This window comes from Thermobia domestica, chromosome 6 (genome assembly GCF_964235325.1).
Source record: "Thermobia domestica chromosome 6, izTheDome1.hap1.1, whole genome shotgun sequence".
Lineage (NCBI taxonomy): Eukaryota > Metazoa > Arthropoda > Insecta > Zygentoma > Lepismatidae > Thermobia > Thermobia domestica.
This window is the reverse complement of record NC_137459.1, coordinates 255,366,307-255,438,395: the sequence shown is the minus strand read 5'-3', so window position 1 is coordinate 255,438,395 and position 72,089 is coordinate 255,366,307. Positions and strand designations below refer to the sequence as shown.

Here is a 72,089-nt window from a genome sequence, read left to right as displayed (position 1 = left end):
ATATATATATATATATATATATATATATATATATATATATATAATTACACTTTTTATTGAAATATGTATAATTACATATATTTTAAATTAACATGTTCTTCCTGTGCGAAGAACAGGCATTTCAGCTAGTTAATAGATACATTGTTAGATACATTAACACTTCATATTAACTTGTGAGAGCGGAACTCCTTGAGCTTACAGGCCATTCAATTTACAACATTCAGCAATGTACACACTAGACTTGACCGGGCTTCCAGATATCCTTATGAATGGGTTGTTGATTATTTGATTATCGAAGATATGGTTATCGGTGATTGGTGGTTGAACTTTTAAGAGTCGGTGATTTCACTGTCGAAGTTTCGTTTATATATGGTTTGTCTGTCAATCAATTGGTTCTTGATGATTTGGTCGTCGATGATTTAGATGTCGATGAATGCATTGCAATGATTTGGTTGTCGATGAGTTGGCTGTCGAGGCCTAGACAGTCGATTATTTGGGTATCACTGTTCTAGTTGTCGATGAAATGTGTTGCTGATCTTAAGTGCCGCCGACGGTATTCAATTATGTTGTCGATGAATTGACATGCAACTGTTTGGTATATATTTTCGTAGCAATGTTGACATATTACATGTTCAGTTACCGTTTTCGTTCCTCAGGTGGGAGACCTATATATTATTTTCGGAGTTCACAATCGTGGTTTGCGTTCTATGTTAAACTGAGGATATATGCACGATATGTGTAGTGTGAATACTGAAACGAACACCTAATCTCCGATCAAGAGGGGACTGTTTCCACACTGCACAAACTTGAAAAAAAAATAATTATGCAATAAACAGACATTTAATGGAATAAGATGCATAAATCACGTAAAGTAACACTTTGTTATATATATATATATATATATATATATATATATATATATATATATATATATATATATATATATATATATATATATATATATATATATATATATATATATATATATATATATATATATATATATATATATATATATAAACGTTGGGAAAAAAGTCACTACATTGTGACAATTTCTCAGCCAACATTGCCATCCTAGGAGTGCTAATATAGTGTGATCGATGGTAATGCAATTACTAGGTTTAAAGAAACAACAACTAAAATGCGCACGAAACAATAATAATTAACCATGTACTTACCGTAACTTTACATAACTCATTCAGATGTGTCTAATTAATTTAAGAGTGTTTTTGTGACATCATGGCTATAATACTTACTATACATTAGAGTTGAACTTTATGACCATTCAAAAATACGTACAAAATTGTTCTGCTTACCAAGAAACCAAAGGATTTTGAAGAAGTAAAGTTTAAGTGAGAGCAGCAAGTTTTATATCCTCTTTATAGCCAACAAACTTGGAACATTTCAGTGATGTTCATTGTATGCGTCTACAACAAGTAGTGAAATGTGTGACACGTAATTTCGTTTAGAGTAGACAAGCGATTAAGTATAAATTTGACTCATGATGTAAATTTACACACACACACACACACACACACACACACACACACACACACACTGGTAATGGAATAGTCATTCCAGTAAGGTTTAACATAAGTAAGCACAAATTATATTTCTTTTGTTTTTATTTTTCACAAATGACTGTAAGCGAATAATCACCCCCTTGCAAACATTCTAAGACAGCGATCAAGTTCATAATTATTTATCCCTAGCAGTCTGTTGCTGAAATGAACATATCAATCAACTAACATTCCATAACTTTGAAATAAAAGTTATTGTGGGTAGGGGTATATTTCATAAGAGTTGTCAATTCGCTTTCCTCACTTTCACATTACAGTTTATAGAAACAAACAAAACGATAGATTTGAGAAATGCATGGTTTGATACAAAATTAACTGACCATTTATTTCAATACAATTTAGAGGGTAGAAATTTGAATGCCCTACCATTGTGGCTTCATATACTACGCACCAAAGTTACCCTGTAAGAAAATACATGGAAATATTACTAGTTGATATATAGTTTTGTGATACAATTTCTGTATTTTTAATGCCTCATTGTACTTGCATTTGAGTTTGAGTTTATTGATAGTAGTGACCACATCCTAAGCCATAATTGGTCACGAATATACTAACAATGCACAATGGAGGATTACATCATAGTACAAAATAAAACAAAGTAAACACATTAAAGTAATAGAACTTCAAAATAATTTAAACAGGTACAATATTATATGCCACTCATAGACTTTACATATAAATAGTCAACGCTTTGATTGAAAAGAAATCAGCATTACCTTCTTTCACATATCCCTTACCTAAATTGAAAACTATGATCTAATATATATCAAAAGTAAGATATAATAAACACTAGTGTAATTAAATAAATATTTCATACGAATAAACATAACAAAAAACATAATTGATTAAAACTAAACATACCTCAAACGAAAGTGTTGGAATTTCATAGACAATATACTAGATAGTACAACGGTAAATTTATATATTTAATTGACAATGCATTATAAATGTTGTTTTTTAAGTAAAGCAAAATTTGTATTAAATATGTCAATTCTTAGAGATTTCTTTTGTTTATATTTTCTACGCTATTAAATAGTGGAGTACCAATTAATTTGTCATTGCACAAGCTATATCGATAGTCTCTAGGATTGTGAGAAGGAACTCTAATAAACAGGTGTTCAATTAGGTTCACCCTAATATAATAATAATAATAATAATAATAATAATAATAATAATAATAATAATAATAATAATAATAATAATAATAATAATAATGATAATGATAATATAGTGGTTAGCAGCTCTCTTTCTCTCCTTCTCTGTCTTCTTTTATCTCTCTATTGTATAACATAGAATAATACTGTACTAATAAGTTATTCCCATCCCGGTTGAAGAAACAGACTTGCTCCCTGAAACTCAACCAAGTGCATCCGTACACTCCCGGTTTAGTCACTAACATTTCCATTAACCAATATTTATAATTACAATTCAGATTCGGTAGAGCAGCGTTTCCCAACCTTTTTCAACTTGCGGCACACTACGAGTGTAACTTGAATTCTCGCGGCACACTCATAGATATTATTATTATTATTATTATTATTATTATTATTATTATTATTATTATTATTATTATTATTATTATTATTATTATTAGCAAATATAAAATATTATGGTAATTTTTTTCCTGTGGTTACTGATCTCCTCCTCACAGAGATGAAAGCTCGATTACTGGTTTTCCCCTATGCTAATTCATTGTGCTTATTTTTTATTCTAATTTTAAAATAGAAAACTTCTGTACAACTCAGATTTTTAAAAATGCGCTTTCTTTTTCGAAAACTATCCAACCTTTCACTAAGAATGAAGATCACTAAAAAACGAACGAACAAACAAATGTCTTGCACTTTTAACTTTGCTGTTTTAACCAAAACCGTTGCATATTATTGCAATCACACAGCTTGCGATGCGTCGAAGTCAAAACACAGTTGTTGAACAAAGTGTTGTTCTGTCATTCACGTGCGAAAGAGTGTTCTACGAACGTTCACTTGACGCTTACCGTACAAGTGCTTCCATTTCTCGGTGTTAGTATGACTCTCAATTGAAGCGTAACATAGCAGCTAAACGTGGAAATGTGTACGAGCCGAAATACTATCTGCTACACAGTAATAGAGGAAGAATAATATATTACAATTACAGTATTTTTTTCCATGGTAGAAATTAATAGTAAAGTGAAATACAAAAATGCACATTTTTTTCCTATGTCTTGCAATTTGGTTGCTATAGAATTAATAATTTTGTCTCGATTTCCTTGCGGCACACCAGCGGTTCATTCGCGGCACACCAGTGTGCCGCGGCACACCGGTTGGGAAACGCTGCGGTAGAGAGAAGTAGGACCAAAGCAAAAGGGAATTACCGCTTATGTTCAGTTATTTAAAAAAAATAAATAAACATATGCAAAATAAGCACCTTGCTACTAGGTTGTTTGCAGAACATATAAACAATTAGGAGACTTAATGAGTAAAATAAATCCTTTAAAGAAGATCAGAAATATAAATGTTCCAAAATAGTAGCTGAAGTAACAAGTTAGAGATAGTTTAGTACTATTTCAGGATACATACATAGAACTGTGAACTGAAGTTAATGCATAATTTAAAAAAAAAGGATCTTCAAGGTTTACTTACAAAAGAAAACCAAATTAATTAGCTGTATTTTTACATTTAAGCAACGATAGAGAGAAAAATCTATGCTGATCGTGGAAAAAAAATCCAATATTTCAACGGATTTTCACGTTTCATAGTCAATGCATGACTTTTCGCAGTCTTTTAGTTATTTCGTTCCTATGTATAACTACCTAGATAGATTACCGTTCAACGTATTGCATCTCTAAAGAGGTTTTGTAAATTTCCTTTCTAACGCCAAAATAAGGATTGGTTACTTAAAGTTGAACATTAAGAAGACTGATTTATTTTCAGAAATGGCTCTACTATTTGCTTCACTTCCGCAAATCAGATTTCACTATTAATCCTATATTAATGTATAAGCTGTTCTTCTGAAGAAAAAAAAAAAAACACATAAGAAGTGGTAGTTTACTCTTGGGATGATTTTTTCAGGTTATTTTCTAAATAATAATAATAATAATAATAATAATAATAATAATAATAATAATAATAATAATAATAATAATAATAATAATAATAATAAACTCAGCAACTTTGCTCTTATTTTATAAATAAATGTTTAAGTAAAATTCCTACAAAATGGAGCAAATCAATTCATTAAAATCACTCACAAGGAGTAGCTTACCCAAAGCACAAAGTGATTCAATTTAATAAGTGAGAACGAGTCAGTTTAGTGTGGTGGTTCATATCTTTTATTTTCACTTAATCATTGTTTTCAATTATTGATATTGGAGACCAAAACACTAAATATTATACTCTAAGGTTGAAATATGTTAGTAGTAGTTAAGGCCTTTTCATTTTTATTTATTAACTTATTTATTTATTATTTGTCTTACAGCACAATTATCAACACCGTACGTAGTGTGCCATTATTGGCAGGTCAGGTGCCGCAACTTAGAAACTTCGATGTTCCACGGTCTTCAACTAGCCTTCGTCTTTACACACATTATTCTGTTTTAATATCGTTCATCAATTGCTACCTATTTTCTACCTCTATTTGTTTTTCTTGCCACCATACCGTCCAGCACGTCCCTCATGATTCCGTTTTAACCTATGCCCCAAAGAGTTTGTCTTCCTCTCTCATATAATATTTAAAATTGCTCTTTTCTCCACCAACATCTCTGATACCCTCATATTCGTTTTCCACTCGATACAGTTAATTCTCTCCGTTTTTCTCAGCATTCACATTTCCAAAGCTTTCTGGCTAAATTCCTGTTCCATACAGTACAATACTCCACAATAAGCGCTTTATGAGTCGTTTTTCCAATTCTTTATTCAATGTTTTCACTATTCGCCTAGAAGGTCAATCAGTGAAAAAAAGAATATGGTCAAGGCAATCATGTTTTTCAAAATAAAAACAGTTTAGTACTTATCTGGTGATTTAATTGTCTTAATGACTTCAATACTGGATAAACACAACAAAATACTGACACTTCAAATAAAACAACAACATGCCAATAACTTCACGTAGCTGACCGGAGATGTTTTTACGTCCGCACGCTCGGTAGTCTCATTGACTAATAATCGTTCACCAGCGCTCGCGCGTAGAACAAAACAATTAGCGGTGGTTCACTACACAAAATTGCTACAAAAAACATCTTTCATATTTTCTGCAAATTACAAACGATTTGGAAACAACTGTCAAAACTTGGCGTCCGAACGTGGGACCGGATATGCTCACATTTGCAATATTGATCATGTCCGAGAAATATGGCATGCATAAGAGTTAAAAAGAGGTAAACTATCTTATGCTAGTAAATCAACTCTGGTAGACATCACATTATGAACTACGAAAGAGACAATATATTATGACCGTTATACAAAGAACTAATATATAAAATGTGTCAATAAACTTTGTATTAAAATTCAAGAAAACAAATGCAAATGTTATATAGTTCCTTTATATAAAAACTTCTTTTAAGTTGGGACGACACGATATAATTATTATTCACGTAGTTTATTATAAAGATATTTGCACAAATATATGATAATATAACAATTCTTCAATCAAGATAATATAGTAACGTAGCTATATTGAATATCTAATGGAAGTAATATTGAACTCGATGTTTCTGTATTATTTTAGCACACACTTCATCACTCACCTATCTTCATACCGACTTCAACCATTGATGTCTAGTTTATGCAGTTGTATTTCATCGTTTCAAGTTGTCAACGTTACATAACCCAACATATCTTCATGTTTTTGGATCTACCAGTTCTACTATATTTCTTTGATTTTATTGATACAGAATAATGGTCCTTTATGTAAACTGCAAAACTTTTCTACCTTATTTTCAATTGCACTGCTCAAATTATGTTGTTTCTGGAATACGAGGGCATGTTCTTCAATCAAGTGTCGCTGAACCTGTTTCTCATTATATTTTGTGTTAATTTTACCGGCTATCTGTACTTGTTTTAAGTGAGCCATGGTTAATTTATCATTCCAATTCGAATCATTCGTTGCATCTTCAGAATCCATTTTCAGCTCTTTAGCAATAGAGTTAGATGGTTTCAAAAAAAGACACACCAAATAGCCAACGCTTACACTTTCTTTCGTACAGCTTGCCAACAACATCAATGCCGCTATATAAATTACTATCAATTATCATAACAGAATTATTTTCCTCACCTGTGCCTGAATCAATTTTGTTATCATCATGCACTGTTCATGCCACAACTCTTACGGGCTTGGAAGCATAAGAAGTGGTGGACATATCCTTGGAACAGGCGAATAGGCTTTAATGTTTATCCCTTCGTATTTTTGGTTTCTGTTAGTTCCTGCGGATCGTACCTGACAAGTTAGTAATATGTTCTCAATCTTCTTCAGTAGTTGTCTCATGTCCACTTTCATGTAGATCATCTTCTGCGTCACCAAAAATCATTAGGAGTTAGTTCTTCATCATTCTCAACAGAACCAAAGAGGTTCGTTATTATCTTATTTTGCACAACACTGTCCAATTTATGTCTTCCCCGTTACTGATTATGTTTTAAGTTTACCAAAATAATATTGGCCTATGTAACTAAATTTAATATTAAACACACTTTTTTAAACCATTGATTGAAAACTTGGCAAAAGTTGTATTAAGGGAATATACGGGCGGGGTGGATTTCACCTCAACCAATGTTTTATGATCCACACACCGCGACCACTTAACGAAAACTGACTGAGTTATGGGTGAATACAATCAGGATTTTCAGCCAGAGAGGTACCTATAAGCAGAGAGGGCTACAATCGTTTTTTTAGCAAAAAAATGAAATGCTTTTGGGTGCATTTTACCTCAGCGTGTGTGTTTAAAGCTTAATTTTCTTTTCAGATTCCACAACAAACGTCATATCATCTCTAAACCGCATACACTTAATCATTATACCTCTTACCGAAATGTAATCTTCATTACGTAGACTCTTTTTCATTATCTCTTCTAAAGTAATGTTAGCGAGAAACTGCATTCCAGGGGAATTCCCTTTCAAATTAGTCGCACTTTCCTCTGTCATTTCCTTCCCCATTCTAACACTTACTTGTTGGTTCTTATATAAGTTTCTTATGAGTTTTTGATCTTTCCATTTCAACCCAACCTTCTTGATAACGCCCAATAACAATTTCCAACTCACGCGTTCAAAAATCTTTTCTAGTTCATTGACTACAACAAACACTTTTTTTAATAAACCTTTCTATGATTGCCCTTAATAATCAAATACCATCTCTTGTGCCCTTACCTTTCCTGAACCCACACTGCTACTCCTTATTTTTTTTATTTATTAGTCCATGCAACCTTCTGTTCACTATTCGAAGCAAATTTTTTGCTGCATGCAATATGAAACTAATATTTATGTAATCCTCGCGTATCTTTGAGTTCAATTCCTTACCCATCGGTATATGATCGTCTTCAGGAACTTTTTGACCACTCTTCTGTTACATATATTTAATTGCAGAGGCGAAACAATTATTTCTTATCTTGTCTCTAATATCCTTAGTGAATTCGATTTTTACATTATCTGCCGCAGTTTTTTTTCCCATTCTTGCACATATCAGATTCTTACATATATCCAACCCTCTCTAATTCTTCTATGTTCTCGCATTTGCTTTTATTTTCCTTGTTTTTTTGTAAAACTCTTCCTTTGCTCTGTATGTTTCTCTTTGTAACTACTGTAGCTCTTTAACTTCCTGTACTCTTTGTTCCCTCATCCGTGTCGAATTGTATCCACGCCCTCATTTCCCTCATTTTCTGCAACAGTAGTTCTGTAATCCATAGTTTCTTAGATGTTATGTGTTCCCGGTTGAATACTACCTCTTCTGCACGTTGTTGTATGCAAAGTTTAATATGCTCCCACCGTCTGTTACCACTTGCACCTATCCTTTACTTGTTTGATTGTTTTTCTATTTCTTTTTTTCAGCGAAAAAAAATGTATTTTCTCGTTTTTTTCAACTTTTCAGTATTCGACTTCTTGTTACCTTCTTTTCTTCTGCCTACAGTTTTCAGTTGACTAATCACTTCGGCCAGCTCAAGGTTATGACAAAAAAAAAAAAAGTTTCTCTGGGAAGGATTTTCGCGTTCTTCCAGCTATTCTGATTCTTATCCCTGAATCATAACAGAGTCTATCTGATATCTTCGGCCGTCTATTAAGGATTTCCTTGTATATCTTCTTCTCTTATGCTAAATTAACCAAGTGCTCCCAATTACTAGTGTATTTTGTCTACAAAAAATAGCCCAATTTCTAGTAAAGTCGCCTTTCGTATAAAAAATATCAAGTTTAATGCGTAGTAGATGTTTCTATCTGCTGCGTAAAGTATAATCAAATAGTGCATATAACATGAATTTTTCGTGCACTATGGCATCGATGAATAACACTGCACCGTCTATCGTGAAACAGATGTTAAGGTGAATTCTATAATTTTAAATTAAATATTACCACTACTGATTCTCGCATCTGATATGATTTTACATCCTGGTTTTAAATAATCGTATTTTAATGAATCTCTATCACAAAATGTGATTTTTTCTTACAGAAACTTGTTTCCAGGTGAGTTGAAAAGAGTATTTGGAGAGTACTGGTTAAAATGAATTTCATGAAATATATTCCGAAAACCGAAAGGTATAAAATATCATCCCTTAAAGAGCAAAAGAAAAAAATAAATATTGATTTTCCTTTTCTTTTTTATTTCCTTTTTCCCTCTCATTGGCGTACTTATGCTGGCTCACGTCCCAACAAATCACGTTAATCTTGAAACCAAAAGTGTGGTAATGGCTGTGAGAGCATTTCGAACTAAGGCAAAAGAGAGAAAGTGAGTTTACTTAGAAATTACATTTATACAATTTACCAGGATACTGCAGAATGTTCCAATTTTGCTTGCGTCGCTGAATGTGGACCAAAACGGAAACGGATGTGCTGAGAATTATTACGGAACTTTATGTATCAGGAACATAAATACAAGAAAATTACTTTTGTGTTGTTTTATTTTAATATACTAGCAGATACTATCTGTCTTCCTTGTTTCTCCATTTTGTACGTAACACAAATACACACACACACTGATCGACACACTCATCACAGCTATATTTCAAATTAATTCTTAAGATCATGCTATATTACACAAAATACTTGGATGCAACATATGTTTTTGAAGAGAAAATTAATATTCGATCTATTTTGTTGTCGGGACATTTTAATTCCATCCCTCATGCGAATGTACTATATTTGTAATTTGAAGTTGTTGAACGTGCATTAAGTGCATATGTGATATTTCAATTAGTTCAATTAAGATATCGATTATATCAATCCATATTCCAGAAGTAGTTTTATTAATTTCACACCGTCACAGTATATCCTAAACTAATGTCAATATGTTTTAAGAAATAGGTATTTATCTCTGGTGTGTCAGTTCGATTTTAGTTCACCCAAACTTGGTGGTGGGCCAGAACTATCACATATAGAGTTATGCTCTACTAATTATGTAATGTTTATTAATTATAATTGTTGTGATTTTCTTAAGTCTGTTAGTCATAGTAATGTATATCTATCCACACACACGCACACACACAAAAATGAGTTATTCTAATACGTTCTAAGAATTCATTTTGACAATATTATTTTAACAGATTAAATTACAGGCAAACAATAATAAGAAAATGCATTAATTACATCGGAAAAATAACAATCGATGAGTTTCATCATTAAAACGATGTTTTCCTTTTTAAGTTGATATAAATGCATTTTAGCTGCTGTTATTTGCGTACGGAATATTTGACGAATTTAATACAGAGGTATTATCATTAGCTTTACACTAAGTGTTGACATCTAAACACCAAAATGTAACTATCGTTTTACGATTTGTGTATACAAATATGATAACGTACTGGTGAAAACATTTTAAATATTGATGTAATAAAAGTGCTCTCTAGGATCATATTTCATTTTAATAAAACTTTTCTTTTTCATTTTTTTAAATACACTTCAGTAGTAGTTTTTCAACTCAAAATATAAACATTTTAACATAATACTAGCATAATTTTAGGTTTAGTGTCATTATATTTGAGTATGTATTTTCTTTATTTCATAAGTTCATGTTCAAAATAAATTAAATCTGTCAAAATCTTCCAAGAATTGTTATTGCTGAAAATTTTATTTGTAGGTAATTTATGATTGTATATTGCTACAAAAATAATAAATAATAAGGATGGAGGTTTGTAGCTATGGGTTGCCAGTGCGACTTAGCCCCCTTGCGACTATCTTAATCCCCCTATAGAGCTTTCAGTTACTTGTTGGTACGTATGCATATATGAATATAAGGTGAATCCATGTCAGTCTCCAAAAATAAATATCTCGGTTCTTTCCCTCTAAGCATTCTGGCTACGGACTTGTAATTATGTTGCAGTCCATTTTATTTCACGCCATTTTGGAAATTACAAGTTGCTTAGAAAACAAATATATAGTTTTGAAGTGTCTTGTGCTTATGAATTTCTCAGAAATATGAAATATTTATTTGATATGGAAACATTTATTTTCTTGTATTTTCTACTGAATCATAATAGAATAAGACAAACGTTTTCGAACTCTGTCGTGGTTATATGGCTAGCGTACTTTCCTTGGCGCGGAGACCCGGGTTTGATTCCAGGTAGGAGCTCTTGTGATTCGAATTCCAAGTTAAGCTGTAGGTTCACATCTCAAATTCTTCGATATTAAGCGGCATGCAAAACTCCAATTCAGCCGAGAAAAAAATATTTAAACTTTAATACAGATATTAGTATAGTACTATAAATAGGGAGGCTTGCCTATGGTTGAAGATGCAGTGTTCTTGTTTTCTGTAAAAGACACCGTTTAAAATTTATTCTGATAGCTCATATAGTTTGGGTAGGAATTTAAGTTTTAGTCCAACGTTTCAAATTTTTGCTATTGAATGAGGAATTTAACAATTTAATATATTATTGTTTTGAAGAGGTTATCGAATTGAGATGCAAATATAATATTAAGTACGAAGCATGATGTGACAAGATAAAATTATTAATCTTTCAATTTTTATTTTTGAATAGTACTGACTATCGCTGTAACTGTGCTAAATCAGTAGGTACCTCGTAAAACACTGCGCAAATGCTCATTTATTCCATTGTTGTTAATGAATCGGATTCTTTTCTAAAGAAGCTTCGCACTTTTGTTTGTATGTCATGATTGCATTTTCTAGGAGGGAGGATCAAATGAAAACCTTAAAAGTGCAATAAATGTTTAAATGTAACAATGAAAAGGAAATCTTACATCTCATATTTCAACGTAGTCCCCTTGACGTTCAATTCAATATTCCACCGTTTCGGAAGTGCATGGATACCTCGGTGGAAGAATTCTTTTGATCGAGATTGTAGCTATTCGTGCATTTTCACCTCTTCATCCCTATTGAAATGTTTGCTGCCCATCGCTTCTTTGAGCGGTCCAAACAAATGAAAGTCGCTGGGGTCAAGGTCTGTTGAATAGGGTGGATGAATGAGACACTCAAATTTGATGTCATCAATAGTCTCAATGGTCAAACCGGCAGTATGCGGTCTGGCGTTGCCATGCTGTAGGAGTACTCCTGAGGACAAAAGCCCTCGCCGTTTACGCCTGATTGCAGAGCGAAGTTGATTTTTCAGCATGTTTGAATACGAGGCACTGGTTACTGTCACTCCTTTTTCCATTACTGTTCCAAAATTATTCCATTAGAATCCCAGATGAGAGTGAGCATGACCTTTCCTGCTGATGGTTGAGTGCGGACTTTTTTTTTCGGCGAAGAGCTATGCCGCCATTCCTTGCTCGCTTTCTTGGTTTCTGGTTGATGATAGTGAACCCAGGTTTCATCGCCTGTAGCAATCCTATCCAGAAATGCATCACTCTCAGCGCTGAAAGGACACAAAAGTTCTTCACAGGCGTCGACGCGACGAACTTTCAATTCAGTAGTCCCTTATTGAAATGCAGAACATTATGCACAATGTGTTGAGCTGAACCAAATTGAGCTAATCTTCATTGTTGTTGCGATTTCTTTCAGGGTAGTACGCCTGTTGTCCTTGACAAGCTGTTCCTCTAGCGCAATGCTGTCGTCGGTCACTACGCAGTGAGCCTGTCTCGGTCGAGGAGTATCCTCTCCACAGATGTTACGCCACTTTTAAACTTCCTACACCACTCATATACTTGCTGCAGGGACAAACACGAATCACAATACTTTGCTGCCATCCTGCGATGAATTTCAATTGGTTTCACACCTTCACTACTGAAAAACCGGATCAGTGAACGCTGTTCTAATACGGTGCATGTGGACAATGGTGCGGTCACATTGAAACTGCGCCTGTGCTGGCGCTTGTTTGACTAGACCTTTCTGCCACCTACTGAAAAAAGAGAATACTGATAAAACAATATTGCCAACTTTCAAAGCAATAGCACAACATTTGAAATTTATAATAAACTTTTAAGGTTTTTATTTGATCCTCCCTCGTATACATTAAAATGCCAATTTTATATGTTTGTCTCCAGAGAAAAGTTTGTATGTTTGTCTCCAATCCTTTCAACAATTATATCTCGAAAACCACAGGTGCTGAAACGTGTCGTTTTCACTGGTCGATTTCAAATTTTATGTATATTACCCAGTTTTATTTGAATATTAAAACTGCATGGCTGTTATTTATTACTACTTTTTAGAGGTACACAGGTAGTGTTGATCTTTTTAAAGTAAAGAATCATATCCTATGATTTATACATAACAACACCACATAGATGTATCTAGGGGTTGTATATCTATCATACATGTTTCATGGCAAAATGGTAATGAAAAATGAAGGATACCCATTTCTCCAGGCTAGGATAAATCTTTAGTGTTTGGAGTGTTTGTCCAACGAACACCATCTATAAGTTACATTATAATTAATTGTGTGTGTAATCTATGTGCTTATTACGTACTGCAGGCAAGAAGAAAGAAAACTCTGATCATACCTGAATTAGAAATTTCAACCTGAAGTAGGCTCAAATCTTGCAAACGATGTGAAATATTGAAAAAAAAAATAATCGGAAAAATCTCCCCTTTATGATACTCCTTGCCGATTTTTATCAAGACGTTCTTCACTTCTGTCTGCAAAGGGACATGTACAAATGTTGTGAGGAATGACAAGAACATTTATACTCATATATGAATGATGCGCTGTGTAGAGAGCGCATTCTCAGCTAGTATATGTATAAAAAAAATATAGTCAAACATATAATTTTCTCTTTGTACAAAACTCATTTTAGGATATGTTTGTTTATAGTTTATTGATATTACTATTTGCTAAGCTTATGTCAATTTTTTCTGAATTTTAGTTAATTGTTTTAAGACAAGGAATAATGCCGGAAATGTAAGAAGTGACCCCCATAGTACGATATTAACCCTTTCACTGTGGAAGGCGACGGAAAAAAATTTCCCTAACCTGTGAATGTCGATTATAGTCGACGTGTTAAAATTTGTCTGTATCTTGGTTTTGTCGATTGTAGTCGCCAAAGGTTTTCTGTGTGATTTCTATTGTTTATCGAAAACAATAGAACACACACAAAAATGAACGGTACAACTTTGGCGACTACTCTCGACAAAGCCAAGATACGGACGAACAAATTTTAACACGTCGACTATAGTTGACATTCGCATGTTAAGGAAATTTGGTTCTGTCGACAAAAGTCGACTTCCTCTGTGAAAGGGTTAAACGAACAAGCACATGTTTCCGAACTTCTTTTTAGTCCTGAAATTTAGGTGTGAAGTTTATGACATCAAAATTGATGGGTACCCACAGTTATACACTATAAGAAAAAGGTCTTGAAAGCTTCTTGCAATAGTAGTTTGCACATACTACCTGGCTCACTTCCTATATTTTTGCTCTTCCCCACTGACTTTCAATTATTTACTACAGTATAACTAAAGAAAAAAATGAGGATGAGCTTTCATAGGTCTGTGTGCCAGCAGATGCGTGAGTGTGCTCAAGATCTCCATGTTAACGATAATTTCAGTAGCAACTAGAAATGTATTTAATGAGATCTGTAATTGTAACAACTATTTTTTCTCTCTCTCTGCGTGTGTGTGTGTAAGAGAGGGAGAGAGAGAGAGAGAGAGAGAGAGAGAGAGAGAGGGAGAGAGAGAGAGTCGACAAATAAATAATTTGAATATGTGTATTCGTACCAGTCGGGCTTATTTCTTCATCTCAGGTAGAAGTACTTTGAATTCATCTGTGGAATTTGCTGGTGGACGTTCGAAAATAACACTGCTGAGTTAAATGCATACTTTCCCCCCTAAATGATGCTCATCGTGGCTTTGGAACAAAGAATACCTTAGGAAAAAGTAAAATCTTCCCAGAATAAACATTTATTATCACTAATCTATTTACTTTCATCGAAACTATAATAGGAGTGAAAAATCCTCACTAGGCTTATATATAAAACTACACGAACATACATAAAATGAACGGACACCTCCGTTTGACATGAAAGTTTCAAATTTGGCATGATTGTAGCTTTTTGGGACTGACCTTCAGGAATATTTCCAAAAGTGAATGTTTTTAATTTTTAGGGGTCTAAAGGCAACATGAAGAAATTCCCCATGTTACTTAAATGGGCCTTTTCTGGACATATAATCTCATATTATAAGTACTTTAAATTGAAATAACAACTTGAAATTTGGTATGTTGGCACGCTTTCATTAGCATTAACTATGTAAATCGCTAAAAAATAACTTCCAACTTTAGAATGGTTTTATGGGAAACTGAAAACTCTTTCCCATGTTATTTATATGGGACATTTTCTACACCCCAAAATGTTTAGACACTTCCGGCAGGATCAGAACGATGAAATTTGGCATGATTCTAGCCTTCCGGTACTAACTCACAGGAAAATTGCCAAAAGTGATTTTTTTAGTTTTTTTTTTTTTTAAGGAGTCTGAAGGGGGATGATCCCATGTCATTTAAATAAGCCTTTTTTAAATACAAAATGTTATCTTTTAGATAGTTGAAATACGAACATAAACTTGAAATTCCGAAAAATTGCGGGTTTAAGGAGTACGAGGCCTTAGGCTGAGCAAGCGCGGGGTCTGGAGCTAGTCATCTAGTATGGAAGTATCATCATAATATAAACCATATTTATGTCATATATGGAAATCCTCATAAAACACATATAAATCATGGCTCTAATGTTTTAACATGCATAGCAAGTTATAGCAATTCAAGTCGTAATTTATTACTGCTAAGACGTATTTTCTACACTTTTTTCAATCTATTTTCTTTCATTTAACAGTCACTACATCTTGTTCGATGCGTAACTTGTGCTAGTAAACACAAATAACTGTTCCGTTTTAAAGCATTATATTTATTTCTCAAATGAAATTCATTTTCTGAATTACTTTTTAATGAATCGATTCTTAAATTGCTGATGGGATATCTCAAATCAATTTTCAAGCTAAAGGAGATCTCTCGGGTTTATTATTTAGCATTATCTTCGCTCATACTGAAATCTTTGTTTGATATCCTGTGGGAGTGCATCATCATCTTCATCATCGGCATTATGATATTATTGACAGGTCTCCTTCCACAACAGGAAAGCTTCCATGATCCACGCTCTTCATCCAATCTCTTCGTTTTCACGTTCGAAATTTTCTGTTTTGATATCGCTCATCAATTGTACCCTCCTTCTCCCTCTCCCTCTCTTTTCTGCAGCAATAAACTCTAGTGATACAGTTCCTTCTTACGCCTGCTTCAGTAAGTTTCTCCTTTTCTTTCCAATAATGTATTAAAGAGTTATTTCCTCCACCACCAACTCAAACATCTTATCACTCTTGATCAACTCGACCCAGCTAATTCTCTCCATTCTTCTCCACACCCACAATTCGAAAGCTTTCAGTTATTTTTCATCATTTTTCCATGTTTCTGCTCCATGCACTACAATAGCCCACACGAATCATTTTGATTTTTTTTTCTCAAATATTTGTCAATGTCACATACAATGAACTAGTCCCAGAAGTGACAGACCTATTAGCGACAGGAACTGTTATCTGTCCTATGAACGACCGATTCATTTACACTGAGATGAATGATTCCGTCTCGTAAAATATGTTTGCCTCTGGCGTTATTAGCGCCCGAACAACCATGGTATGAAATATGTACGTGCCAGTGATACTGTTTGTCAAATATATATTTTCCTCTACTGTGAGTGCAAATAAAACTTATTTTAATTTTGAGTTAGATTTGACATAAAACATGTCAAATAACTTGAGACAACAGGGATATTGCCATGAAAAGTATGTTCCTAAAGGTAAAACAATCCAAAAGGTAAACAAACTCTTTAAACAACCGTCCCCCTATTGTAAGCTACTAAAACATAAACTAATTGCTTAATTTGCCTTCCTCCCTTGTTTTGACTTATACATAAAATCTTGTCGTGAAGCAATCTGAAATAACCCCTTATAACTAGGCGAACAGTAAATTGCTACGAGAGATTTGTGACTTGTGTAATAATTTCTTCGAACACACCCTGTTTTTAGATTTCTTTGATATCCTCAAATGGTGAACAACTTTTTTCCATGGGCACCCGATGTGAAGGCAGGGGTCGCCCCCCTGGCTTACAAAAATGTATACGTAATATAGCAAAGCACGTATATTAAATACCAGATATACCAGACGTGATATAGCAACCATGGAGATGCCCCTCCCTAGAAAATTTTCTTCGGGCGCCCATACCTCTTTCTGATTTCTTTCTTACGCCATACACATATTCAAACTAAACTTATGTTCCGTATCATTTTAACATGACATTTTTAGTTATATTAGAATCATAGACAAAGGCGGAGCTACTCTAAATATTTAGTTAGTTTTCCCCATGATAGAGTCAATGTATTCATAGAAATTAATTCAAAAATATAATATTAGGAAAAACGTATAAAAGATTGTTAATATAATGAGAGTTTTCTCACGTATTAAATTTAGGTAGAGCGAAATTTTTCATAGTACATCTTGTTAGGTTCTAAATCACATTAGCATAAAACAAGCTAAAGAAGAGAGAACCTTATCTTCTTTCATTATCTTAGTATGAACGAATCGGTGACTCATAGGACAGTTAATAGATCGAATCGGTCGCTCATAGGACAGTTAACAGTTCCTGTCGCTAATAAGACTGTCGCAAGTGGGAAGACACCCATAAAATATCTTTTTTCTTCCTCCTAAGGGTTTATTTCACCATTCCTACCCTTGCATTTTCTTTCACATTCACACTTCATACCATCACTAATACAATAATATTACCCAGACAGAATATGCTAACTTAGAATTAACTATATAATCAATATTTGTTTAATAGCAAACTCATTTGAGCATGGTGTGCATTTGATTTAATGAAGTGCATTTTGAAATTCACATAATTCATTACTAAAATTACGCAAACATAGTATTATTTATTTCAAAGTTACTTATCAACGATTATAAGTATTTTTTTTTCGTAGCATTGCTTCACAAACTACTGATTTTCTTTAATAACACTTAAGAAATCAGTTGAAACTCTCAGTTAGAATTACTTAAAACATAAATGGAATATATGTATCATAACACCTGAGACGACGTCAACATTGTGCTTTCATTAGTAGACGTAAAAACATAACCATAAGAAAATAGAACTAAATATTTTTTTTTTAAAAAAAAAGAGAGAGAGAGACGAATTGTTCCTAAAATTTTGCAAACACCTCGAAAGTATTCAAACTACATTTCAAGAGTTTGTGATATTACTAACAAGGAACGGACATAAACTTGTCATCCGGACACCCGAATTAAACATAGCCCATTCGATAAACATAACAAAGATACGTTCATGCACAGAAAGAAAGGTGCCATGGACAACGGGGTAAGTCCCTGGGTGCCATTAGTCATGTTATTATAAGAAAACTTGTAGACTTGCAGTGAAATAGCTATTGTATCAACACTGTTCATTGAAAAGTAATGGTTTATAGATCGTTCTCTTCAGCACGAAACATGCTTTCCAGAGGTGCTATGTATTGGGGACCATAAGCACTTGAACAGGGAAAATTGGGAGAATATCGGAAAAATTCCCTCAAGAAATCCCGCCCTCCCATTAACTTTGGCCCCTCTGGAGTGGCGCTGGTAAAAACACAATCCAAATTTATCTCGAAAAATATTAATGGGAATAGGAAATGAGCATACCAAGTTTTGTCCAAATAGATGGAATTGAAATAAGATGAAAGGTTATATATCAATACGCTCTGCACATACAAAACCGAACCTATGACCTGACCTATGAAGAAAACAATATAAATATATATATATATATATATATATATATATATATATATATATATATATATATATATATATATATATATATATATATATATATATATATATAAACGCAGTACTATTTATCCTGATATCAAAAATTGTACCACGTTCTCTAGTAGAATGAGGCAAGCGTTCCAAATATCAAATGTGCTACAATTGTATTGGGATAAACCCACGTTATCCACCAACACGTTATACACCTATGCCCTTTCGTTCTCCATTCCGTTCTTATTGTGTCATATTGTATCTTCTCCCTTGTTTCAAGGATATATCTCCTACCTTTATAACTTGTAGTATTTTTCAAGGTTCTGCCGGTATGAGACTTACCAAGGGGAACGAGGGGGGATCCCTCTCTGAAGAATTGATGTTTCTCATAAGTTTTGAACTTCCCCGTGTTAAACATCTCGGATGTGCACTTTGTCCTCTCTTAAAATGTCATTTAATTCACACACTAACTCGTATTTGGTACGGTGTCGCTTCAGAGGACGCACAACTTCAAAACAGAGCTATTTTCAGACATTTTTGCGACTTATTCCCAAATTCCCACTCTACATGTCACGGAACAATATGCGTAGTAACTATTGAAACGCTTACTTCATTTTATAGAGAGTGTGGTACAAATATTGATAAAAGAAAAAATAGTACTGTGTTTATATATTTTTTTTATATTATTCTCTTTATAAGTCATGTCATACCGTCCGTATCGAGACAAAGGGGCGTATCTCGTTTGTTTATATTTTTTTTTTCAGGAGACAAGTTTAAAGATTTTTTTCATAATTTGGTCTATCGTGTTCTGTTAAAGTTTAATTTGATATTTTAAGTTGTATACCTGAAAAGAAGGAAATCAAATTAAATTTTTAAAAGAAGACGACAGAATAAATAATGAGGCAAGGTTTAAATTTGTCTCTTGGAATAGTCAAAGAAATGAGATTTATCATTTTGTCTCGAGAGGGTCGATAAGTTCAGTTTTGTACGTACAAAGCGTATTGGCATATAACCTTTCCTCTCATATCTGTTTCGCCTATAAAACCAAATTAGGTATACTCATTTCTTATCCCCTGTAGCATTTTTCGAGATTCATTTGGATTGCGTGCTTTAACCCGAGACCACTCCAGAGGGCCCAAAGTTGATGAGAGGGAGGGATTTATGGTGGCATTTTTCCTGACATTCTCCCAATTTCCCCTGATAAAGTAAGTTATGGATCCCAACACAGGACATAGCGACTCTGGAAAACTTGTTTCGTGCTGAAGAAAATGAATTATAGACAATGATTTTCGAATGAACAGTGTTGATGCAATAGCTTTTTCACTGCAAGCCTGCAATTTCCTTACACTAACAGGGTTAATGGTCCCCAGGGACTTACTCCGTTGCCCAAAGCACCTATTTTTTGTGCATATCTTTCTTATGTTTATCGAATGGACTAGGTTTGATTCAGGTATCCGGATGACACGTTCATGTCCGTTCCTTGTAAGCAGTAAATTATCATCATTATGATGAAATAACTGCAAGTTATTGAACTATTGCTTCAATATTCATAATTAGTTATATCAACTGAAGTCGCAGTCTTCATTTCTTTCAGATATGTATTACAAATTTAAATGATAATTACTCTATCCGAAGATCTTTTGCAGAAGGCCTTTAAAGAAAATGTGTTATTATGGCTAGATTTTTGATACATAGTGTACAAAGAAACAACTACAAGAACTGTTTTTGTTGTGTCCTATTTTTACCCTTGATCTGCAGAATGACATACAATTCAGTATCTATACTTTAAACAATAATAGCATAAACTAGGGAAAAATCAATTGTATAGTCGATATATACGCATTCCCTTTATATATATATATATACAGTATTCTAATTTTTCTTTATATTGTAGGATTCGGAACATTGCCATGCCGTGGAAAATCAGCGCCTGGGGCGAGAGTATACGACGGCGCCCCCGTATATGTGTGTGAAGTAGACAGAGCAGCCGTGAAGTGCCAACATGATCGGTGCGAAGCGCAAGAAAATTTTCAAAAATAAATCATGCTTTTCCTTGATTTTGATTACTTTTTTCTTTGCATTTTATATACGTGCATATGCATTTTCCTAACATGAGTAACATTAAAGGACCGCTTAGATTATTAGATTTAAAAAGAAAATACTACTGTTGATCTAAAATATTTCAGGTAATTCTCCCTCTTCTTTATTTCCTTCTTTCCTTTTCATTTTCCTCACGAATTTCGTGCCCCCTTACTTCTGCGCTCGGTGCCGTCGCACCGCTCGCTCTCCGCCCTGCGCGACACAGCACGGCACTGATTCGAAACGACAAAAGCATATGTACTTTGCCGATAGTCAGTGAAACACAGACACAATAAACTCACACTCTCAAACAAACCAGGGACAATATATTACACTTTTTCTAGGTATAATAGATAAAGATAAATATATAATAAGTGAATTAGGTTGGATACAACACATGGCGGCTGAAACCTACAACTCACATTTAGAGAATAAAACATTCTACCCCATCGTGTTATGATATTATTAACAAGTTTTAAGCTAATTAACAAAACATTTATTGATTATTTATCAATTATCAATTATAAAACATTAACAGGAGTTTTGCATTATATCAGTGTTTAACGTAAAGTTGTCTTTAATGAAAGAATTATTTACATAAAATGTAATTCATGGTTAATGTTTTACTGTGCAGCTACAAATTCCGAATTAAGTTCAGCTTTTATGCAATTTCAAAGTTTGACTGACATCATGAATGTCCTTATTTAAAACAAAACTAAAAAAAAATCAAAAGACAGTTACTCACAAATACATCATGAAAAAATGAAAACTATTCACTGGATATTCAGAAAAGAAAATCAATTGCTGGGCTCGAATGAACCACCCTAATTCAACCAGCATATATCATTTGAATCGGCTTCACTTTGCAGATTAACAAAAAAAAAAAAAAAAAGAAAGAAAAAATCACTTCTCCATAGTGTGTACAGACGATTTTTGTATTCCCTTCTCTCGCTTTATGACACGCTGACTGGAACTCTTTGCGTGATTAACAGTTTTTAACAGAGGAAATCCAATGTGTTTAACCAGAAACCATCGATAACATATTACAAATGACTGTTTGCAGTCAAATGAATAGGAAATCTAAACCATGCAACATATGTGTGACAATGTACAAACATGAATAATACTTTACATTTGCTTCACTTAATAATACTATTAACATATTAGTAAAAAAAAACCTTGAAACAGCTAGAATTTTGGAATAATAATAATAATAATAATAATAATAATAATAATAATAATAATAATAATAATAATAATAATAATAATAATAATAATAATGGATGAGTTAAATGTCAAAGAATATCCCCTACAATGTGGATATTTTCAAATATATGTGATCAATATTAATAGACCAAAACCATATTCACGAAAAAAAATCGATTAAAGCAGGAAATTAATGTTATTATTCAGAAGAATTGGTGGAATGAGAAAGTGGGAGTACCTCGAGAAAACACACGGCCACGATGTTGTCCACCATAAATTTACGTCGCCCGGGATCGAAACAAATACCTCACAAACCAGATCGCCCTACCATATGTTAATTCAGTTCAAAATATTTTGTCCTCCGAATTCTCTCCAGGAATTTGAAGCTTCAAGTATATAAAACGATAATCTTACCTGTTGTGCTGTATGGTTGCCAAACACGTTCGCTTACTCAGAGAGAAGAAAACAGATTGAAAGTATTTGAAAATAAAATCTTAATACTAATATTCGGACCCAAAAGGAAAGAGAATGGTCATGGTGAATGGCGGAACCTTCATAACGACGAACTGCACAATTTATACCGTTTACTAAACAATGGCTCAGAGATCATGTAGTCAGAATTGTAGAAAGTATGAATACTTTCAAATTGTTAACTGGAAGTTCATTCGGAAAACTGGAAAGCTAGGACGATTAGGAAAGCTAAGCGTTGATAAAAGGACAATATTAAAATGGATCTTGCAGAAATAGAAAGTAGAAATTGTGTCCAATTAGCTACACATAGAAGTCAATGGACAGGTTTTATGAACGCGGCATTGAAACTCCGGTTTCACAGGCCATAGTGTTAGTTAGTTAGTTAGTTTTAGTTAATAATAGTAAAATAATAATAATACTAGTCAATTACACTATAACGTAGTGAATATATTTCCAGCTACAAGAAAAGTACAAGGGCGAACAAACTATGCTCTGGAACAATGGAAATCGAAAAACAAAGTGTTACGACATCTGCGTGATAAAATATTCCTCTTAAGCAAAATGTATTCGTTCCAATCAAGGAAACGCTTATGAATTTCCTTATTTTCATTAACAATCAAATGTTTTGGAACGAATATATATATATATATATATATATATATATATTGTCAGATATCATAATTCTACCTTTAAACCAACTTTTCATTAGTACGCAAAAAAATGTTAAAATTTGCATAACAAATCAAACATTTTAAAATTAACATGAAGTATTAAAAACTGCTGTATATATTTCTAAAATTGCTAATAAAGTCACTTTCGTATTGTGAGCTTCGTGTAATCTATTTTGAATAAGTATACACTTAAATTACGCTCCTGACAACACATAAAGTAGTATTTTCCAGTTGAATGTTCTGTAACGTCACAGTTTGCCATTCACTTCTCACTGAGAAATGAATGAGTTGGCAGGTAACCTGAGTTAATGAAAGAAAGGGGTGACAGGTAGTACAAGAACACCAAAAGCGTAGTCGATTTTTTTTTTTCAGATATACTACTCGTGTATTTGTGTATTTACGTTCTCTGTCAATGTTATATGTCGTCAAGTTAGAAATGAATTATGTAGACAAACTGCGTCTGTATGAGCGGATTTACAGTTACTTTTCCTGTCAAACCATGCTACTCATATAAGCATTTCAAGACATAACATGCATGTAGACTAGCTAGACATACTTCGTGTTATAAAAGTTCATAATCGAAACGTGATTAGGAGAATTTATCCGAACTCACGTGATTTTTGTACACTGGTGTATGATGTATGAACGATTAATTTTAGAGTGGGTCCATCAAAGCTATCGATTGAATTTTTGAAGTAGTTTACGCATAACTTGAGGAAGAACCCTTATTTTACCTCACTGACGTCAAAATGTTGCAAAATAAACAGAATAACCCATTTGATTGGAGCAACTGCGAAATTTCGATGGCGGTTTCTCATACTGCAAAATTCGTGCCCCTATAAGGTTTGAACCAATAGATTGATAATATCGCGCTTCACTCCAATGTGCAGTATACTGAGCACCGTAACCACTCCACGGATAGCAAGTATCTTGTGAACGTGTCCATCACGGATCGTACAGTCTCACTCACAGTATTTATTAGCGCAAAGCTGGAGCACTACAACGGGTGTTGACGTGTCTGTGTTAACGCCACGACTGCGTCTGCTGACATGAGTGATGAAATTACAACAGGTACGTCATTGCATTGTCTTCCATGATCCAGAAATAGAAACAACTTGCACTGCAATTTGCGTGTCAGACCGTTGCTGGAATATTGATTGACAGATGGAAGTATTTAAAAATGAGTTTGTTTCAATGCATCATACAGCAATGGCAGCATATGCATTATATTACAACGTAGTGAGCGCATTATCGAAAACAATAGCAGCCACAAGGCATATGCGATGGTGCAGGCGAAGTTGAATACAATACGTAGTATTTCGTGCTACACATTGAGAACAACCTCAAAGTGACTGCTACATAAGGAAACTTACAGTATTTTTTTAAAACACATTTCAGAAAGGATATTTCATCAGAACATTATCCGACCACATGCATCATGGAATGTATAGGACTTTATTTGATGGACAAGGAATACTGCTGCTTTTCTGGCCTTCACAGTAGCCTGACATATTATTTATTGAATGTGTGTCATATATGGTTGGTCGGCACCTTGTTCGTTAAGGTTCTCCACAAGAGACAGTCTATATAGTCTTGGTTTATGTTTAAATGAGGTGAGAGATGATTCCCCAGAAATTAATCCAACATATATTTGTTTCGATATCATGACGTATACAGGGTCCTATCATAGCACCTGGATGCTTCACACTATACTGGTTTATCAAGGTTTGAAGATGTACAGTATTGCTTATGTAATCATCTATAGCGATTATATACACACATCATATATGCATATATATATATATATATATATATATATATATATATATATATATATATATATATATATATATGTGTGTGTGTGTGTGTGTGTGTGTGTGTGTGTATGTATTCGAAAAATCTCGATTCGTGATAGATGATGCTGCAATCGGTGAAAACAATTTTCACAAATGTTTCTTCAATTGAGTGCCCCCACGTTGAGTTGCGGAATAAATATGCAATGAGGTACACATCATTTGTAATAAACGTTTTTCTTTCGACTTGTGATAAGCGACGTGGAAGATTGCTCTGAATTTGTCTTGAATTCAGATAGACTAATTCAAATTATTGTCATGTGCAATTAGATACAGTCTGTGGTTCTAGCTGTAGTTGGCTGTCAAGCATTTTATTGGCTGCATCGCTTTGTAGTCATGAAACTAGACAAAACTACTTCAAGAACAGCAAATGAATGCAGTTCAAAACAAATAAAGTAACTATAGTACAGGAATGTAGTAAAACGCATCCAGCTGGATGTGATGTCTGTATTAGGCCTATCCAAAATATAAAATAAAATACACTTCAAAATTAATACAAAACAAACGAATGAAACTACTAATAAACACATTTCTTGATTATCACATTAACACTTTTATAATTTAAAAAAAGTGAGTGTCATATATTACTCACGTTTTCCACACCATCTATTACTAGTCTATAGTCTTCCACACCATCTATTACTAGTCGAGAAAATATTTAAGGTTAAGACAAATATTAAATTTTATCACATATTTATTCTAAATTGAAACATGGGGGCCAATTGAAAGAAAAAAAAGAAAAAAAAAACTTTGTGAAACTAATTTCACTGGTCACAATTCCATCCACCAGAAATGGAGAAAAAAGTTTTAAATAAAATTTACTTTTTTTTTCTTAGAATCTGAATGTTCAATAAAAAAAGGAGTCCCCAATTATGTTTGCAAAGCTGCCTCTTCCCCAAATTCAGGGGTCGTTGGGGTAATTTTGTCAGATACATATTTCCCACTCCAAAACATTAACTTTTAATTTCGAACTTTTTGTCATGCTTATTTCTCCGGATATTTTACAGCAGCAAGTAAAAAAAAAAAATACCCCTTGTATATAAACATCTGAGATTTGCAAAGTGTAGAATATGTGAAGTGATAATACTGAGGAGAGTATGCATCACTTAGATGTTGTCAGGGGTTTGTTATGGATCATCTACAGTACGCAAGTGGGATGGAACGAAGATGTATGTGATTCAAGAGGATAACGGTGTCATGAAAACTGGAACACGTCTTCTAGTTTCAAAGATTTCTATTTTAGGATATGTGATTGTTGCAAGTGCACTTATGATAGTACGTTACGTGTGTTGCAAGATAAATTGTTCAATGAGATGGCAGCCTACAAAATCATGGGAAAGCAATAGCAGTGAAGAGTAATAGTCGATAGAAGAAAAGTATGAGTGACAGGGATTCTGATTTGGTTACTACGAAGCGTCGTAGAGTAGGCCTAGTTGCAGTCAAAGTGAATACAGAGGTTAATAAAATTCTGGGAAAGCATTTTCGGACAATCGTAGTCCAATACAAGTTGCATAGCCTGAGCATCCGCGGCCGGGTTTCAATTTCAAAATCTCTGATTACTATCGGCATTGCTTCACCGAAAAATAAAAATGTGCCTACAACATGCAAAATGGGTCGCCAGTGATGGAAATGCATAATATGGTCCGATAAAACATCTATCACCTTTTCTCCAACATCAGACAGTATTCAAATTTGGTAGGATTTCGAAAAAGTTGTGTTCTGAACAGGTGTAGGAAAATTTGCTATAAGAAAATTCGGTGTACGAAAAGTTCGGTGTGAGAAAAGGAGTAAGGGTTATTACTAATGTCCAGATTTGTATGTAATTACATATTTTTCCCTTCATATGTAGGTTCACCACGTCCTTAAATGTTTGTGATTCACACCTGTAGGGTGCTTCAACTAAAGTTTCATATTACATATTTTTACATATTTTGACCAATATTACATATTTCTATGGTTTCTACATATTTTTTTTCTGCATAAAACTGTCTTAAAATTTTGCGTTTACTGAAATATTAATTTAAAATTAAATAATAATAATAATAATAAATTGTCCAACTGTGCAGGGTTTGCATCTAGAGTCAATTTTGTCATGTATATCTTTTCGTTTCTATACCGAAAGAGAAATATCTCTTTCTTTGTTTTATTTTTCAAACCATGTTCCGCAGAATTTTCGCCGATAACAAAAGAAATATAAGAAGAAACAACTAAAAATTCTCCCTCTGTGGTACCTTAGCAGCGCCCTTTATTCTCAATTCTGGAGGAAGACAGATCACGTGCCTGACAGGTGACTGGCCAGGAAAATTCCTAAAATGAAGTCTATTTGATTGTTATCGGAGGACGGACGGGAAAAAAGATGAAAGCAAATCCTGCAATTCAAGTTAAAACTGCATGCTAGTGTGCTTCCAGGAATTTACTGCAAGAGTTCGTTCCAAGAAGCTGGCGACAATGGCAATATCATCCAGGTAACCTAAGCTTTCAAAGAATTTTGCTTGTTCAACTGAATGGCAGGGGGACAGTACTCTAGGATTGCAGTTGCAAAACGCACGTGTTCTGTATTGATCGTCGAAGTTAGAAATTGCTCCGGTTGCCTCAACTTTATCCGCGAAATTGCGGTCGTGGGTAAGTATCGATGATGCGTTTACTACGGACGATAAATTTGTGTTGTGCCAAGTGTGTGATAAAAAAAAAATGGATGTTCAATGAAATCTCAATTAGAACAACATGTACGAAGTGCACTCCATGCAAGAAATAAAAATTTGCGAACTGAAAGAAAAAAAGGACACAAATGCATCAAGATACTTCAGTGAGTGAGTTTTTCAAAGACTTGTGCCAAGCAATGATAGCAGCAAACATTCCTTGGAACAAGGTTCAAGTGATAAAATATCGTGCTTTCCTGGAGGAATCTGCGGGCGTCGAATTCCTGACGAATCCACACTTCGAAAGTGTTATCTTGAAGTTTGTTATAGGGAAGCTATAAATACCATAAGGGCAGAAATAGGTAGTTCATATATTTGGATTTCTGTGGAGGAAACAACAGAAGTTTTGGGACGTTATGTAGCAAATTTAGTGATTGGAAAGTTAAGTGAAGATGCTCCATCTAAATCCTATCTTATTGCGAGTAAATTGCTGGAACGCACGAATCATTCCACGATTGCTCGCCTTGTAAAGGATGGTCTTAAATTGTTGTAGCCGGGAGGAATTCACGAAGAAAAAGCCCTTCTTCTCTATACAGACAGTGCAGAACACATGTTAAAAGCGGCTAGAGTACTAACAGTTTTTTACCCTCACTTAATTAATTTCACCTGTATGACCCATGCTCTTCAGCGTGTTGCTGAAGAGGTGAGAGACAACTTTTGCGAAGTAAATGAACTAGTTTCTTCCACGAAAAAAAAATGTTTGCTAAAGCACCATAACGTGTTCAAGTTTAAAGAGATCAACTTGCAGACGTGCCACTTTCGCCGGAGCCTGTGCTAACGAGATGAGGCACTTGGATACAGGCAGCACATTTCTACAACATTTTCAAAAAAAAATAAGCATGTTGTTTCATTTCCATCGGAGTCTGCTGTGTCAGTTAGCCTTGCTCAGAAACTGTTTAATGACTCAAGAGTACCGTGTGATATCGCATACATAGACAGCAATTTTGGTTGGCTACCTACAAGCATTAAAAAGCCAGACTGTTGAAACCATGGAAATCATAGAGGATGCAAAGAGACTGCTGCAAGGTGTGTGTGGAGATGTAGCAGAAAAAGTTCAAAAGAAACTAAATGCAGTGCTGGAAAGAAACCCGGGTTACGACAGCCTATTGGAAAGTGTGTGAGATTCTCGGTGGTGAAACAAGAACCTCCCCTGAAGATATTTCCCCCAACTACATCCCCCTATTGAAATAAGCTCATGTTGCCTCATGTGATGTGGAGAGATCATTCTCTTCATACAATAATATTTTATCCTGTCGCCGAAAAAAAATACTTCTAATCATTTGGAAATGTACATTGTAACACATTGTGTAACAACACACAGTTGAACTGCAGGCACATCTTTTGTAAGTACTTTATTTCAAATTAAAAATGTTCATTAGTGGAAATATTCTTCAATATTAGTTGAACTGGTATCGTTTAAGAGATATAGGACTGCTTTTCCCTGCATGAAATAAATATATATAAAACAATACATTTCGTCTTAAGTTGTTTTTAGTATTTAAATTTGTATATTGCGTATAATTCATTACAAGAATGGGCCATCGTGACGGATGCACATTTAGTGTAAAAGGTTCTAGATTTGAAACGGGACCACACCACCAACATGAGATTCCTCACGTACTAATGCCGTATGCATTGCTTTTCTCGGGGCTTTTCTGTTTCTCTCTAGCCGATTCACATCTTCCCTCATTGGCGTCTGATTTTTATTATTCTGCAGTCAGTCACGCCAGTGACGTATGGCTGTCTCAGCTGTTCAAGCATTACACTGCATTGGGGAGTTGCATTAAGCAGGATACAGTGTAGTAGATTTTCCTTTTTATTTTCATAATTCGTTTAAATATTGCATACTCATAAACGTGTTAATATTACGTTTTCATAAATATGTACCATAAGTATTATTACATATTATTATATAATATCACATATTTCATACATTTTTAAGCGATTTTTGTTACATATTTATGTACATATTTAGGGGTTGATATTACATAAAAATCCGGACTCTACTTATTACATTAAAAAAATAGGTTTATTGCTTTTTTGCGTACGTTCAGAATCTGAAACACACGCAAAACGTACTCCTTTTCAAACAAGACTTCCGGCCTGAATGCGTTGCAAATATTATACATTTCACTATTTAATATTACTTCATGATTCAGTTACTACATTATTTAATGCTTTCATTAAAAAGAAAGTTACTCAACTTTGGAAGGGCTAAATTATTGACTTCCTGCGCATTAGAGTGGTCTTTATCAATTGCGTTGTCATTGTCACGTTGAGGACAAACTTGCCTATTTTGTCCGAATCTAGATAAAAAATGACCTATTTTCATTTTAAAAATCTGATTTATGTCTAGCTAGGTTACTTTCGATCTGTTTTGAACCATAACCCAACAATTTGGTGTATATGGTATGATATAATGGTTTTGTTTCTAGATTAACTGGTTTAAATGCGTGGTACAAGTTAGCGCCTGTACATAAATATTAAATTATATTGAAAATTGTATACTTATTTGAAAAAATGAAATGAAATCTTTGAGTTTTACGTCCCACGGTTATGCCGGTTAGGCTAAAGGAGACGGTGATAATTAGTAATGAATGAAATGGTGGAATGAAGAAAGTGGGAGGAAACGGGAGAACCCCGAGAAAACCCACGCATACGGTATACTTATTTGAGAACCAGGGAAATTAAGTAAGCAAATACATTAAGTACGTTACATTTTCTGCAGGGAAGTACAATAAAATGCATGTCAAAATTCAAGATATCGATACATAATAGGATGTTTGTGCTTTTGGCAACAAAAGTATATATGCAGTTAGAAGTGAACAATTAACCTAGTCAGTATTCGCCCTCACACTCAAGATGAAATATCACGCTCATTTTCGCTGGCCCTCAAACTATATTTTCAACCTCTCCCACTCGCCCCTTCCTCAAAATAAATTTCCAGACCATCACTCGCTCTCAGACTATGCTCTCGTCCTTATTTAATCTCACCCTCAAAATATATTTTCTCCCTCATTCGTCCTCACTTTCATTTCAAAATGAAGGAGGGTGAGGTCCTCTTTCACGAGGAGAAACAAGTGATTGTGTATCCAGCATATACATTCACATTATTTTACATATAACTACGGCTCGCATGAATTAGTTTGAATGTTCTTTTACGTAATAAACTTGGAACTGATTACTTTCTATCTACGTCAAAGAAAGGGTGTCGAAATTAATATTTGACTTCAAAGTTGCACACAGGAAAAGGAAAGGAAGGTAAAGATGTGTCATTCCTAGTAATTGTATGTCTTGCTTACTTCTAAATTATGCATATATATATACAAATGTGTTTAATTTTCAGCACCGGTGGCGATGGTTTTCCGTTGAATGCAATTTTATTTATTGATTGTGGGTACTCGTGTGTGAACAAAAAAGAAGAAACAAGAGAGTGAGATTGAGCAAAAGGGTGAGAACGTATGATTATGTGCATCGTTCCTTCCGTTGGAAAATTCTATTTGGTCTTGAGTAGTTAAGCTCGGAATGTCAGAACGTGGAATTTTCATGGCAGTTTCCTCGAAGCAAGGTTCTGTCTCGTGATGGGTATCCCTTGCCTAAAGCATGCAGGTTCTCGTCCGCTCTTCGGCTCCCATTTGGGGCATTTTTTCCAGTGACTGGACGGAAGCACAAAATCGTGTAATGCGGGTACAATTCTAACCAATCTCCAGTTCGCTGCACGCTGATCCTGCCATCCATAGCTAACTCTATAGAAAGATAATGGCCTTTTCTTTTAAAGTGGACAATTCCAAACATTATCTCGTTTTCAAAGTTCCGCTCTATTTCCTCTTTGAGTTGGTTTGTTTTCTCGACATCTACATCATATTCTTTTGTGTCAACTTTATAGATCTCGACCCTCACTTTAGAAGTAATCTGCCTCAAACTGTTATGCTATCAAAATATATTAATTTTGATACCACACCAGAGTACGAACGGCGATTAAAAAAAAAAAAAAAAAATTAAATTAAAAAAAATGTTGTTTGGCTTTTAGCAAATAATATGTATGATAGTTTCACTTAAAATATGGTAATTCCCATATGTCATGTATTCAAATACACTATCGATAGCTTCATATTGATGCCAAATAGAGCTTCCTAATTACAAAAATAGGTCACGTTATTTTATTTTAAAAAAAAAATCTGATAAGATGGTTGTTCTAATACCATTCTAATGTGCTACACTTTCAAAATTTAAAATAGCATTACGACAAAATAAGACATTTATATATCAATTACTTAATGCTGAATTGTTTTAAAGTGGTCTACGAGGCGAGAAATGCATTTTGAACTTTGAAGCGAGACAAGACATATGACAAGTGCTCGTACGAGACATTTTTCGAGGGTCTAGTGGGCAATAATACTTCACCAAAGTCTTATATCTCACACACTGTTTTAGCATTACATGGTCCATACTAACAGAATGAAGAATATTTATCAACGTTTAGAGATAAGCAAGTCATTACACAATACACTTCAATAATTAATACGGGCTAAGTGGTAGAGCGCTTACATCTGGTGCATAGAGATCCTCGCGAAGTTAACTGCTGGTGGACAATATCGTATTATTGAGATTTCCCGATGTACTCCTATTTCTTCCCATATTCTCAGTCTACCAATTGTTCCACCATCACTCGCTTGCCTTACATCCATCTCCCTTAAACTAAAGGACACAATCATGGGACGTTAAACTAAATACTTCATTTCCTTTCCCAATACTAAATATGGTTTAAATGTTGGCGTATTACAACCTTCGTGGACCTCTCGTGACTCAGATGGATTCTGGTAATTTATAGATGAAGTTAAGGAAGAGAAACCAGTACATAAGTTTGCAAAACGAGACGAGAGGAGAAAACCGTTCGAAGAATCGAGACAAGACAACCTATTTTTTCTCGTCTCATCTCGTCTCGTGGGCAAAACAAATTATTACTACTTGTGTTATATTAGCTTTTGGAACAAATTCAGTTTCAAAATAATTTATTGCTCTCTCTCTATTATATTGTATATACAGGGTGTTTCAAAACAACACCGACAACGTTTGGGAGGTGATTCCTGACACCAAGATAAGACAAAAGTATAGACCAACCTGTGTGCACAAATGCTGCCTTTCTGACCTATAGGCTGATGGAAACATGGAGAAACGAAATTTGAAGGTACATAGCTCCAAACCTATGGAACCTACTGTAGTCGGGTCAAGACTTCAATTAGGAACTAATATGTGCCCTACCCAAATATCCAAGTTTCAGAATCCTACGGTACTTCCGCAACAATTTTTATAGAGGTAGTTGACGAGTACTTCAATTTATATTCCCATACCCGAACTCACTTTATAAAAAAATGTTCCGGAACCACCGCAGGATTCTGAAACTTGGATATTTCCGTATAGCACATAATAGCTCCTAAGTGAAATCTTTACCCGAGCACAGTAGGTAGCATAATTTGGAGCTATGGACCTTTAAGATTATTTTGTAATTATTTTGTACTTTTGACAACTGTATGCGTGCTCGAGAATACTCTCATTTGTATGCAAAACAGGCAAATAAATAAATAAAATAAATAAATAAATAAACAAGAGTTCAGTTTTTCATGTTTTCAGCAGCCTATAACTCCGAAAGGAAGCATTTGTGCACCCAGGTTAGTCTATACTTTTTATCTTATCTTCGTGTCAGGAATCACCTCCCAAACGTCGTCGGTGTTGTTTTGAATCACCCGATATATATATATATATATATATATATATATATAGAGAGAGAGAGAGAGAGAGAGAGAGGGAGAGAACTACACTGTACACGTCTTTGCTCAGAAAACTAACAATAAAAAAAGAGGTCATACACGTATTTGTAGAGCACAGCTGTTCATGTATTTCACTCTTGCGTGTTTCATGTTGCGACAATAATTTACTTTGGAAAACGGATTTTAAGAGGAGGGGAACCGAAATCCTTCTGTAATCCCACACTGAAAATATTTTCAACCTTCACTAATGTTGTTATTGCTGCTTTGCACACTTCGTGAGTTATGTATTTACCAAAAAGCAACAGGCTATATGCATGGATATATAAATTACTTTTTTGTGAAATATATATTAATGCGTATGCAAAATGATTTGCATTTTGCAACATATATTTATATTATTACTTTAGACAAGTTCTGTGTGTGATCCATTCTTGCTATTCGTCTACATATAGTCTGCATACATTTATATTAATAGTGGGAACAAAAATCGCTTTTTCGGTCTTCGGTTTTTAGGAAAACCGAAAATGCTTTTTAAGAATTTAAGAAAAACAGCGTTTCAACGAAACCAGTTTCCAAAACCGGTTCCGTTCTCACCGAAACCACTTTCGTTTTTTTAACGGATCCGGTTTAGGTTGTCTTCAAACCCGGTACATTTTTTTCAAGATTAGTTCTATTTCTGACCAGAATAGTGTTTCGTTGCTCTCCGGAAGCCGATTCCGTTTCCACAGAAACCGGTTTTGGAGAAAACCAAAATGTCGGCTTTTCGGATCTTTTTTTTTCTACAAATCAGTTTCCGGTTTTTATATTAAAAAGCAGTTTTGCTCATTCCTAGTTTATATATACAGATTAGCTCGAAAATGCATATACTGCTCAATTGTGAATAAATTTGAAATTGATCTGCGTAAACGTCTCTTTTTTGGTAATGTTAATGTTTAATGTTTGATGTTATGTTATTATATTCATAACGATAGCGGATTCATCTACTTCTTTAGTGTAAGTGGAGTGTTTGAAGCTATAAAGCAAATAGTAGATTGGATTTAAAACATGGTGGAATTGATTTTGATTTGATTTTTAATTTAGCGTTTTTTTGTTTGTTTTTTTTTAGCAACGAGGCAACATGAGATGTAGGACTGCAGCTTAACGTGGGATCCGAAACACATGGACTTCCGTTAGGAATCGAACCCGGATCTCTCATACCAAAGGTGCGTACGAAAGCATGGTGGACGACGACAAAACGTTCGCAGAGATGATCATGTGGTCTGACGAGTCTAGTTGAAAATTATTCAAAATTAAACTCTATTACATTAAACAGTGTATACATTTTTCTGCAACTCCATATATCATTTTCAACACCAAGTAAATAAAATTAGCGTTTGCGTTCAGTAAATATGACTACTTTTAGCAGTCATTATTTCAAGCATACTTAAACTTTTATTATTTTGCCTTGTGAACTTAATCACGATTTTCTATTTGATCCGATTGGCCACAATCAGTTTCACGTTGCACTTTCTGGAAACACATGAAGAAACTTAAAAATACTCACAACTGATTCTCAAATGAAACAACTAATGTAGTTTGTTCAGAACCTCTTTTTATTTTTAAATGCGTTTTAGTAGTTTATGTGAATTTTAGGATTAACTTTTAATTTGCAAATTCTTAGTTCTGTCAGTTTGCGTCGTGACACGTAACAAGAGACTGCGGCTAGTTTACCATAAGTAAAATGAGCTTAAACCAGCTGAAACAGGTTAAAAATATTACAATGGTTTTAACATTATACATTTGAACATATTTTCTTATCTTGTTATTTTATTTAGTTAAATGTCATATATTTAAACTTACTGAAGCTAGTAACTTATTATGTTTATGTCGGGATGCTGGAATTAATTACAGACACCAGCAATTCTTATTGAAGCTTTTTTTTTTTTTTTTTTTTGACGTTACCAGATTATCCGTTTTTGGCGACTGTCACGTACGTTGTGGGGACTTTTATTTCACCGTTTAACCCTTAGATGCACTTTCATGATCAAATTTACTTAGAAATGTATCAATTATGTTTTGCCATATACAGATGGTGACCAGACAAATGGAAACACCTGTAGTTGGCAACACGTCAGATGTATGACTTGGCAGTGGTGTCGTGGCGCCCGCAGCGTCGGACCGCTGGTGGTGGTGTGTTAGGTCGGTCTCCATACTACGTCAGGCGCAGTGGAACAGCAGTGTCCAGTGGCCAGGGACGGCGTTAAGGGTGGGCGAGGGTGGGCGACCGCCCACCCGATGGATGGCCTCGCCCACCAAAACAGAAGTAGAATAATGAAGGTGACCAGTGCCGGATTTAGGTTTGATGGGGCCCTAAGCTATTTAAGATAATGAGGCCATTTGTATTTCTAGCTTTCTTTTTCAGCTACAAAATTTTGCCTTTTTTTATTTGAATATATATGGTAATTTATGGACCTAATACATATCTAAATACGTTTGCGCATATATTTCGTTATTTTAACTTACTGTTTTGAATATACTACAGAAAAACTTTAAAATTTGTAAAATTAGTGATAGTTTAATTTGGTCCCAATAAAGTCCCTTGCCGATCTTCTCTGTTTTCTTTTTGCCCCAACTATGATCAACGCTCCAGGCCATGCTTCTACAATATGTGGAGGCCGCATCATTTCTCATTTCAAGTTGTTTCTATTCAGTTGGGTAAAGTTTGAAATGTTTCTAGGGATCCGATGTAAGTAAATACAGTCTGAATATCATCCAGGGTTGGTAATTACTGTCTGAAACTCAACTAATCCTGTGAGCTTTTTCCAGGTCAGGTTACTAGAGTAACTCAAAATGGAATGCAACTCTCGAAGATTACACAAGGTGTAATACGACACAAATTCGCTGGAACCAGAGGCGAACCTAGAAGGTTAAAATTGGAGAAGGGGCAACTAAAACCCAGATTATGATAGATATATCGTGAGTTTGCTATAAACTTTCAAAAATATGTATGTAATGCCATCAATTATTTTTGTCACTCAAAAAGTGGGGGCTTAGGCCTCTCCGGCCCCTGGTTAGATAGTCTCTGGCTGAAAAACCTAACTGTTGCAATAAAATTATTGTAAGTCCTATAAATGTAGGTAGCATCTTTTTACTGCGACGTGAAAAGATGTTGGTACCTTGCCTTGCTATGTAGTAACTAGTGCCGATAACCTATTGCATTCAGCCTGCTGCATACTAACTTGCACAAGGTAAATTCGGGCAGTTCTGAATGTAATAATACATAAAATACTGTTAATATATACAAACGAACAACTCATATGCCTATAACGAATGGATGAAATCACTATGATACGTACTCCTATTCTTTCCTTTAGTCAGGGACGGATCCATTCTGAATGTTTGGGGAGGCAGTCGCTCGAAGTCAATAGGTTTTATTTTACGTTTATAATACAAAGGTGAAAATTCTTAGGAGAGTCTTTATTTTTAAAATAAAAAAAAATATTCAATTCTGGGGGGAAATCGCCCCCTGGATCTGCCACTGCCTTTAGTGATCCATTATTGCACTCTATAGATCACTATATGAGCTCATCCGTGGCTAAGCGGTTTACGTACGCACCTTTCGAGTGGGAGATCCGGGTTCGATTCCCGGAGGGAGCTCATGTTGTTCGGATTTCACGTTAATCAGTAGGTCCGTCTCATATAGCCTCGCTGCTGAAAGGGGCGTTAAACTCAAAATCAACTCTACTCAATAGAGCACTTTGAAAATCAGTGCCAAGTTCTGAAAGTTATGAAAATACACCTGCACACTACTTTTCAAACTTACGTACAGCGAAATATCTATAATTTCGCGATATAAAGATTATTGCCCCTTAGGGTTGTAATTCCAATATATTTTACTATTATTTTGCCAGCTTGTCGTTTCATGTCTTCTTCCTATGCATCCACTGTTACCAGACTCAATTTCTTGTCGAATTTCAAATAGTACGTGAAAGGGTAGTACTAGAGTTCTATCCGCATACAAGATACTGTATCACTTATGCTGTGAAGTCTTATTAAAATAGCCAAGTGTAATGGCTGTAAAACAGGCTCCCGATTGCAAATGGGGCTCTGAAACAAAATCCCCATTACAAGCGGAGCTGGGAAACGAGGGCTCCATTATAAGCGGGGCTGGGCAACAGAAATCCCATTGCAGGCGGTTTGGAAAACAGGGCCCTATTACTTGCTTCATGAGAGCTTAATACATAATAGTACAGAACACCGTTGTTGTATGTGCGTTTTATCATACTTGCTTTTTCTTATTATTTGGGAATTACATTACAGCCATTTTTGTGTCGGCGCGATAGATTCTTATAAAAGGGTTGCAACTTACAATTGTTTACAGCAATGTACCCATTACCACATGTCTTATCCGTGTGGCATTAAACAGATTTGTAAAAACCCTTATTACAGAATTGTTGAGTTGATCTCTGTTGCGTTCAGATGTTTCGGTGGTCGGTGCTTGTTCAGCTAATATGTCGAAAAAACTTATCAGGGATCTCTTCTCAGGCTCAGTGTCTTCCTCGTGTTCAAAGAAACGCGATTTTCAATCCGTTGACGTTAGTGATATTCCTTCTTCAATAGAGAAAAAGACAAAAATACAAATACATGTGACAACCAGGATTCACAATTTGAAGTGCTCGATTTCGAAGAAAGTGAAAATGAACTAGATGCTGGAGAGAGCGAAGACGAGAGCATTGCTTCTGAAGATACTGATTTGCATTTTTTGTCTCTTGCTTTCTTGTAATAAATCCTTCAAAGATAAAAATGTTTGCAGCAGCCTATTTTGTCCTTTGTTTACTTTACCTACTTGAGTATTTTATGTTATTAACGAAAAGTAGAATATTATCTGTTAGTCTGTGTTGTTGGAACCTTCTTTTATTTCTATGCATTCATGTGCATTCTTGGAGGGAGAAGAGTTAAAGTTGTCTTGAACTTCATCGACCACACAGTACACACCGTTATTATTGCTTTTAAAAAACTGGAAGTAGAGGTAGTCTGCCAGGCGGAATTGTGCAGGTCTAGCCTATAGCCACGAACTCCCGCAGCCCATCCTAAGTCCTGCATTTCTTCAGTCCCACCAGGCGAATGCTGGAATTGTACCTTCTATAAGGCTAAGATAGCTGTTTTCCACATCCTTGTTCCTCCCCGATTTCGGTCTGAGCCTTAGCTAACTAAAGACTATAAAAATTGAAAATTAATTATTGTCAAAAAATGTCTACATTGCCCAGTTATCATTGAAATTATTTGACCACCCAGCAACTAGGTCCGCCTCTTTCCGCCCACCCCATCAAACGTTCCAGGCGCCGTCCCTGCCAGTGGCTGCAGCAGACGGAGGTAGTGTAAAATGGGAGACCTCTCAGATTTTCAAAGAGGGCAAATTGTTGGTGCGAGGTTATGTGGAGTGAGTGAGACGGCAGTGGCTACTGTGTTAGGTGTGTCGCGTGGGCCAGTGTCGAAGGTGATGACGGCCTACACAACACACGGGAAAACCACATCGGGGAAGCGGAACAGTGGGCGGAAGAAAATCATGAGTGACGTGTTACGCCGGGAATTAAAGCGCATTGTCACGCAGAACCGTCGTGCCACTGCGGAGCAAGTGACGGAGGAACTCAATCAGCACCTCCCCCACCCTGTTTCGACAATCACGGTCCGCCGCGAATTACATGACATGAACTTACGGGGTCGTGTTGCACGGGCCAAACCGCTCATCAGGGACCATAACGCTTTCGCACACCGCAAATGGTGCCGTGACCATGCAACTTGGACCATTGTTGACTGAAAACATGTGATATGGTCGGATGAGTCATCCTTCACCCTATTCCCAACCACGGGCCTCGTTTGTGTGTGGAGAACACCCAAAGAAGCTTATGATCTGCAGTGTCTCCGCCCAACTGTGAAACATGGCGGCGGCTCGGTGATGCTGTGGGCCGCCATATCATGGTTTCCATTGGGTCCTGTGGTCACACTTAGCGGACAAATCACTGCCAACGATTATGTCGCAATTTTAGGAGACCACTCGCATCCTATGGTCCAGATGTTGTTCCCGGACAATGACGCCATCTTCCAGGATGATAATGCACCCTTTCACACAGCTGACGTTGTTGCAGCGTGGTTTGAGGAACATCGGGATGAAGTTCAACACCTCCCCTGCCCGCTCTATCCCCAGCTTTCAACATAATTGAACATCTGTGGTCCGTCTTGGAAATACGACTCCGGCGACGATTTCCACCTCCATCCTCTCTCACAGAACTGGCCGATGCCCTGCACGAGGAATGGTGTAAAATTCCACTTGCTACCATTCACTACCTCTATGCCTGCATCCCACGTCGCATCAAGGCTGTTCTGAAGGCGAAAGATGGCCCAACACCATATTAATCTGGTAAGTTGCAATTTCGTTCAGGTGTTTCCATTTTTCTGATCACCATCTGTATACACAACATGTAAAGTTATTGTTCTCTATTGTGACATCTCCGATCGTAATTTGTGTTTGTATATGTTGGTGTAAAATAATGATTTTGTCTGTAGATGCTTCTTTGTTGAATAGATTTTGAGTTTTGCGTACCTTCCAACAGCGAGGCTACATGAGACGTGGAACTGCAGCTTAACGTGGGATCCAAGCCAATGAGCTTCCGCCGGAATCGAACCCAGGTCTCCCACTCAAAGGTGCGTATGAAAATCGCTTTCGCACGATGAAGCTCAAGATGCTTTCCTTCGTGACGTGATATTTAGCGAGCACTCAATTTTAACATTCCAGGGGCATTTTCTTTCTTTGCTGCCACACACAATAACTTCAATTTTCACACATAAATTGTTTGTCATGTTTCCAGTGAAACGAGTATGTTACAGTTTACAAAGAGCCAATGAGATTAAAGACATGCCGATTTCGCAAAGTTATTTCCATGTTCATTTTACATAATTTCTTGTTCTGTTCATCATCCTCGTTACTATATTATATAAATATTATATAAATGGAAACATAATGAATAATTTGACAGACAAAAATATTAGAGGAGTTATTTTTATGTAATGTTAATTTGAGAACGTCGAAAATTACACTTAACCTTTTTATTTGCCTTGAACTTAAGAAATACATTAATCCAATTAGGAAGGTAAGCAGATTGAACAATAAAAATGAATAACTTTGAAGTTGATCGCATCAAAATTACCGTCTTCTTAGGAAAAACAACTAAAATTAAAGATCAGGAATAAGTAAACAAATTACTTCTATTTGAAATTTAAATAAATTATCCGTTGCAATTGTTAACAATATATCATGTACAAGTTCAAGAAAATAAATGGTAACTTTTGTTTTAGATTTCATCCTGCTTGCAAACATTAAGTTTCATACATTTGTAATTTGGGGAACGTATTATATTGTAAATATTTCAAAATACTATTTTTACACAATAACTTATGTTCCTGATAGCATGGTAATAATGATAATAATGATAATAATGCATCGTTTCATACGGAAACATCACTTAGTTTTTAAGCAACATAATATTTGTTTATTATTATTATTATTATTATTATTATTATTATTATTATTATTATTATTATTATTTTATTACACGCAATTGCGATCTGGCAATTTGCCTCCTGCCGAATTGAAGTGCTTCATTTAATAGTAATGTATCAGAAGAACATGACAGACAAATATCAAATATTGCTGTTTCTGAGCTTAATCCCTAGTCAAATATATATTATATTGACACGAATAACTTGTTTATCTTGTGCTAATGAAGAGTAAGTATGTCAGATTCGTCACTTGGGGTAATGATAGCATCGAACATTCTAGGAAGACCTCTATGTGTTTGAAGTAGACTTCGACATATATTGTTCTGTCCTTTGGTTGGGTCAACAACCAGCGTCCAAGCTCATCTCAAAGATGTTCGATACAGGATTTGGGCCTTCCGGTCCAGCACTTACACTTCCATTTCCTCAAACCACTCTGCAATGGCGTGCGCTTTATGAATGCTGACATCACCATGTTGAATGAAAAACGGCCCACTATCGAACTTTGCTGAAGTGTGGGTAGCGCATAATGTCTAAGACTTCTTGATAGGTGTTAACATTTATGGTTCCAGGCTTTAACATCAGAGCTCACAATCCAAACAAGGGGAAGTAAGTTTACACCATAATTATTCCACCATCAAAATTTGCAATGCACTTTAATAAGTAGTGCTCAGCCGACTTGCATCAGGTCCACACGCATCTGTCAGACTGCCGCAACATTTAGCTTGGTTATTCACTCCATATAATATTTTTCCATTGTTACAGGCCCGCTCGCACTGTGTTAGCACCAATATTATCAGTGGTGCTTGTTTGCTTGTGCACTCACTTTCAGTGCGAGCGGTCCCAGGTTCGATTCCTGGTGGACGCACTGGGTCGAAAAAGTTTAAAATGTTTCTTCAGGCCAGTCACCCTGAATGAGGTTTATCTGAGCTTTCCTCATCCACACCAGGCAAATGCCGGGTGGTACCTAACTTATAGGTCCCGGGCCGCCTCCTTCCTTCTCCAATCCTTTCTTCCTTCCCTTTCCCCAGATCGTTTGCTCGCCGAGGGATGCCATCCCTCAAAACGTGAAGGTATGAGTGGCCTTTAATGCTGAAAGCCCAGAAATCTAAATTTCCTTTCCTTTTTGTTCACTTGTGTAGAGCCTACTCCTTGCCTTATGGACTCTACCTAATCCATGGGATGCTAGCGCAAACATCCTCGTATAATTAGTACGTGCAACAGAATCACTCTAGGGTCCCCGCGTAGCATAGTCGCTAACGCTCTCGCCTTCGGTGTGAGCGGTCCCGGGTTCGATTCCCGGTGGGGGCACTCGGTCGAAAAAGTGTAAAACGATTTTTCAGGCCAGCCTCCCTGAATAAGTTTTTCCTGGGTTTTCCTCATTCACACCAGGCAAATACCGGGGTGGTACCTAACGTCATCCCTCAAAACGTGAAGGACTAAATGGCCTTAGATGCCGAAATCCCAGAAATCTAAATCCTAAATCCTCTAGAATAACTCTACAACACCAACTGATACTCTGTAGCTAAAGTTTACAAATAATTTTGCCGTTTACTTTTCACTATGAGTCTAAGACATCAAGAGTTCCTATCATATAAGCCTGCCATATTTTTTTTTTCATAAGAATACGGGACAGCTTCGATTCCCCCCCCCCCGCAACACAATCCTATGAACTGTAGCTCTGACTACGAACAACAACATGATAAGTAAAAGTTCCTTTAGCTGCAGCTACTTTTTATTTCTTCATTTCTGCCATTAGTTGTACGGATTGAATATATTTACAATGCAACTAAAAAGAATCAATCGGATTAAAAAACTCAAAGTGACGTCTTATAAAAATGTTTTACGGGAAACCAATATGAAAATAATGTCGTTTTATTTAAAACAGTGATCAAATCTACCTTCTATATTCTCCGTGTATTAATTAATACGAATTTATTTAATTATTTACATGGCTGTATTTGCTAAAAAAAAAAAAAAAAAGTTCGTTAGTTTAATCTGATGAAAATTTACCTGTTTTTTTTTCTCTCTCTTCTTGTACTGTGTTCGTTTATCAGGACCGCATTTACACATTTCTGAGTCCCAAACCAAAGCACAGTTCTGCGCCCCTAGCCTATTATTTATAATGCCTGTCATCTTCCACTGTGTGCAATGAAAATAGTAGCATGGCAAATTTTGTCAGTCAACTTGGTAATTCAATTTAGTTGCTTTCAGAAAAGGGCACTTCTTCAAATTGGAAGAAAACGTGCACTTCGGTTTAGGCATTCTGGCTCATACAAAGTTGGAACACTTCACCTGTAATGTAGGCTATTTAGCCATAGGCCCCGTAGGAATGGCATGTCTGATAGCTGTTCTCTGCGGATCCGGTACCTACAATCAAAAGCAAGTATATATATATATATATATATATATATATATATATATATATATATATATATATATATATATATATATATAAACCTTGCTTAGACATTCTGAATTCCGGGCAGATTTTTTTCTATGACGTCATCAATATAGCCGCCAACAAATTTCGACTTACCAAATTTAAAATTTTATAACCTTCTTACTGTTCTAGATAAAAACTTCGTTCTTCATTAGCATAAACTAATCACTTTACATTCTTTCAGGTGTATATTAACGTTATTGCTACTGGAGTTAGGAATTTCTTTTGATATTTTACAAAGTACTATTTCTACTTTTAGGATGACGGCGAGATGCGCAATTTATATTTAATATTATTTATTCAGCTAATACATGTTCTAATAATTCTATGTTTCTTTGTTTCAGGCTGTATGAAATATTGAACTTGTAACGATCGGTAACATCCTGAGCATGGCATCAAAGCCCTATTCATCTCAATCATTAGTTGGAAATAAATTAGCAGCAGAAAGAATGAATTATCATGAGACTAATATCCGTATTGACATTGACAAATGTATTACCTGTCCTCAAGCTACGGAAGAAAGAAAAAAAAAAACTTGTATAGCAGTCGTTGGAAGGTAAAATATTATTCATGCTGCTGAAATAAGGAAAGATATAGTTTATCAAATAATGTCTACAGGAATTATGCAACCAGGTATAGAGTTTGTTTATCATTGCACTAATACATGTTCCAAACAGTGCATTTTAAAGAAGACTTTGCTGAAGTTCGAGATAAGTTTAATCGGAGAAGAACGAAAAGATGATTACGATGGACTTGATAAAATTGAGCAGGGAAGAAAAAAAAAGTCGATCAGATATAACAACTCGAGAAAAGCCAGTCCAAAACATAAATCCATTCGAAATCAATTGTGCGGTGTGTGGTTTTAAGAAACAGGGCAATATCAAATAAAGATATTGTATTTGTGAAAAAGTTCCAGAAGTTCAGTATTTTTTGAAGTAAGTTTCTGTATGAAAGATGGTGTATATACTTGGAAGATGATATATCTGTTGAGACTTGCAAGATGAAACATCTGTTTTAAAAACTGACCTGTTCTATCAAAAAATGTGCCTTGAAACATAGCTTATAAAATGCAGAAGAAAGTAGAAAGAACGGAAAAGTTAGTACAGTATTCAACAAAGAAGACATGTTGCAAGATGTTTGCCATTAATTAAATATATTCTAGATAAATGTAATGGTTTAACACTATTTGAAATACGTGATTAAATGAACCACAAATGATAAATAAAGGTGATAAACAGGGAAGTCAAACTACGTTTATCTGCTAAAAACTTTTAGACCTGATTTAGAATTTATAGTTCGGTCAGAAAAATTGAACTTACTTTTGTTTATTTTTCTAAGCTAAGTGTTGATCAGCTAACTAAAGCCATACGAAACACAAGTGTGCAAGAGATGCAGGCGTATTGATTTGTGAGTCTATTTTAAATTGTGGATTTTGCTTGGATCATAGAATTGATAATTCTGAAGATTTTAAACAATTCTGGGAATCAATAATCTATGGTCTTGGATATATTTTCTCAAGGTTTATTACTGTTACAAAACATTAGGCAAAATGAAAATTTCGAATGACACCTACACCTCTTTGTAGTGCATTTTTGTTTGCAGTTACATATATCGACAATATCTTCAGGGATTGGATTTAATTGAGAGTCAGGTACCAACTGATTGTCCTAATCTAGAATCCATCTGTATTATTCTGGTAACACCGTGCTACATTGATGAAGCACTAAGAAACAAGTGTATTCCATAAGACTTCGCGCTTGAAATGATCCTGTATAGAAGAACTTGTTGGTGGTAGCAGAATGTTTGTTGCCTCAGACTGAGTCATAATCTGTTCCCTGAGATCATTGAAATTTGATGAGGGACTACCGCACTTGAAAACTTGTATCAGATATTTCTACTCTTCTGCTGCTTGAAAAGTTTGATCATATGCTAGCACATGACGTCCAAAATCTGTTAAGTATAAATATGGATGTGATTCTAAGGTTGATCATTTTGTTCCAATTTTACTAGCAACGTCTGATTCGGTCAGAAAATATGTTGAAATAATAACATCATTTAGTTCTCCTAATTTATCTGGTAATATGTGAATAAATAAAGTTTATTGTGAAAATTTTCTAAGCCACATTTTTTAAACCTAAATACTTGAAATATTTAAGAAAATCGAGAAGTAGTACCAAAACATCTGTATCAGTATATGTATCTGTATCTGTGCCAAAACATTTGATGCTACAAATACTTGCTCAAAATATTTGCAGCATGGAAAATGTGAGGAATTATTATCAAATCCGCCTCTTCAATATTTTTCATAACTTCCTCATCCGATAGTTCAAAGCACTATTCCGACTCAATTTTTATAGCTGGTGTATTGTTTGACAAGCGTAATAAATTTTGGGAAAATACATCCAAGACCATATATTATTGATGTCCAGGATTGTTTAAAATCTTCAGAATTACCAATTCTGTGATCCAAACAAAATTCACATTTTAAAATACTCACAAATCAATACTCCTGCACCTCTTCCACACTTGTGTTTCGTATGGCTTCAGCTAACTGATTAACACTTACATTGAAAGAATAAGCAAAACTAGGATTAGCAATTTTATATCAGGTCCAAAAGTTTTAGCAGATATAGGTAGTTTCACCAGATCCTATAGGTAGCAGATATAGGATAACGGAAAACTACTCAAATTAACAAGTGAAAGAAAATACGCAATTGTTACAATATTTGTTTGCTGTGTACAGTTCATTCCAACCCCTTTGTGTTTCTGCTTCTCCTTCTTTAATCTAAACAATTGTTGACCTGGGTGCAATAGCGGTCTAACAAACGTCTAGTTAGAAAGAATAAGTGCATGTTAAAGTTTTCCACTCTCTTCTGCAAATTGTCTCACAGAGCTTATATTTGGCGGCTAGTACAAAGAAACTCGCAACTTACTTGCTGCACTGTAGATTTGACTAGAAGTTGATAATTATTTTGCATTTTTTTTCTTTTCTTAAAACAATTTTCTTTATGTTATGCACCTAGCAATGTGGATGTTGGTTAGACCACTATTGTACACAGGTCAGCAATTCTAAGTGTAATGTGAGACCAGTATTGTTGACTTCATCTTTAATTGTAGAGCTCCGTGTTGCAGAGAAATGGTTACAGTGTATGGGTAGTTGCTCACCCGACAGTTGTGTTGAATACTTGGTGGTAATCCAGTACCTTTTTATGGTATCTGCAAACAATGGAGCCGTCGGAAAAGTATCTTTGCGTACTAAATATTCAGAGGGCAGGTAGAATTGATATTCCTATTTTGCATGCCTTGAAACGCATAACGTTATTACATGATATGAGAATTCTAAGAGAGACGGCCTAAAAACAGGTGCAACGATAAATGTCTGAAAACAATGTCAGAGAAATGATTAGTACGCAATTTATCCATTTATTATATTCTTATTCTTCTTCTATTATTATTATTATTATTATTATTATTATTATTATTATTATTATTATTATTATTATTATTATTATTATTATTATTATTATTATTATTATTATTCAAAGTTCAAATATGCACGGTGTTTCGAAACAACACCAACAATGTTTTTGGGATATGATTTCTGAGACGAATATTTGGATAGAAAACATACTAGTTTATAAATGAAGTCTTGACCCGACTATGGCAAGTCCCATAGTTTTGGAGCTATGGACCCTTAAACATAATTATTTTTATGTTTTCGGCAGCCTATAGCTCCGAGAGGAAGCATTTGTGCACCCATGTTGGTCTACATTTTTTTCTTATCTTGGTGACAGGGATCACCTCCCAAACATTGTCGATGTTGTTTGGAAACGCCCTGCATATAGCAACCTTTGTTTTCTTTTGTTTATTGAGTTCAATTCCAAATTTCTTTCCAGGCCAACATAAATAATGATTTACAGATCGTGCGATTTCACTATTTAACGAACTCTATGGCCTATGGAACCCGGATATTCAATGCCCCGCTCACACAAAAAAAAAGTTCCACTGACTTCTGTCCTTAGCCAACTGGATCCAGTTTACATTTTATACTTCTATTTCTGCAAGATCCATTTTAATATTATCCTCCCATCTGCGTCTAGATCTTCCTAATGGATGTTTTCTGATTGAATTTACAGTAAAAAAATTGAAAGCATTCCTACTTTCTTGTATTTTGGATACATAACCTTTCCATCTGAGCCTATTAGGCTTAATTACCCTAGCAACATTTGGTAAACGATATAAATTATTCAGTTCCCCATTGTTAAGTTTCCGCCATTCCTTATTAACGTTTCTCTTCGGTCCGAATATTCGTCTGAAGATTTTCTTCTAAAAAAAAAACTTTCAGCTTACGTTCTTCCATCAGAGTAAACGACCATGTGTTGCAACCGTACAGCACAACATGCATGATTATTGCTTTATGTAGTTTAAGTTTAAACTTCATTAACAGAGTTCGCGACAGAAAAAAAAATATTTTGAACTTGATCTTGAATTTCCTGCTTTCAGTCGACATTTAAATTCTTTGCGAATGCAATTTTGATCTGCTAATATTGATCCTGGATATTTGAAACTATCCACTTTGTCGAAAGTATTATTTGATGTTTTGATTCATCAGTAATTTCCAGTATTAGAATCCCAGCGAACTTCAATGTATTTAATTTTCTATTTGAATCACTAAAATTCTAATATAGTGGAAACGTCAGTAGTCGAAACCAAAAGTGAGCATTCCCCAAGTACTTGGATGGATTACTTCAGATTTACAAGACTCCCTCCTCCCCCCAAAAAATGTAATACAAAATGCATGAGTGATTGTACAAATGGAGAACAAAATGCATAACTTGTTTCGTACATTAAATTTTATTTAATTGCATATATATATATATATATATATATATATATATATATATATATATATATATATATATATATATATATATATATTTAAAAAAATCAATTAAAGTTTGATCGTGTCATGTTAAAAAATAATTAGTCTCACAAAATTATCATGGGCACAATTTGAGCATTAAAACCCGCCTGTGGCCGCCCCTCCCCTGATTGAAGCAAGGGTAATCGGGATTCTAACATTATAATCAAGTAGCATTTGTGTTTCAACTATCTGTTAATAATTCTCGTAAAAAAAATCCCTCTCTTCTGGTGTAGTAGCACACTCATCACTGGTCTAGTGGCTACCACGCTCACGTTTGGTTTTTGTGGTCCTGGGTTCGATTCCCATCGTGAGCCTTTGGAATTTTAATGTCCTCGATGTTTCTGTGTTTGTGTCCCTGATTTTGAAGCCTAATGGAAAACAATTTAACAAGTGAAGTAAAAATAGTGATGGTTAGTAAAAAAGTAGGTAGCGTTCGCCCTTTTCTGTGCACAAGGTTTTGAGTTCGGTTTTAGTTAGAAAAGCAATTCCATGTTTTAACTTATTACGATGATTCAGACTCCATCGTCCTCATCTCATATAGCTTCGACGCCCACCTTCAATCCAACGAATATTGTTCAGTTTAACAGCTTTTAACGAAATTCGTGTTTTATAATATAACTCGAAGTAAGTAGGAGTATGCAGCAAACGTAAAGAAATCCTCGGATTAATCCGTGGATTACTGTGTTGTATGACCTTTTTGGTAATTGAACTCATGAAAGAGTATGACGTGGGTAATTGAAATCATGAAGGGGTATGACGTATGTAATTGAACTCATGAAAGAGTATGATGTGTGTAAATGAAATTATGATCGAGTATGGTGCATGTAATTGAAGTAATTAGTTTTTGTAATTGAAGTCGTGAAAAGAGTATGACGTATGTAATTGAAGTGATAACGCGTGGCAGATGGTGCCGCTGGCGCCATTACTGTCTGACCGTAATGCGAGTTCCTTTTATACTTTTTCCGCCCGTCTACTTTGTATATTACCGACTGCCCGACAGCCGCGCTGTATTGAACGTTAGCTTTGCACTGGCGCCATTATCATTGCGAGTTTTCAGCCCCGCCCGCTTTGAATTTTGCCGCTCGGTAGCCGTGGACGCTAATGGTATTTTCCGGCACACTTTGTATGTTCCCCGATACTTTAACTTAAGTAAGAAGAGAAAGTTTACTTACCTTTGATAATATTCCGCCGCTGCCTATTTTTTGGTTGCTGCCACTGCTTCATTGATGATGACAATCTTTTTTATGACGTAGAAGAACTTGTTGAGCGAACAAACAAATATTGCGATACCGCATTTTGTAATTTCGTGTTTTAGGATATATTTATAACCTCGGCTGACTTTTTGATTCAGATTATTATTAAACTTAATAAAATAATAATTCATTGAGTGAATATATGAATCTGATATTGTAATTTTATGAAAAGTATAAATATTGTGCCTTTATTAATATCCTATTTTTTATACATATGAAGCATATGTATTTTTCCTTTATCTTATACAGAATACACATACTTTAGTATAATGTACCTAAATAAATTTATATAATACTATATGAACCATATGTATTCTTCCTTTATCTTATACAGAATACACATACTTTAGTATAATGCACGCAAATAACTTTATATAATAGTATATGAAGCATATGTATTCTTCCTTTATCTTATACAGAATACACATACTATTTGTATTAAGTACCTTTTAATTTTATAGGATGTAGAAATTAAAGGTATGAATATAGTTTTAAAAAAATTATTGTAAAAAATAATGATAAAAATTATATATAATAAAAAATTGTAAATATAATAAAATGAAAATGTAAAATATATAATAAAAATAAAAATTGAATGTACATAATAAAAATAAAAAATGTAGATATATAATAAAAATAAAAATTGTAAACTATATAACAAGTGTTTTAATATAATGCTATATACATTGTTCTATTGATTGTTTGTACTTGATTAATAAAAATAATTTAATATTTGAAATGTGGTGTATACAATATATAAAAAACTATTTACAATATGAAAATCTATTTACAACATATGAAAAATTCACACAATATAAAAACTATTTAGTATATGAAAATCTATTTGCAAAATTTGTATAAAAAATCTATTTACAATATATATTATTTACAAAATGAGGGTGCGGTGTGAGGAATGCAGATATGGTATAAAGATGGTATAATAACCAGTACTTGTGAATATGAAAGGAATCTGATAGTATAGAATATTTATATGCTATATCCAGGTCATGTCAAGTTAACGAAAATGTATGATTATCATAGATGTTTTCACCTCCATTTACACTATTATTTACATATAAAAATAAATAATTATATACATATATACACACATTCATTCGCACAATCTATTACGTGACAGAACTTCGACTTTGATAACCATAAGGAATGGTACGGTAATCTGTCATACTGTCGGGGTTTAATCTTTGTCTTTTGTTATTTACTTTTCGATGAGTCTTTGTTTCAGGTCGTGAAACAATGGTAAACCCATTCTTACGTGAAATCCACCCTGGGAAGTTTAACTCCTTCTTTTCAATTTTATTTTGAACTAAATTGTAAAAATGTTCAAAATTAATTTCTTTTCGCGTTCTACTGTCCAAAGTAATACCCCTGATTTTGTATACATAATCCAGTTTTCCCGTCCCAATTTCTTTTAGCCTATACGCATAATTTTAGCCCCTAAACCGATAAACATGTCTATTTCCCACCCTTCCGGAACTTCATTGGTTAGCTCACCCAGGTAGGACCCAGTTGTAAGCATGGACTTATCATTTCGTCTCTGGACAAACATTATGCTGTCCGTGTCACAGTACAAAACATTTTCAGGTCCTACTGATGTCAAGAGGTCATAAAGTCGAAGCCTTGCCCATGACGTAATAAACGCGGCAAGTACAACATTCGAGAACTTCCACGGTTTGTTTTCATTCTCGATGTCTTTGTATGTGATAATTAGGTGTTCGTCACCAATCGGCAGTACTGATTGAACCTCATATTGCGCCGATAATAGATATGTAAAAAAACGTCTCCGGATTATCAATGATTTTTGTTTGCGGCAAGTCTGTTCGCTGCCCCCATTTTCCATATAAGGAGTTGAGGAATATTTTGGAGATATACCTCAATCCAGGGTTCTTCCTGATATTACTATGATTCAATTGAATGCCCTCATGGGCAAGATACTCGTTAATATATTTTTCTTCGTCTCCTTTATTTTGACACGAAGCAGGAAAACCAGATGCCTCCTGCTTCATTTGGAGGAAGGAATTTACATAGTTGCGGAACAAACTATGCGCATTTCGATCCTCGGAGCCGGTGAGTTCAAATTCCCATATTTCTTTAATGGCGAGTATCTTATATCCGGCTTGTATTGCTTTATGAAGTTCGGGGGTGCAAAACGTACCAGTAATAGCCCGGTCCTTATCGCAATGCAAACAATCATTGACACTTTCCTCATCCATACAAGTACGGCAAAGACCGAAAAGTAATCGACCTCCCGCAACATATGGAAGAATCGGGAAATAAACATCCTTTGGAGGCAAGACGGTGCATTTAACAAGCCCATTGATACATTCCACTTCTGGAAAGTCTGGCCCCCTATGCATTTTTGGCATACCTATTGGCAGCGGCTTTCGAGCCATTACCCAGGGGTAGAGACTCGTAACATCCAGATATTGAATGTTTTCATTATCAGTACACTCATACAGCGCATTAAAACATTCTGTGCGACCGCCATTAAATGCATGCTTGGGGATCAAATGATCGACAATATCCTTACACTGAGTTTTGATAAACTCCTGTATGGACTTGTCCTTCTTCACTTGATCATCCCACTCACATTCCCACATTTCAATAAGATTAAAACCTCGGCCACGTAGGTAATTTGCTTTAATGACAGTCTCCTCATAACGTTGCTGCATAATTGTACGATAAAACGTGGGGTCGTCAAGCTGTTCATGACGTAACTCTAGATAACACGTGGGACAACAATGCCAAAAACATCCATAGAACTCTAGCACAGTTTTACTACTTGGTTCATATCCGTCAACCCTATATTTCCCAAAGCGTCTTTCGGTGCCATTTTCCGAACACTAAATTTCAGTACCTCTTGTTAATTTCATGTATCGCAACCATTGCAGTGCTTTCACACTTTGACGGTCACGATAATCAAATCCAAGAGGTGGAATTACACCAATTGAATCTTTTGGTAAATATAAGGTACAATAGACATTCATAGCAAGACTGGCTATAGTACTTGAAGAAATGAAACATTGGATGCCGCCAGTTTTTTCTTCGATCAGGTCTGAAAATTTTATGATACCCTCAGCTAAAATTCTTACGTCATTTTGACAGTACGCGAGCATCTCCTTTTGGTGATCATACTCCTCGCCGCTTAAAGCACGTTTTTGGTGCCAGGCGATTAGCTGTCTTTTCTCTTCGGGGGACAAACTATCGGGATCAAAATACTTAAGATCCGGAATTTTGCCTACATAATTTTGATTATTTGGGGTATTAAATAAGTATGGGAAAGATCACTTCCGCAAGTTGCCAGATAAGCCCAAAGTTTTGGGTAATTTTGACAGTTTAATTCCCATGTATAAGTAACTATCCCTGAACACAATATGCCCGTTCCCGACTCTCAATTCAATAATCTTTTGCCCCGTCATAGTTAAATCTACGGAAAGATGCTCGGTCTCTATAAGATGGAGCTACATAATGGATATCATAACGACTCCCATTATGTGATAACACAATGACCTTGTCAAACCCTTGACGAGGTGTTAACACGAACTTAACAAACCCACCAAGAGTTTTAAAAGAAAACTCACGATTTCCGTTTTCATCTCCACATATACGGCACGTATCGTCCAACGAATTACCCTTGCATGAGTAACAAATTAGTTGTGTACACACAAGATTTACATCATGCTGCTGTTCCCCCTTAACATTCATATCCAGTAGCATAGTTTCTACATCGAATACAATGTACAAATACTTTTCGACCCGGGTAAGGCTTTCTTTCTGAACATAGCAAACGTGGTTTCGGTTAACATGTATGTTACATGCTTTACACAACCGCTCACCACATTCGTGTTCAGATTTACGTCGTCGTCTTAAATCATACATTACGCCACACTCATTACATACCCTGACTAACTCACATTCGCTTTTGCCACGTTTTGTTACATCTTTATGATTGTTGAAACATTCATTCGATGAAAACAATCTATGACAATCATCACATTCCCGTTTAATTTCAGAGGTAACTAATTCATGGTATTTTTCACAAGCTGAACACTTGAATTCGCACTTATGATAAAGCCCATTATTATTGTACCCCTGCAAACATGATTTACAAAATCCTCTTGTACCTAATAAGTTTAGAATACTTCCAATCAATTGATAGTGATTCTTTACGTATAGGATATATATCTGTTTACCACCTTTTATACCCGGATATAACACATGAAATTCCCGACTATTAAGTTTCCTTTCAAAGATAATGATTTGGTACTTGGACGCGAGATGGCTCTGTATCCTTTTTGCGTCTTCGAGAGTACACCCGTTTTGTTCACCAGGTTCTATGTTTAATCTTTCACATAATTTAACAGCCTGATTTAACAAACGCTTTGGATGATTCTTTAATTCATACAGTTGTTGACGTTTTTGATTAGCCCTTGCCATCCCCAGAATTATACTCTTTGGGAGGCAGTATACATCCTTCTCCATTGGAAATACCTTGTCTTCTAAAAATTTACCCAACGGTGCATATTTCTTGATGGTTCGATTCCGCGTTTTTCCTCTTCCTTTACGGAGATGCACACTATGCACCTTAAACGTGACATCACCTCCGATCAGAAACTCCTCATTGCTATTGAGGGTATTTTCCACTACAGAGAAGAGGGCTTCCGGATTCAATTCAGATTTTTTCCGCCATGAAAGATAAATTGGCTTATTTAACTTCGAGGCACTGCTCTCGATAGTTAATCCTATATAGGTGTTCTTGTCAACATCCTTTATTGTATGGGTCATTACAAAATCAAACAGATTTCGTATATATTTTTCCGGGTCTTCGATTCCGTTTGAACCCATACACTTAATGGTTAGCTCTGTCCCCTTTAGCCCGAAGTACGCATAATTACGGGATGTACTCCTTACAATCTTAAAATTTGGCACACCCGTACCATCCATTGTCTTAGGTACATCCTCAGAACTCACAGAACCAGATCCTACTAAGTTTATAGGTTCCCCAGAACTTGCAGAGCTTGGCCCTGGCAAGTTTATAGGTTCCCCAGAACTTGCAGAACTTGGTCCTGGTAAGTTCACAGGATCACCTAATAGCTCGCGAGTGATTTCATCAGATAAACCATCTGTTTTACCAGATATTATCAGCTGGTTCAGCTTTTCACAAGCCTGATTTTTTATATCATCCTCACGAAAGAATCCGCACTGATATAGATCAGAAATATCAGCAGCGGATTCACAGCTTGCCAAAATAATTTCCTGAACAACCCCATAATGCCTAAATAGCGCTTGCAAAAAACGTTCATATTCAGGACTACGTACACGCACCCCATTTTTATGAATTTTTTCTAATATCATTTTCCATGTATAAAATGTAAGTTCGGGTGCCTCGAATCCAAAGCGTTCGGCCAAGGTTAACAGTTGAGTTAGATCGTTTACACCTGTAGAAGCCATCTGTAATCAAATATATATTCAAGTTAAATTCACAGTATTTTCACTGACCGCACAACGATAATAGTAAATCACAAATTCAGTTTTAAGTTTATCGACAATACACTTAAAAGTTTATCATTATTGCACTAATATTTGCCGTTAACTATAATAATAAATCTTCTCGTAACTTTTCTTTCAGTTTACCGAACACACTGTTTAACTTTATTGGTAATATCTTCACTAGTTTCCGCTATCACCAGTTTACAGTTTGTCGTAATAAAATTTTCTTCAGACTAATTGCACCACGTAGTATAAACCATGAACGTCTTCACAATTTCAATAATTCTTCACTACTGACTGACCGATCAATTTTACCTGTTTTATATGCACGAAAATGTTGTAAATTTCACACGAAGTTTTCCGAAAATTAGCGAAATTTTCCGAACTTTGCCGAAGATTGCCGAAAATTCCCAATCCTATACTAACACTGTTTATGAAAATATAATTAAATGTTTAGCGACAGATCCTGATAAGTATAACTCCGTAAGTTTTTCAGTTTACAGAATCGGCAAATCCACTCACAGTTTCCGATATCACTAAATGACAAAATCCTATAATATTTATCTAACTGTTTTGCAATTGCAGCACACAACGTACAAACAGGAACGTCTTCTATACTGATTCGCCGCGGCTTGATGCGCTGTATTTATACTTTCGAAAATGTAATCTCGTACCCAAACGTATTTAGCTTGTAATCTCGTACCCAGATACAGTTACTTTAAAGTCTCGTACCCAATCGTGCTCAGTTTGTAATCTCGTACCCAGATAATTTAGTTTGCAATCTCGTACCCAGACGTATTAAATCACGAAAATATTTTCTAAACTAATAATGTTATTTTACAAACAGGTATTATTATTTAAAGTCATGTGACATTTTTCGAAGATTTCCGAATTTAACCGAATGTTTCCGAATATTTATTTTTCACGGACAATAATACTTTCGTATTTGAAAAATTGAACATATCTGATGTGAACATTCCAAAGAATAAAAATCATTTTAAAATAACATTGGCAATAAAAAGAACAAAGTAGTAATAAACAGAAACACAAATTAATAAAAATAACATAGTAAACAAAACATATCAAAGAAGAAATAATTTAGCAAAAATCAAATAAGAAACAAGGTTAGAAAAAGTTTTAAAATAGTTTATGACCCAAAGCATCAGAACTTTATCAGACGAACAATATAGCAGAGATTTAAAGAATATAGATAATTAATCCACATAGGTTAGGTAAACCATATTTAATTAAGCCAATTATTAAACAAATGATTGCATAGAAATAGCAGATTTCAAAGATACTTAGCTAATGCAATTTTATTCAACAAAGATTAGCAAAAGAGAGCATTAGGATAGTTAATTGTTACAAATCGAAGTTAAAGGCCAACCAACAAAACATAGCACATCAACAAGAAATTAATAGAATAGCAATAGTATAAAAATAGCAGAGAATAAACAAACTTGAAGCCAAATAAGAAAAAGAAGAATGGTTAGGAAAAAGCACATTTAGTTTAAAAAAATATTTAGCAGTTCACAACTTTTAACAAGTTTCGAAACAATTAACAACTATTTTTTAAACGTTTACACAAATAATTAACACTGAGTTTATTTTAGTACACTCACATATTGTTCGAACAAGTTACACATGTGAACAAATAAAATAATCACAATCATAGATTGTTCAGAATTTCAGTTCATAGGAAGCGTACGAATTAAAAATGTAAAGTAGCATAAAATGTATAAGTAAAAAGTAACACACATTAAATATTTTTCTGATAATGTAGCTTTATAATACAATTTTTTAAATTCTGTTTTAATGTATTTTGTAACGCATGATTCATTTATTTATTACTAAAAATATTATTCACTTGTAATGTTAATTTTCATTAAGTAAGTGTTAATTATATTTGTATCTTCTACTTTGATAGCCATTTATATTCTAACTGATAAAATGAAGAATGTCTTGTATTAGTAAAACTTTTCATATTTCTAATTTACTTGTGTCGATACTTTGAAATTGTTATACGTATTTACATTATACAAAATTAAAAAAATTCAAGTTTAAAAAAACAAAGATGCAATTTTAAAATTAAAAAAATGCAAGTTGTAAAACAAAAAGTGTAGCTTTGAAAAATAAAAAAAAATGTTTTGAAAAAAAAAATTTTTGCACATGATCATAAATGTTCAGTTAATTTTGTTTTTAACTGTAAATGTTAATGTTTATTTTCAATTGACATTAAATTCTTGCAATGCAATTCTTTATATGTTTACATGAAACTTTTGCAAAATAAAAAATGCAAAAAAGTAATTAAAATTTAAATGAGTTGCAAACGAAAATATAATTTTACATGATCTTAAATATTCATTAAGTTTGTGTACTTAAACACATGTAAAGTTAATTTACTCAAAATTATTTGTGTCTTTAATTATATTCTCTTTATATTATAGTTTCATTAGATTAAAATATTGTTTTTATTAATTCCTTTATGTAAGTAACAAAATATTTTATTTCTATTTATTAGCAAGTTTTAAAGTTTAACAAAAAAATGTATATGAACACTTACCACCGCTGGAAAAACTGGAAATCCTTATCTAAATGTTCTTAGATGCCGAATAAAATATGATAAGTGGTAAATTCACAGTTGAGGGTGCAACACTTGAATGCTGTAATAATAAAGAAAGACCATATTACTTTACGTGAAACAAAAATTTGAAAATGTGTATTACTAAACTGTAGAAATTAATTTGCAAAAATTTAACTATGTTGCATGCTACAAAAAATTTTTAAGCGGTGTTAACAAAACTGCATGCTGAAAAAATACTTACATGTATATTGTGAACAGAAAATAAATTCAAAGAAAAAAATGTATGCAAGAAAAATTTACCATTTGTTAACAAAAACGTTACGCAAAACAAATGCAGGTTCTCAAAAAATAAGTAATGCAAAAAAATTCTTTCAAAGTGATCTGCATGTTACAAAATAATGCAGGCTTTCAAAAAATAACTGATGCAAAATAATTCTTTCATAAAGTAATCTGCATGCTACACAAGCTCAGTGCAGCTACGCTGTGAACTTGTAAATAATTCGTTTGCTGAGCAAACTCCTTGTTAACTTTAATTTGATCGCTTGCTAATCAAGCTCAGAACACTTACAGTGTGAACTTACAAAAAAAAATCTTAAGCACAAACTATTACGTAAGTTGTCAATGATACTTACTTTACTTCTGTGAACTTTGATACTTTGGAATTCTGAATTCCGCTGCAACTTTTACTCCAATTAACTGCCTCCAATTAGATGACCTGAAACAAAGAAACATTACTAAGTAACACTTGTAATTTATTTTCCTAATCATTTTTATGATTTGCTTCTTATTTTTTATTGGTTCGTATCTTTTTATTATTTCGCTTGGTACACAAGCTCAGAAGAATTATATTCCGAAAGATTAATTATTTATTCTCTCGTCTGTTACACAAACTCGTTTTTAAAATTGTAAAGAGCAAATTTCATTTGAGAACTTGTAAATTAGTCGGAACAACTATGCTGTGAATATCAGAATGTTTAATCAAACTAACTTAACATAACTTAAGCTAACCTTTCTTTTTATTTTTACTTTGTTTTAAATGTACTTTCTTATATATTTGACTATTTCTACTTGTTCTTTTAATGTTCCTTTCTTATATATTTGACTATTTCTACTTGGTCTTTTAATGTTCCTTTTTATATGTTTAACTATTTCTACTTGGTCTTTTAATGTTTCTTTCTTAACTTTGACGTATCATTTTCTGTGAAAACTTCTTATTAATTTAACCTCTCGTAATAAATTACTCGAACACTTATAGAAAAAAAATTCTTATAGAAACTCGTAAGAGCAGCTACGCTGCGATCATTTTATTCGTTCGTTTGCTGTGCAAACTCTTTGTTATCTTTAATTTGATTGCTTGGTACACAAGCTCAGAGCAGCTACGCTGCGAAACTTACAAAAATTTCTTATTTCACTATTTCGTATTATTTTCAATAATATTCTTGCACCAACATAAATGGTCTATTTAAGTACAAAGGAATAAAAAAAAATACCTTTGGTAGCAGAAAATATCTTGCTCCTCTAATACTTCTGATGGTCACTTATGACAGTTCTACAAAGGGTAACCTAAAAAAATATATCATAACAAGTGTTAGAGCATGTGTTGTAGTGTATAAAATCTTATACCTAACTATATATCTATATTTACATTAGAGATATATCTATATCTATATATATGTATATCTATATCTATATATCTATATATAGCTATATATATATATATATATATATATATATATATATATATATAAGTATATCTATATCTATATATCTATATATAGCTATATATATATCTATATCTATAAGTATATCTATCTATCGATATATATTTATATTTACATTAGAGATATATCTATATCTATATCTATGTATATCTATATCTATATATCTATATATAGCTATATATATATATATATCTATATCTATAAGTATATCTATATCTATATATCTATATATAGCTATATATATATATATATATATATATATATATATAAGTATATCTATCTATATCTATAACTATATCTATCTTATTTGTTAGTATAGTATATGGTATGCCTTATATAAGATAGAAGAACATGATATTGGGTGTATCTAAAGATATATATTTCTGAAATATGTATAAATCATTTGTTTCTGTTAGAATTAAATTTTCAAATATCAGTATTAAGACACTAGGAAGAGGTGGCAGGAAAAGGTATACAGGAGATGTCAATGGAGTTTTGATAAGTTACAAAAAAACTAAAGGAAACATTTATAAAAATCGGCTACGAAAACAGAGTACAAAAAACAATACAAAGTAAAAACAAAGGCAGGCATAAGAAGAAAACATGCATAAAGACAAATGACAAAACATAACAAATTTGAATTATACACAAACAGAAAGCTTCTGCTATATACAGAAAGATAAAAAACATATGATAGCTAATGTCAAATAGTTTGGGTTAGGTTAAAGAATATATAATAGAATAACAGACAAACATCTTGAAAAAATACAAGTAGTAGTACTAATAATAGTAAATAGCAGCAAAAGCCAAGCAAGAAAAAAAACTAAACACAATAGAATAGTACTCAAGCAGGTTAAGAAATTCTACTAGTAACGCTAGTACCAAATAGCAGAAAAACCAAGCAAGGAAAATACTAAACGCAATAGAATAGCAAGCAACCATTTTAAGAAATATATAATGCTATCACAATAAGGAACCCATACACCACTCTTAAAATCATTTACAAAGAGGAGCACAATTGGAAATTCTAAGAGACATCTAATAATAGAATTGGTAACAGACATATAATAGCAAACAGGGAGACAGAAAACTTTTCAAATAGCTTAAGGTTAGTTCAAGATAGGAACAAACTTGAGCATGCATTAATTAAAAGCATCATACTGGTTTAGCGTTAAGAAGTAGCGAACTTATTAGTTAGCAAGTAAAAGCAAAACATGAGCTTAAGTTTAGAGTTTAGGAAACATTTAAAGCTTAGTTGTTGTTCTGTGTGGGTGTAAAACACTGTCACTTACTCTGAGGGAAGAACATAAACTAAAAGTATTTGAAAACAAGATCCTAAAACAAATATTCAGTCCTCGGAAATGGAAAATGGCAGAAACTTCATAACGAGGAACTACATAATTTATATGGTTTACCCAACATTGTTAGGATCGTCAAGTCTAGGTGGGCAAATCATGTAGCTAAAATGGAAAAACGCTTTCAAACTCTTGACTGGAAGATCAGTCGGAAAACAACCATTAGGAAGACCTAGGCGCAGCTGGAAGGAAAATATTAAGATGGATCTCGCAGAGATTGGAATACAAAGTGAAAATTGATGCAAGGATAGAACTCATTGGAGAGCTTCTGTGAACCTCCGGGTTCCATAAAGTTAGTTAGTTAGTTAGTTAAAGCTTAGTTGCGGACAAGATCTTAAAGTTTAAAATAATTCAAAACAAATTATTCAGATCATGACCATATTGGCGTTTATTAAGTATTGTAGGTCATTGGCAATTGACGAATGAGGCAAAGCACAAATACAATAAATTAAATATAGTTCACATTAAAAAGTACAATAACCGCAGGAATAAAAGTAGCGGCAGCAAAGTAAAAGAGAAAATCATGTAGTACAACAAACAGAAAGACAATATTTAGCGATCCATACCATGAAAACAAAGGATAGATATATTACATAACAAGTGAAGGTGACTGGGTTAATCAAACAAAAGCAAGAATATGTTAGCTAAAACATAGGTGGAAAAAATACCAAAGAAAGAGCAGATCAGGATGTAATTTATGTAAAATTTAATTGCGAGGTCATCAAAATTAGGGTAGCACACAATAAATTGGAATAGCTTAGGTTAGGACAGGTTACATAAAAAGGAGTCAAACTCAAGCAAGAGAAGATACTAATCTGTAAGAGATGGATTGTTAATGGTACTTTACTTAGTTTTTTATCTACTTCATCATATTATTCTATAAAAAGAGATAGACATACATAAAAAAAGAGAAATATTCAATAGAAATAAACCAACGAAAGAAAGAGACAATTTAGAAGCTGATCAAGGAAGGAGTAAAATAGATATAAATAAATGAGTGCAAATAGTACAAAAGGTGAAATACAAATCTAATAGCATTCCACATAAAACAAAATAAGTAAAAATAGTTAGAGAGAAACACAAAGAAAAGAAAAGAAACTTTGATTAGAAAAAAGGGGATACAGGCAAAGGAAGAAAAAAAGAGGCATACATGCAAAAGTTTACATGATAGTAGAAAAAAGAAGGTTAGATTACAAGCGGAACAAAGAAATAGCAGCAAAGCAACAAGTAGTACCCGATATTTGATAGTTCACATGCAACCAATAGGAGTAGTAGTAGTGGTAGTAGTAGTAGTAATAGTAGTAGCGATAGTACTAGCAGTAGTAGCAGTAGTAGCAGCGGTAGTACTAATAGAGTATTAGAAGCAGTAGTAATTGTGGCAGTGGTAATAGTAGTAGTACTAGTAGTAGTGGTGGTATTAGTAATAGTAGTAGTGGTAGAATACTAATAACAGTAGTGGCTAACATTGGTAATACTACTACTCGATAGTAGTAGTAATAGCGGTAGCGGTAGTACTAATAGTAGTAGTAGTAGTAGTAGTAGTAGTAGTAAAGGTGGGAGTAGTAGTAGTAGCAGTGGTAGTGGTGATAGAGTATTAGTAGCAGTAGTGATGGCAATACTAGTAGTCGGTAGTAGTAGTAGTAGTAGTGGGAGTAGCAATAGTAGTAGTACTAGTAGTAGGGATAGTAGTAGTAGTAGCAATGATAGTAATGGTAGAATACTAGTGGCACTAGTGGCGGTGACACTGGTAATACTAGTAGTCGGTAGTAGTAGTAGTGGTGGTATTAGTAATAGTAGTAGTAGTAGTGGTAGTAATAGTAGTAGTAGTGGTAGTAGCAATAGTTGTACTAATAATAGGCGTTCATGCAGTTTCAACGATCATGTGTTTTACATATATAAAGTATCTGTAATTCAAAGTTAGTTACTTAAAAATCCACGGTAAATACATATGTAGCGGACTCAACTTATACAAATTTACTTTAAATTAGATACTTTCTGTTACATATACAGTAAGGTTCCATATACGTAGGCTCTCATTGGGTAAGCATTTATCTAATGTAGGGTTCCAGGGTAAGCATTCTACATTGAACTTAATTAGTGACTATTTATAAGAAAAAAGGGATGCCTAAATTTATTCATTATTATTGGTAAGCTTGAAAATGAATCTTTACAATGTATCAGCTATATTTTCTAACAATATCAATAACTTGGTCCTATCTACAAATATAAGTTAGACAAATAATGAACAGATTTTTTCTTAGTTTCACATGTGTCAGTGTCTTGAACAATAGTATTCACATTGAACTGAAACAAGTGTTTTTGCTTCTATTATTCATATTGACTACTCCTTATACTTTCACGAATATTAACAGCGTACAGTTCTTCCGCCTCTGATTATATTGAAATCTAATTAAACTCGTATTCTATTTATAGTTAAAATTGCGTCCATTTAACTCGAATGTATACCATACTCAATTGTAAAATTGTGGGGCCAATGCTAGAAATTCTTGGTTCAACAAATCCTGTAGCGTTCTCATGACAAAAAAACAAGTGTTTTGTATAAATTGTAGTGAACAATCAGCGTAATCGTGGGTTTTTTATATATACTTTTTTCAACAGCTTTCTTTGTAAAGCAAATCATTATAAAAGATTCATTCCTCATAATCACCATAAACTGAAAAATACTGATTCTTTAACAACTACATACAAAATTTCCCTCTGCCCCAATCTTAGGGGTGCTAAAGTGTTGTGAGTTCCATGTCCGGTCAAGTAATTTCATATCAATTTTAAATCTTATATAAATTGTGGTGGGACCCCACCCGGCCTTTGGCTTACATTTAAAAGAAGATTGGTGAGTATTTTTCGAAAGTCATAATTGTGGGACGCTAAAGTAAAATAAGTCGTCTCAATATAATAATAAATTTCAAAGAATAAATTGAAATATGATAGTATCGCTGGTTGTATGCAACCCAGCGGTACATAGGTGCTTATCTAGTCTACATAACATTTTAGGCACTTTTCTATTAAATATGTTTGGTATCGTTCCCTAAAGTATATGTATTTCTTCCCTGTATAGTTAAACCTCCTGTACGCTAAGCATTTTAAATATCAAAATACACAAGTCTCGGCATGTCCTCAAATAAGTCATTATCCAAGGTAGCCTAGAAAATCTAAAATCTTAATTCCAATTCTATATACATTTCTGAGTATTGTCCTAAACATCCCACTAATCAACCTTACAAGCATTGAGGAGTGCTATAACATTTTTTCGACGGCATCAAATATTTTAAGGAAGCTAAAGACTCTAATCGATAATTAAGAAATTTCATTTAAATTTTTTGTCCATCTAAACGATTTCTCATTTGTATTATCAAACGGAAATAGATATAAAACAAATCCGGTACGCTAATATTCAAATATTACTGTAAACAAGGCTGCGAAAACACAATTTATAATGTATACTGTTCAACTTATTTTACACAAATACGGAACTAATAGCTAATTTGATAATTACGATATAAAATTATGTTTCCAATAATATTGAAACTCAATCGGGTAAAAATCAAATTTAGTTTATGAAATACTAGTTTCAATAAAGTCAAATAGTATGCTACAAACAAAATTCAAGAGTACTATAACTCGTTGTATCTAAAATTGTGTCTACGGACCCTGTAATCATCATTATTTCTTAATAAAAAATGTAATCTACAAACTAAAATACAGTGTAATTAATCTAAATAGCAAATCAATACAACTACTCCTTTATATAGTCTTAGTATTAATCAATTTGTCCTCATACCAAAATATTTCCTATATTTCTTTAATTGTGGGGAAAATCAGTAATAGAGTGCTTACTTCAAAGCCAAGTTAGGGCATTATAACAATGTCCATAGATTTTTCGGGGTTCTATCTATTTTAATGGGTCAAAATAACCACCATTTCCCTCATAACTTAGCAACTATAATTGTAAAAAGTCAGTATTATTCCTCAGGTCATTATAACTAAGTTTTTCCTCAAGTGACTTAAAACAATATAATGCAGTAAACAAAGTGAGAGAATTCTTTAAATTTGTTCTATCAATCTCCAAAACTTTAAAAACCCGTGTGTGCCGTCCGTTTTTTTTAAAATTACTAACAGTCTTTAGAATCTCAAACCAAACAAAGCGGCGCTACTAATTCAATAATATATATCTCATATAATTACACCGTTGGAGGTTCATGTCTCAAATAGCCATAACTTTGAAACTTATGTTTCGCCACCCATTTTAAAAAAAAGTAATAACTTAGTTCATACACTCTATCCGATGTCCTTAAGTGTCAATATTAACTGTATTACGCTATTTCAGCATTTATGAATCTATTCGCTTTGCTTCACTCTAAATTTTCTATGACATCCAATATATTAAATCTGTTCTTTCGGTTTACGCGATTTCTACTTTCATTTAAACTGCTCGCCATAAAATTTAATTTTATATGCGTCAAAAAGAAATAACATCTATAAAGTATTAAAGTTTTCTCGGAGTATCATATACGGTTTTAGCACGGTGGAGGTCCCCCCCCCATGTTACTTCCTGTGGTTCAGGAATATAATAAAATATAGGTCTGTGTCTCCTATAGCCTAGCTGTTAAAAGTAATAATAAAACTTGTTCCTTACTAATCAATTACCGTACACGCCCTAGTTGTGGGAGACCCACCAATGGGGAAGCAATGCTAAGCTATGGCTCATATACCCCACAGTTCTAAATGAACTCTACGTATTATCTTGGACTTTAAACGTAATTTTACTCAATAACCGTAAAATTGAAAAAAGTACATTTTCGATGAGTCATAATCCAAAAGATCTAAGTGGGAAAATAAAATTCAATTACAAGGCTAATATAAGAAATAACAGTACGTCCAATAAGCGTAGACTCCTCTCATTATGAAGCGTAAAGCATCTAGATGTTAATGGAAATTATTCTACAATTACATCTCATGACTTGTCCCTAGCTGGACACTCCTTATTTTTTTACTGCTACCAACTCGCTGAATACTCACAAAATTTTAGAATTCAAACCCTTTAAACTTAAATATTCTGTCACGCAGCAATTCCTGTAACATTGGCAATGCCCCCATTTCATATAAAGTCAATACTTTATACTATCGGTATGTGAAATCAACAATAAAAAGTTTAGTAAAAAATGACAATAAGGGAACAACATAAATGTAATTCATTAGACTTGACATCACAATTTAATAGTCATATTACAAAATAAGGAAAACAAACGTAATGATGATAAAAGGGACTGAAAAACAACCAAATAAGATAATATTCTTGCAATTAATCCTTTTTTCGCAAAACGAAGGATTCTCTCTTTATATATAATCTCAAATTGATTCCTAGTTAGAAAACCTTAAACACCAACGTGATAAATACGCATTTCACACTAGTAAACTCCAATAAATCACTTCAACAAATAGCGTTTCCTACAACTTTGATTCAAATTCTGTACTGCACAATAATGAAATACAAAAAAACAAAGTTTGAAATCGAGCTCAAGATGCGCAAAATTCCAGCTCAATAATAATAATAATAATAATAATAATAATAATAATAATAATAATAATAATAATAATAATAGAGCTTGTTTACTGCTAAACTTTTTTAGCGTATGTGTCTTCGGCAATTAATTCTTTTATTCCTACAAAGTAGTATTCAGTTCTGCTTTCCCTTGCTTACATTCATCAAAGTTTGTTCGTTTCATTAAAAAAAATCGGTGCTGAACAGGCCTATAAACTCAAACTTAAGTACAATCAACATAATAAAACAAATCTCTTTCAATAAAACAAAGTTTAAAACGAAATATCAATTTCATGAATTAATCAATCTTTGCAATATTTAATTCTATATTTTCTATGTATAAAATTAGCTAAAGTTTTCTTACCTTAATTCTGCATAAGCGCTGAAACAATCTTCGTTGTCAATACAGCTAGCTGCAGAAATCAAACACCAAACTAGTACACCCAATAAATTCTAATACGACCACACTAAATCTTCTCTATACCAAGCGCAGTACTCGGCATATAATAAAACGGCTATGGTCGGTCATGTATTTATAAAGTCCTTCAATTCCGTCAAAGCATAAGTTCATTTATTTACCCTCCTTTCTCCTATCTATGATTAGTTACAAATATCTTACAACTTTCTACCATTATGCTTATTTAAAAAAAATAGATAAAATCTGATTTCCTCATGCATTTTCATCAGATATAATAAATGAGGGGTCAGTCTCCTGCCTTGTCCTAGTTTTTGGGTTAAGCATTCAGTTAACCAATTTATTTATTTCATTTCTAGCCAACATGTTATTCCAAAATAAGATTGCACATAAAAGAGAAAATTGTGGAAACCGTTTACTGATTACATAGCAATAACTCAGTAAATAACGACACCAGTATACATAGCACTTTCTTTCCTTAACTAGCATTCCATCAAAGTAACCTTTAGTGGGCATTCCTTTCAAATCGTCTATTGGTACAGTTAGAGCCGACTTGCAGACATAAATATCTTCACATAAGTAAATCTTAAAATATCTAAAGAGTCACCGTAAAGTGGTTCTTTTTAGATAATATCACTCATTGTGCCATCACTGCAAATAATATCATCTATAGGAGAAAGTCCCATAGCGGTTCAGAAAATAGCACTAGAAATCAAAGCATGTATTTATTTCAACAGCTGTGGTTATTAAACAGATATTGTCTACATTTATAACTCGTCAACCGTCCTCATTTCAAAAATATTTTATAGTTCTTGTGTACATCAGAATAGACACAACCATCAAAAATAATATTTCAACAAGCTGTATTTCAATTAGAGGTAAATGACATTTTAAAAATAAATATGTTCCACATGATTTCAAGGCTGAGTTCCAAATTTCCAATAACAACGAATATCCCGCTTCAAACACACCAAAACCCATCGCTAAGGGTTCATTCCAAGCAGGTCATATATCTTGTCTTGTTCTCCGACTCATTGTAATACAAAATTCTGCCACATGATGTCGCCACCTCCTTATACGCAAAGAGAAATTTATCTTCGAAAGTATTAACACACAAAGAAAAATGCATAGCTGGATTGTCTTTGATTTTCTTTCAGCAACGTATCGTAAACCGTTGTCACCGCTGTACCGTAAAAAATATCAAATATTTTATAGTGTAATTTCCAGTATTTATAATTCCATGTACTTAAACAATATTTAAATCAACTATTTTTCCTAAATAATTATAATATATGAAAATGTTATTGTAACAATAAATACTAGGCTGTTCGAAAAAAATCAAGTTCATTCTAGAAATAATTAAAGATTTTAAAAAAAACTCCGGGCTCAAAAGACCAGTTCATAAACGGTCGGTGCGGTTCGTGTGTTATCGGCGTGCTTCGTCAAAGAACATCAGTGGTGATATCAAAGGTAACTTGTCTTCCTACTTAAGTTAAAGTATCGGGCAACATACAAAGTGTGCCGGTATCTATAAAGGAAAATACCATTAGCGTCCACGGCTACCGAGCGGCGGGGCTGAAAACTCGCAATGGTAATGGCGCCAGTGCAAAGCTAACGTTCAATACAGCGCGGCTGTCGGGCAGTCGGTAATATACAAAGTAGACGGGCGGAAAAAGTATAAAGGGAACTCGCATTACGGTCAGACAGTAATGGCGCCAGCGGCACCATCTGCCACGCGTTATCACTTCAATTACATACGTCATACTCTTTTCACGACTTCAATTACATGCACCATACTCGATCATAATTTCATTTGCACACGTCATACTCTTTCATGAGTTCAATTACATACGTCATACCCCTTCATGATTTCAATTACCCACGTCATACTCTTTCATGAGTTCAATTACCAAAAAGGTCATACAACACAGTAATCCACGGATTAATCCGAGGATTTCTTTACGTTTGCTGCATACTCCTACTGAAGTAGCACAACTCAAGCAACCAAGCAGCACTACTTGAAGCAATGCGCAGAGTAGTATATCAACATGGGATACGTTTACGAACGTTTTTGTGGAACATTTTTGTCCTTTACATCGGCGAAGAATATTACAATAAATTCTCGACTGATTTTAACCCCAAGCAGTGGGGATGATTGAAACGTGTTAAGTGATGTGTGTCATATTACATCAAAATTGTATCGCATATGAAAAGAGAGAAACAACATCAAATTTGGAATACGCTCTTAATATGAAACGCATCATTGTTTCCTTAGCAATGTGCTGCCAACTTGTGAAATTATTGTCAACATGAAGACGCGATCTTGTCTTGTTTAGGTAGGGGCAGCTTTGGAAGCAAAGCTTTTAGTTTCAGGGCAAAATAATTATGTAGTGAGAGAGTTTTAAAAAGTTTCAATTTTTCGTTTTTTTTTTCTTTTTACTGAAATAAATATGCATTTCAATTCTGTTATGTAATTTCATATATATATATATATATATATATATATATATATATATATATATATATATATATATATATATATATATATATATATATAGAGAGAGAGAGAGAGAGAGAGAGAGAGAGAGAGAGAGGTACTGTTCTATATGGGCGTGAAAATTAAGTTTGAGTAAGTTTGCAGAAATTTAGCGTGTATATGTGTGAGGAAATTAGTATCCAAAGCTGTGATTTTCCCAATATGGAATATTAACTTGATCCGAATACGAAATATTCCAATATAGGATCAGACATACGCGAACTAAATAAATAATCTTGAAAAGCTGTTAACTGAATAATATGATAAACATATTGTTTGTAGGGGGTGTTTCAAAACAACACCGACAATATTTGTGAGGTGATTCCTGGCACCAAGCTAAGACGAGAAACATAGACCAATGTGGGTACACAAATGCTTCATTTCGGAGTTATATGCTGCCGAAAAACATGAACAAATGAACTTTAAAGATCCATAATTCCAATACTATGGGACCCACCGTACTCGGGTCAACACTTCACTTCGGAACTAAAATTGATGCTATCCAAAAATTCATGTTTCAGAATCCTAAGGTATTCACGCAACAATTTTTATGGAGGCAGTTTGGCTACGGGCATATAATTTGAATCACTCACCAACTACATCTATAAAAACTGTTGCGGAAGTACTGCAGGATTCTGAAACATGAATATTTAGAAAGGACATATACCAGTTCCTCAGTGGAGTCTTGATCCGACTACAATAGGTCCCATAGTATTCGAGCTATGGACTTTTTAACTTCATTTTTTTTTCACGTTTTCTGTAGCCTATAACTCTGAAAGCAAGTATTTGTGCACCCTGGTTTGTCTATACTTTTCGTCTTATTTTGGTGTCAGGAATCACATTCCAAACGTTGTCAGTGTTGTTTTGAAACACACTATATATAGTTTTAACACATATATATAGGGGAAACCGGGGTATTCGCAAACACTGAGGTAATGCCGAACACCTATGTTTACGCCAAGGGAAGTTTGTTGGAAAACAGACAATTTTCTGCAAGCTAGCAGAGAGACCTGGAAAGTGTAGAATAAATTAGGTGACAGTCAGTAGAATGGATTGCCAGGAATAAGACGTTTTGTTGCTTTTTGTCGATTCACTTATAAAGTTGATTCAACAATGTAGGCAAAGTTATGGCTCTTATCTATATTGTTACAGATGAGGTTATATATTCCCCATATTTGAGCATTATTTCTTTGTAATCTTACTAGCCTATTTGCAGTTAGTTTCAATTTTAACAATAAAATGGCGCCTCATGGTGAAATGCCAGACAGAATGTTCGCCATTAGCCCGGAGTGTTCGGGATTGCATCATGGTGTGAAATAAATTACATAAAAAATAGCTTTTTATTTTATTGAAAAGTAAGTAATAAGTTGATGAAATTGGTTTGGGAAATAGATCATATCTTGGTAATAAGCATTATTAGCTTTATTAATTAGAATAGTTTGCTATATTTATTATTTGCTAAAGTTGTGTCTGTAATTATAATTCTTATTAAAGATTTAAATATTACATTAGATATATTTTAATGCATTTTAATGCATTTCCCTTGTTTTGGTAAATAAACTTTTAAAGTAAACAGTATGTTCGGGATTACCCCGACTACTGGGGCAACCACAAACATAGGTACATTTTTAAAACATCTCACTGATGTGGTGAAAAATGTTAATGTTGACTTTCCTCTGCACTTTAGTAAACAGAAAAAAAACTCCAAGCTTTCTGTACACAAAAATCTTAATTTTATCTTAAAAAACGAAAGGATTATTTATAATCAAGGCTTAAGTGTTTGTGAATACTCCGGTCTTCCCTATATATACCCGGTACTCCGGTATCATATTACTGCGATCGGAGTTCGCAGAAACAGAGTTTCGTTTTTCTCAATGTCACAGAGTAAAACGCACTGCGCATGGGTATAAAGGAATGTTCATAATAAATAATTGGCTATTGTTTGGACTCTTCTTAGTATCTAAATTGCTTAATCCATGGACCAGCATAGCAAATAATATTTCCTTCTTATATGTTAAAACTGTATATACAGGGTAACTCAAAATAAGTATTACAAGCCAATATCTCGTGATCTAAAAATATTAACTCAATGTACAACACAGAGGAGCCTTAAAGATGAGTTAAATACGAGGTTCCACCTCCCCCACTTCGGGGGAGGGGGTATACGTGAAATTTTCAAATGGAAACATAGGTCGAGTGATACCTCGTTCGAAAGAGCTTGGAAAATAGAATTTTTTGTGGGAAACAATTTTTGATATGGGGCACAATTTTCACGATGGGCCCCCAAAATGGTCCTGTAAAAGATAAAATTTCCGATACTTCTAAATCAGAAACGGTTGAGTAGAAAATGATGAAACAAAGAAAAAGGAAAAAGCCATAGGCAACGTGGAATAGTGTTGTCGCGGTGTTCCCAGGGCCCCCATGATGGGACCCCGGGACCAACTTGAAAATTTCAAATGGGAATATAGGTCTAGTGATACCTTGTTTGATAGATCGTGTAAAACCAACCAGCTTAGTACAAAA

At 34.1% G+C, this 72,089-nt stretch overlaps 2 protein-coding genes across 2 annotated transcripts; both read right to left on the bottom strand.

Moving 5' to 3' along the window:
• Positions 1-51,650: 51,650 nt before the first annotated feature.
• On the bottom strand, positions 51,651-52,577 carry LOC145687509 (uncharacterized). The gene has a single exon (XM_081760974.1). The coding sequence runs from the start codon at positions 52,575-52,577 to the stop codon at positions 51,651-51,653; it is 927 nt and encodes a 308-aa protein (XP_081617100.1).
• A 712-nt stretch (positions 52,578-53,289) lies between these two features.
• Positions 53,290-67,106, bottom strand: LOC145687782 (uncharacterized). Its single transcript, XM_081761217.1, has 5 exons — positions 66,980-67,106; positions 59,470-59,542; positions 58,612-58,694; positions 57,959-58,058; positions 53,290-55,356 (listed from the first exon to the last, which is right to left on the bottom strand). Exon 5 carries the CDS (start codon positions 55,354-55,356, stop codon positions 53,302-53,304), a length of 2,055 nt encoding a protein of 684 aa, XP_081617343.1. The 5' UTR covers positions 57,959-58,058; positions 58,612-58,694; positions 59,470-59,542; positions 66,980-67,106; the 3' UTR covers positions 53,290-53,301.
• Between the last annotated feature and the right edge of the window lie 4,983 nt (positions 67,107-72,089).

Coding starts and splice junctions, on each gene's coding strand:
- LOC145687509 (XM_081760974.1), bottom strand. CDS start 52,577: ATGCAGCAACGTTATGAGGAGACTGTCATTAAAGCAAATTACCTACGT.
- LOC145687782 (XM_081761217.1), bottom strand. CDS start 55,356: ATGGCTTCTACAGGTGTAAACGATCTAACTCAACTGTTAACCTTGGCC.